A 72,089-nucleotide genomic window follows, 5' to 3' on the forward strand; every position below is an offset into this window, starting at 1 on the left:
GAGGTCAGCCTTCCCATTGATCAAATATTCCACTATTCGTGAATAGTAACACCTTGGGTTTGCATTGAAATTTTTACTTGGAGAGGTCATATATCCATATATTAAATGTTCACAGTGTTACTAGACACTTATGTCAGGCTGGCTGGCTGCAGGCTTGGGGGTGGGAGTGACCTTAACACTATTTTACTGGTGGGACTTCAGATGCCCACTAAGGACTAAGTGACTTATCCAACATCACTCATTAAGTCAGGAGAGGGCTGAAACAGCATGAAATATATCACGTCTAAGCACACGGTTCACATGTGACTCAATACACAACTGCTACTTTCTTGTGTTAGGCCAACATGTGGTGTACACACAATTTCATTTAACAGTGAATAGAGCTTCTCTTATCAGAGCCACTGGTTTTTAGCTTGCAAGAGAGAGAACATGAGACTCTACAATGTGAAAGTGAATAGAGACAGAACAAGATGTATGTTACAAAAATGGCTAAGATCAGAAACTTGGCCTCTATTCCAGACAGATTTTTCTTTTTAAGAAAATCATAGTGGCACAGAGGTGGAAAATGACAGTTTTTAGAATTTCATAGCAACTTGGTCAGCAACAGGGAAAAGATACCTGAGACCGGACTACAAATATTAAAAATGTGATTTTTAATAATATAAGTACAAAATTTTATTTCTTTATACAACTGTAATGGGATTTGGATCAAACCGCTAGAATTTATTTAAAAAACAAAATAAAACAATGATATAAAAACTGCAAGAAGGTCTGAATCCAAAGTTTTTCCTCTAGTAGTACCAAATTCCACAAGGTACAGACTATTATACAAATGTGTACAAATTTAAATACAAATACAATAGGGTTGGGGTTTAAAGGAAAACAAACAAACAAAAAGCAGGTCCTCATCAGGATTTCATTAATGTGCACAAAGGACAAGGGTAGGATTGACTTCTTCCGTACTAATCCGTGTCTTCAAGGCCCCTCGTTGATATACCCTGTGTCAAACAGGAAACTTCCATGGGTACAGATGAGGTGTGGCACAGGGTCTAACACACAAAATCAAACCCAGATTTCTGCTCTTCTTGATTTTGGTTCCCAAACATACCCGTTTCCTTCTGTTTCCCCAATTAAACTTCACAACCGCTCTGAGCTGAGGGCCGATCAGCAGCCAGAGTACAGTCAGGAAACAAAGCCCCGGGACCACACCGGTGGGAGGAGGGAAGGAATTAAGTCAGATGCAGGCTGGCTGCATGGTCCTCAAAGATCTACTTTGATGCTGTCGTGCTCCGTCTAGGCCCGGGGAGGAAAGCACAGTTACCCCGGAGCTTGGTTTTGGCAAGGAATCTCACACCAGATTGAAAAACAGCTCTGAAGTGCTCAACTGTCTTCTTTGGAACTGGGAAGCAAAAGTCTAGTTCTTTGGAAAAATGGGCAGCTGCGAATGGTAACATTCCTTTTAATTATGCTTTCTTGACATTATTGAATAATAAAGAATTAGAATCCCGACATAATGATTCCTTTTTGAGGCACGATACCTTAAAATGTGGATGATTTGGAGTTTTCAGAGGAGACCAGAGGAAAGACGGAGGGAAGAAATGACAAATCTGCATCTTCCACATGCTGTTGCTGGTGGAGACTTTTGTTATTAAATTATATATACAGAAATTTACAGGATAAATTAAAATCTAAGAGATTCTAAAGAGTTAAATACACATAATTAAAACACATTCATACGCGCACATAAATAAACCTACATGAGAATCGAGTACTGTTTTTTGCAATTCACTTATGTGTGGAATGCAGAACACTGGGTATCTATCTGTCCACCAGGGGAGCCAACGGGATGAACCCAAGAATCATGCTGGGCAAAGTTCATCTTCCCCAACCATCCAGCAACTAAGCAGCAAAACCTGTGAGGACTCAGTGACTAAGCTAATGCCGCCGATGGAAGATACCAGCAATTAGTTCTGCAGATGGAATATTCTGGGTCATCTCACAATATATGCAATTCAACTTGTGCAATAACAACTTTACCCTCTCCAAGGTGTTTTATGCTGCTGGGGCTCACATAACTCCTTGGCCCCTACTGAGGCTGCTAATGGTACCAATGATTACAAGAAATTTTGAGACACGGACACCTGTGTAGCAGGAATTGGAATGAACCCACTAGGAAGTTCACCTAAGCCACTGCAGTAACTGTAAGATGGGAATGATTTCATCACCTCCTACCTAGGTCACTTCAAATTGAAAGGCTTTGTATGTTTAGTCAACTGGCATCTTCCCATAATCTTTCCTATTACATTTCCGACTGTAAGACAGGTAAGGCAAATGGTCAGTGATGGGTCTGGAGGTACAACTGAGTTTGGAAAAAAATCACATTTTAGCTGTCCATAAAGAGATGCCCTTGGCACCCAGAACAAGCCCCCAGCCCCCAAGTTACACTGATTTTTAAGGCAGATTTATCCACCACAGGAGAAAAAAGAATCCCAAGCCCATATTCATGCCAAGGTTTCTTCTTGGCTAAACCTTTGCCATTTCATAAAATTATTAAAAGCAAAGTAGTTACAGTCCTATGTATATATTGTACATTTTATATATATATACACATATACATACATACATATATATATGTGTGTGTGCATATATGTATATATATAAAAATTTAAAACCTACACCCGGAGGCCAGTGAAGGGATCTGGAACAGTCCTATATACACAAACCAGCAATGGGGGAGGATAAGGTCTCTGTCCCGGGACTCCTCGCTGTCACAGTCCAGGCATGATGTAAGCAATGTTGTCTAGTGTGTTTGACTGCAAAACAAGGGAAAAAGTTCAGCTGAAGAGTGCTCTACCTTAGTTCCCCGAGACCTATTTCTTTGTCAGGGGAGAGAGATGAGAAGGGAACCCAAGAGTAAGAGAAAGCAGTAGGAGCATGAAGCTGGCAGCCTGTTCTCTGTTCCGCTAGAAGCTTCTCTACTGGCTCCTCCCATCAGTTGTTGCGGAGAAGAGGCAGGAGACTCCTGTACTTTCTTTGTGTGCAGAAGACCAAACAGGCCACAGAGGAGTCGCAGCCCCTCAAGGCTAGAAGGCTTCCCTCCAGGGGACTGTTTAGGGAAATGGCATGCTTTTTAGCTGTGCTGAAGGCGTGGCCTGCGCTCAGCAATACGGTACCGTGTTTGCGGGCCAAGGGACAGAGGGAGCGCCATCTGCCAGGAAGCCACGTGAGCCTGTGTCTGACAGAGCTCATTAAGGCAGGGCCTCTGTGGCTCCCAAGGGGTCTGGCTGAAAAAAATCCAAGGACAACTCACCAAGACCTGTTTGGGACAGCCGTTCAGTTCAGGTAGTTGTGTGGTCAGACACGCCAAGGGGCCAAGCGCGCAGATGATGGAATCCAGAAGCACTGACAAACTGCCAGACACGGCCACCATGCCCTGAAAGGAGAGCACGAAGGGAGAGCAGGTTGTAACTCGAGGCCCACTCCTGACGCTCCCTCCACATTCTGGTTGCTTTCCTCACATTGTTCTTTAAGTCCTGCCAGTTCTCTGCAATTTGCAGCAGAAATGACAAGGTATCTGCTTTGATAACTCTGTAAGTTGTTTAAAAAGAAAACTTTCACAATACGTTTCCAGGTTCCTTTCTGTATTCCTAACTTACCCTCTGTGCGACCTAAGGTCAGTCACTCAGACTAACCTACTCCAGAGAGCTCCCGGGAAGATCTGTGGAGAAGCACCTTTCTCTCTTTTTTTTTTTTTTAAGATTTTATTTATTTATTTGACAGAGAGAGACACAGCGAGAGAGGGAACACAAACAGGAGGAGTGGGGGAGGGAGAAGCAGACTTCCTGCTAAGCAGGGAGCCTGATGCGGGGCTGGATCCCAGAATCCTGGGTCATGACCTGAGCCAAAGGCAGATGCGTAACGACTGAGCCACCCAGGTGCCTGCAAAAGTAATTTTCTTACGAACTTCATGAATATAGCTCAAATGTGGTAACGATGAGAGTTCTACAGCCCTACACACTAACATGTGACACACACATACGTGTACTTCTCCACCTTTGTGGCTTTTTGATAGCTGACGATACCACTTTTCTGGGTTGAACTGTTCACTCTCAGAAAGAAGTAAATTGAGTTCATGTCAAATTTTAATATCTTGCACAATTCATAATGTCCCCCGCCTCTGTGATTCAAATAGATAAGAAATAAGACTGCTTGCTGCCAGGGCGCCTGCCCAGCTCTGGTAGAACCTGCTTTATCTAGAAGCACTGTGGGACTATGCCAACTAGCCAGGTAGCACAGCAGAGTCCTTCAGAGAATGAGCTCTGGACTCAGGACCGCTGGGTCCCCAACTCATGGCTTCTGTCCTGGGGCAAGATGCTTCTTATGCTGTGCTGTAAATGAGCCTATGCAGAGGGGATTAAGGGAAATAAAAGGTGTAAGGTGCTTGGGATGGTCCCAGTTACATGGTAAGTGCTCAAAAGGTACCAGTGGTTATTATGACTATTATCAGCATCTTCATCTTCCAAACTGCATTTCTGACTGCCTGCTAGGTCTTACACTGTGTTTCCAGATCTCAACATGCCGTAAAGTGAGATCACCTCCTCTCCTCCGAGAATCCTTTCTCTGCTAAAGTCACCACCACTTACATGACTGTCCAGTCTCAAGGCCTTGCCATCACTGACTCTTTCTTCCCCCTGTCCTAAGAGGCTCCCCTCACCTCTTCCCAAGGGAGGCTATGCAGCAAGGGGTTAAGATTAGCATGGACCTTGAGGTCTCGCCACCAAATTCAAGCCTCTGTTATAGCACTTGGGGCTGAACTCCAGAGCAAGTTACTTAGCCTCTCTGTTCTTCCGTTTTACAGAAACACAAATTCTGCCCCATAAAGATTTGGTGTTAATTACATGAAAGAATCCACCTGAGGCATCTGAACAAAAGCTGGCTGAGGAAGCAGTCACCCAGTTAGTAATTAATAATATTATTCCAGGGGAGCCTGTGTGGCTCAGTGGGTTAAAGCCTCTGACTTTGGCTCAGGTCATGATGTCAGGGTCCTGGGATCGTGCCCCGCATTGTGCTCTCTGCTCAGCAGGGAGCCTGCTTCCTCCTCTCTCTGCCTGTCTCTCTGCCTACTTGTGATCTCTGTCAAATAAATAAATAAAATCTTAAAAAAAATTATTCCATTAGTTTGCCCTATAGTTAATTAGTTATTTTTTTATGTCTGACTCTCCTAATGAGTTATAAGCAACTTGACAGCAGGAATCATGGCCTATTCCTTTTTATATCCTTTCAAGAACGACTGGTATTCTGGACACAGTAAGCCCTCAACAAATATTTGTTGAATTATTCAAATCTTTGTCATTTCTGGACTGCATTACTGCTATATAACTTCTCCCCAATACCGGTCTCTTTTCATTCCCAATCTGAAATAGAAGATATTTCCAGAGAAAACCAAATGCAAGCTCTGATCACATCTCTCCCTACTGGGGAAAAAAAAAAAAAAAACCCCGCAGTTCCTCCATAGCAGAGTATTCTGCGACCTTCTGTAATTTGGGCTACAGCCTTAATTTTCAGCCTTCCTCCACCTTACATGTTGGATGTTCAAGATTTTCATCATTTTAGCAGTAAAACCCTTTTTTTCAGATAAAACCTGATGTGAAAGAAACAAAACAAATGAGCAATGGGAAAACAAAGAGAGAGATGGGGCGCCTGGGTGGCTTAGCTGGTCGAATGTTCAGCTCTTGGTTTCAGCTCAGGTTGAGATCTCAGGGTCCTGAGGTTAGGCCCCATGTCAGGGCACCACACTCAGTGTGGAGTTTGCTTGAGATTCTCTCTCCCTCTCCCTCTGCCCCTCCCACTTGTGCTCTCTCAAATAAATAAATGAAATCTTAAAAAGAGACAGAGAGGGGCAAACCAAGAAACAGACTCTTTTTAAAATATATATATTTTTAAAAGATGTTATTTATTTATTAGAGAGATGGAGAGAGAGCACAAGTAGGCAGAGCAGCAGGCAGAGGGAGAGGGAGAAGCAGGCTCTCCGCTGAGCAGGGAGCCCGATGTGGGGCTCAATCCCAGGATCCTGGGATTGTGACCTGAGCTGAAGGCAGCTGCTTAACCGACTGAGCCACCCAGGCGCCTCAAGAAACAGACTCTTAACTATAGAGAACTGACGGTTACCAAAAGGGAGGCAGGCAGGGGGATGGGTGAAATAAGTGATGGGGGTTCGGGAATGCATTTGTTGTGATGAGCACCAACTGATGTATGGAGTGTTGAATTGCTATACTGCACACCTGAAACTACTATTACACTGCATGATAACTAACTGGAATTTATTTATTTTATTTTTTTAAAAGATTTTATTTATTTATTTGACAGAGAGAGAGAGAGAGATCACAAGTAGGCAGAGAGGGGTGGGGAGGAAGCAGGCTCCCTGCTGAGCAGAGAGCCCGATGTGGGGCTCAATCCCAGGACCCCGAGATCATGACCTGAGCTGAAGGCAGAGGCTCAACCCACTGAGCCACCCAGGTGCCCCTATTTTTTTTTTTTTAATTTTTTAAAAAAAGGTTTTATTTGTCAGAGAGAGAGCACAAGCAGGGGGAGCAATAGGCAGAGGAAGAAGCAGGCTCCCTGCTGAGCAAGGAGCTTGATGCAGGACTTGATCCCAGGACCCTGGGATCATGACCTGAGCCAAAGGCAGACACTTAACTGTCTGAGCCACCCAGCGTCCCAACTAACTGGGATTGAAATAAAAACTTACAAGAAACCCTGATATGGAATCCCAATAGCAAAACAGCTAGAAGATCTGGTTAAAGTGGGAGTGGGGGTCTATGGCCCCTCTGGGGCTCCTCTCATCCATCTCTGCAGAAGACTCTAAGGTCAAGAAACAGATGTGCACCATTTTCTGGTTTTGGAAAGTCTCCATGAGACAAAACCCTCCAGATCCTTTCAGGCCCTGTTAGAAGAGCACCTTCCTTTGACAAAATCTCTCCTGACTCCCCCTAACTCTCTTTGTTCTCTAGCTACTCTCGCTGCATCAGTTTAGCACAGAGCAAAAGAGGGAGACAGGGTTAGGAGTAACGCATGCTGGGCTCTGCCACAGTGTGCCAACTTGTAATAGTCACTTAATTTTACTAGATTCCTGGTATCCAATCTCTAAATGAGTGACTTATAGACATCAATGTTCCTTAAAGCACAGTATGTAATTTTAGGTAGCATATAAGTGAACATAAATTATTCCGACATACCCATTATGATATACTATATTAGAAAAAAATTAGAATATCAGACTTGTGATATCAAGGATATCATTGCGAAAGCACGGATAGATTTAGTCAAATAAAAATATAAGGTAATTAACTGTGAGTGGTGCAAGGAAACTGCAAAATTGTGAGGATGTATTTAAGTGACTGATGTCTGGGAAAAAGCAGACTGGAGAGGGACTGGGAATTATTGCTAATGGGTGTGGAGTTTCTTTTGGGAGTAACAAAAATGTTCTGGAACTAGGTAGCAATGAGGCCACAATTCTGTGAATATACTGAAAACCACTAAATCCTACAGTTGGAAAAGGTAAACTTTATCGTTTGTGAATTAGATCTCGATAAGACCCTTTGTTACATAAAATAAAGTGGGCTGCAAAACCTATGCAAGTCTTTCCCTTTTCTAGGCACATGTATGTGTAACTCTCTCCAAGCAGCTGCTCATAGAAGCTGACTTGTTTTAACGGCTGATTATGTATATGCTCTACCTTTCCAGTGAGACTGTAAGTTTCCTTATGATATCACCTGGAAACCATCAGGAAGAGAGTCAGATTTTCTACTCTCCCAAGTTTTGGAATAACGCCTAGGTACTCAACAAATATTTGCTAAACTAAATGGAAATATCAGGGGAAGTGTGGAATATGGAAGGGGCATAAAACAAATCATTTTTACTTCTAACTTTAGGAAACTAAGAATCACTAAATTATGTAAAATAAATATGTAAAATAAATGCAAGGATCCCAGGATATTTTACTCTGGAAATATCTGTATCTATTTAAATATCTGAATCTATATGAAAATCCCCTAGTTGTTTTGAAACCTGCTAAGTTATTGAAATTAGCCAAAAAACTTGGATAACCTTCATCTTTTGTGGTCTTTGGCATTTTATTTGTTGAATAATATTAACAATACAACTTTGGGGCGCCTGGGTGGCTCAGTCAGTTAAGCAGCTGCCTTCGGCTCGGGTCATGATCCCAGGGTCCTGGGATCGAGTCCCACATCGGGCTCCCTGCTCAGCGGGGAGCCTGCTTCTCCCACTCCCTCTGCCTGCTGCTCTGCCTACTTGTGCTCGCTATCTCTCTGTCAAATAAATAAATAAATAAATCTTAAAACAAACAAACAAACAAACAAACAAACAAAAACAACTTCCACAGAGAAGCAAGTGAATAGCTTCATATTCCAACATTGATTTCTCAGCTTAGAAATGGCTTTAGTAGCAGAGACTGACTTCCTTGCTGGAATGTCCTATTAGGACCCAGCGGAAAACTGAAATCCTACACTACTGAGTTAGCCAAGGGGGCAATATGATTAGAAACTGAATATGGTAATAGAAATGGAACAAGACAGCTTTGCAGGTTAAGTGATTTTGAAATTGAAGCTTAAAGGGACAAAGATCTCCCTAGGGTACACAGTGCTGTATAATTTAACACGGAGTAATGAAGAGCTTGAGAATCTCAATTTCCCTATTTGCTACCTATTTTTTTTTTTTTTAAGATTTATTTATTTATTTTAGAGAGCAGGAGAGAGAGCATGTGGGCGAGAGGGCAGGAAAAGGGGCAGAGGGAGAAGGAGAAAGTTTTAAGCATTCACAGTCTGCATTCAGCGCAGAGCCCAATATGGGGCTGAATGTCATCACCCTGAGGTCACAATCTGAGCCGAAACCAAGAGTCAGATGCTTAACCAACTGTGCCACTCAGATGCCCCTTGCTACCCATTTTCAAAGAAGTAGAAGCACTCTTAATCCCCTATACAGTTTACTCTGTCTACCCAAGACCTTACTGGAAATGTGCAGAAAAATTCAGACTGTCTTCGAAGTACAAGTGATTAAAACTTCCATGGGATTTGTATTCATTTTTCCCATTGCATTAAAAAAAAAATCAAAATGAGTTATAGGATCATATGTCGATTGTATCTCAATAAAAACTGGGGGAAAAAAGTTATAGGAGATTGCAAGTCCTTTCTGTGCCATTGTTCAATAGAATGGTGTAAGCATAAACTCTGAGAGCCAGTAGGAAGAGTCCAAATCTCTAGACGGTTCTACTGGTGTATATTTTCTTCATCACTGTATCCTGAGCACCTGGAATAATCTAGCACACAACAGTAGTAGTTGCTCAATGGATGCACGTGGAAGGAGTAAATGGACTCATATCCTGTAAGAAACAAGCTACGCTGACAGTCACGTTCACCTCAGTTTCCTGCAGGCGGTGTCCAATGAGGCTTAGGGACTCCCCCAGCAGCTGCAGATGAGCAGCGACATCAATGGGCTCTGTCTCAGGGGCTTTGGCTGGAGAGGCTGGCAACAGCATGGTGGTGGGCGGGGATTTCTTTTGGGGTGACAGTACTCCTGCAGAGGAAGCTGAGAACAGAGACGAAATAGAGAGAAAACGCTTGCCTGTGGCTTGGAACATCACAAAGATATTCTTCCTGCTTTCCCCCCTTTTATGAGCTATACCAGGCATTTAGCAAAAGTAGGGACTGTGGGCCAAATCTGGCCCAAGACTTGTTTTTGTACAGCCCGTGAACTAAGAATAGCTTTCCATTTTTAAATGGTTGTAGAAAAAATAAAGAATATGTGACAAAGAGTGCCTATGGACCACAAGACCTAAAGTGTTTACTCGCCCTTTACAGAAAAAGTTTGGTGACTTCTGATCTACATTTTCTAAATTTTTTTTTTGCAACCTGTAATATTCAGTAATAACATCTCGGTATCAAGATCTGCTTCTGACACAGGCTGCTCTCCTGATTCCTAGTAAAGAAGCAAGATTCACAGCGCTCTAGGGAACAGAGGGTCGCAGTCACTACCTTTCACTTTCACGGGAACTTCTGAGCAGGACGCTTTTCTTTTCACAGTTGTAGCTTCTGCTTTGTTCTGTTTGTGTTGCAGATACTGAGCTTTTTGCTTCCAAATCTGCAGTCAGATCAGGGCCAAAGAAATTATGATAAATGAAACAGGACAAGACACAAAACGGAAAGCAGTTATGGGAGAGGAGAGTGAAGGAAAGAAAGGAAAGCCTGGAGGGGGGCGGGTGGGGGCTGAACAGCAACTTTGAAGCTGAAGGTTACTGAACAGGCCTCGGATGCTGACCACTGTGGTCCCTTAGTAGAGGACTCTTAACATTCCTCCATGCTAATGGGCAGGTCTTCGCATGGATTTTGAGATTACTTGCAGGTCGAAATGTAAAATCATGGGGTAAACGTGGCTCCGTATGCTGTCCATGGGGTTCAATATGCCAACGCCAACCACAGGATGACAATGACACGGAAAATGGGAACGAAAGATAACCTAACCTGGGTGACAAATATTTTCATTTCACCCAGATGAATTCCAAGATCACCTTCACATCACCTGGTTGGAGAGTGACTGGGAATGATTCTGATAGGACCAGTTTCCATTGTCTTCCTGGCTTTTTTATAGTGGGATGGATTATTTGGTAATGGCTGATGAGGAGGAGGACCCGGAACCAGCTCACCTAGTGAGCACAGCCCATATTTTTCTGATCGGCAGTAACCAGGAGGCAGGTGACCTTCCTCCATTCTCAGATCTGGTCTTCCCAGTGGCTGTTTGCAGGAAAGGGCTGATTTTAGATTCTCTTTTGACCCGTAAACACTGCCCAAGTGAGGCCATCTTTTGGCTCAAATATAAGGGTGTTGGAAAACAACTAGGTGAGGCTAGAAAAGACAGCCTTCCTGCAGCTGACTCCTCACTAGAGTAAACTAGCACCAGCCAGTGTTAACGCCCTCTGCCAAACCATTTTCTATTGATTTGTGATTTTTTTTTTTCACTGTTTTCACTGTTGGCTGGATGGGCTACAGGAGAATGACACATTTTGGAAGGCATAAAGCAAGGAAAACCGTGTTTAGAAGGAAGTATACTTACCAGTTTGTCCTTTTCTGGCAATTGCTTCCACACCTCAGCCAGTTTTTTACTAAGTTCCCCAAAATCTGGCATAAAAGAGTAAAAAAAATGTTAACACAGTAAAGGTTTGACTATAAACCAACCAGAAGATTGATAAGAGCAAAAACCAGAGAAAGGATTTTCTAGCTCAGATTTAAATAGCACAAGGTTCTTCCAGAAAAACAAACTAAAACCCCATCGCTTTTCTTGACTCTTTTCTTGACTCTTTTCTCTAGGGAGGGAAGGGGCTATTTTAGTGGTCATGAGACAGGCTCAAATTCTCACACATCTATTCTCCAGGGATTTCTCCCTTAAGCATCTTTCTGGTGTTTTTAAATTCGATCTCATTTTACAGAGCTTATCCACTTGGGCTAAAGAAAACTTACGTTCTATAGAATTTGATAAAAGCTGTTAGATTTTTAGCAAGTATCAAAAGCACAGAACCAAAGAATTTCCCTCGAGTGGCCCAGAAGCAGTCCTTCAGATGCGCAACGCTGCCCTTCCATTTGTATGGCAAGGTCACGCTTTAATAAAGCTCTCCCATCTTTTACGGCACGTCATGCGTGCCTTACAACAACCTTGACAAGCAGGTTGGGAAGCTATCGTACACATTAGGCAAATGAGATTTGTAGAGGTGAAGTGACTTGTCAAGGTCTGTGGCAGAGCATTCTTCTCACCTCACTGACTTCTGACTCAGAGACAAAGATGAGCAATGTTAAGTGCTTTTGCTGTAACTCACACCCAAGGGCCAGATTAAGGGAAGGGTTAGCTAAAGGATCTTGGAGACAAACATCTGCGGGTTCACATACTGCACTTCAGAATATTTCATTTTACTCAGTTTCCCATTTTATCATTTTAAGAGCTATAAACAGAAAGGTTATCTCTTTTATGGATGGGGTGGACCAAGACAAAGTCTAAAGTGACTTCAGAACTGTGGGGAAAAATGAGGTTTGTGTTATTTTAATATAACTGGGAGAAGTTGCCTGCTGACTGGCTGAATTAACCACACAGCAGCAGAAATACAAGTGGAGAGTAAAGACCGGAAATGTTCTTACCTATACCTGGATGGTCAGCCACGATGGTTACGCGATACTCTTTACAGAACACTTGGTAGGCTGACATGTTCTTCTTTTTTGGCTAGTGTCACAAAAATAGAACAGGGTAAGACCTCATTAGAACACAGGTCAAGTAACCCTGAATCCACGGTTACAAAACAGAGAAGAGACCTATACTTTTTCATGAAGGGATGAGTTCCAAACCCCTAACCAGCTTCTTAAACAGGATAATCTTTAATTATATTTAATTTGTAATTATATTTAATGTTTACTTAATAAAAACCACTTGCTACATGACTTTAGATTTTTCAGATTGTGGCTGCTATTTGATGATTACTTGTAAAGCCATTCATTCTTCCTACATACAATCCCATGTTACGTGTTTCTTTGAGAACTACGTGCTGAGAAAACCTTGACCCAGTCCTGGGCTATTTTTGTCTTTGAAAAGAAGAACCGTATAACTTCCCTTTACTTTGGGACCAGAAGGCCAAGAGCCAAATCTATGTTCCTTCTGTTCCTCTGCTTTTGATTTCTAGTCTTCTACTGAGTTTCCTGATCTTCCTTTTCCTGTTACTTGTAGTTTATCATTATTTTATTACTCACATTCTTGTGGTGCAATGTGAGAAGTAAATAATAACTGAAGACAATTCTTTGGTAGTCAGTGGAAGATGAATCTCTCTCGCTTCAACAAACTGCTTTGTGCATGAAGCATGCTTATTCTTCCCTGTATCATGACACCTCCATGAACAGGGAGGGAAGAGTGACAGGATTTAGCAAGGTAATATAGCAAAATGGAAAGAGCCCGGGCTTGGGATGCCACCATGACCATACTACTTATTAGCAACATAAACTGCTTCATCCCTGAGTAGGTAATACCATTTGAGGAAGAGATGGGAATTAATCAAACAGTATCTGGCACTTCGGTAGGTACTTGGTAACATTATTACAGTATTATTTCTCTCACAGGCAGAATTCCAAGATGGCTCCCAGGATTTCCACCTGCTGGCATATACGCCCTGTATAATGAATGCCTTCCTGGTGAGTGTGGGCAGGACTGGTGAATTCGGTGGGATATCACTCCCATAATTGTTGTTATATGGCAAAAGGGACTTTGCAGACAGGGTTAAGGTCCCTAGTGAGTTGACCTTTTTTTTCTTAAATTAATTTATTTATTTGAGAGTGAGCACGCATGCGAGAGGGCAGGGGAAGGGACAGGGAGAGAGAGAGAGACCCTAAGCAGACTCCGCACTGAGTGCAGAGCCTGAATGCGGGGCTCCATCTCATGACCCTGAGATCATGACCCGAGCCAAAAATCAAGAGTTGGACGCTTAAGGGACTGAGCCACCCAGGCGCCCCGCGTCCCTAGTGAGTCGAATGTGAGTTAATCAAAAGGGAGAGCATCCTGAGTAAGCCTGACTTATCCTGGTCAGATGAGCCCTTGAAAGAGAACAGACACAACAGCAGACACCCTCCTGCTGGACTTGAACTTGAGGAAAACAGTTGTCATGAGTTTTGCAACTGCAAGGAACTGAATGCTGCCGAGAGCCTGAAGAGGATGTCTCACCTCAGAAGAGAACCCCTGCTCTGGCCAGAACCAGGCAGAAAACCCAGATGAACGCTGTCTGGACTTCTGATCCATAGAGCTGTGAGTTAACAGTGGATGCTGTTTTGCCTTGCCAAATTTGTGGTAATCGGCTAGGCTACAATGGGAAACTACTATCAGTTCTTTTCTATTCCCTCTGCATTTTTCAAAACAGAAGTTGTAGCAACCAAAAAGCCAATACAAGCCTTTTTAGGAAAAAAAAAAAAAACTTAAATAAGGAATGTTGGTGAAGGATAATAGGTAAAATCATTTGACCTCAACCTGATAAAGAGAACAGCAACAAGGCCTTTACTTTAACCATTTCATCTAAATAGTGAAGGTCTTATTTTTGGTGTTCTGGTGAAGCCAGTCCTGTTTTAAGATGCTACAGAAGTAAGTTCTGGGTGCTGCATCTTTGTTATTAACTTGGGAGCAGCTGCATAACCACAAATGTTCTAAGGCTCAATTCCTTCAAATCCCCCTTTATCGGGCCCCAGATACAATGGAATGGCGCTGCACAGAGGGGAGTTCATGTAAATTCTATATTTGGCCATTTGCATGCGTGAGAGATGGACTGATTAGTCTGGGTGATTCCACGAACCTACTTCTTGAAGCTAGTGTGACAAAGAGCATGAATCTGCTTTCCCTAGATAGTTCCTATCCATCTCTCTTAGCATGTGCAACTCACTACTCAAGTGTGATTCTTGTATTTGTAGTTAACAACTAAAAAAGTAGTAATTATGGCTCCTGAAACTACGCCAATGATTCCACCTGGTGCTGGGAAGAAAACAGCTGCACTGGGCTGGCATTCTGTTGGACTCAGAGTCTGTCAGCCTTAGCTGTGAAGCCGGCCTTCCTAGGGGATTTTCAGGGAAACCTGGACTACTTAAAATTCTCACCTTATGTGCTGACCTTAAAACCTAAACACCATGCAAAATCCAACTCCCCTCTGTGGACCGAAAGTTTGGAATTCAAACTGAAGGGTCCAACTTTCTTGAGGGCACAGAGATTGTTCTAAATGTAGTTTAGTAGTTAGAAATATACAAGCCATGGATGATTTCTATGCATACAAAACATTTCTCCATGACTACAAAGACAAGGCCAGGAATTCCACTCTAGACTTTCCAATGCAAGAAAACACAAAGTACTACAAGTGAATCACACTGGTTACATCTGGAATAACAGGACTCCCCTTAATACAGTGGTAATATTCCAAAAACTTGGGTACTTTATCATATACTTTATTATTAGTAGCAGACGACTGCCAACAAATCCACTTACTAAGTGTGACTCACAATGTTGTAATTGTGCAGCCAGAAGCTTCTTTTAAGTGTTTGATGACATATACCACAATATCAAGACCTTTCAAAGAGTAACTTTTTAAATTGTTAAAAGCATATTGTAAAGCAGTCATGATTAAGTCTTGGGAAATAGAACTCTTGGACAATCCGATGAAAATCCCTCTTCAAGCCCACCCAAAACTCTAGTCTAAGAGTTTTTGAAGGATAAAACATCTGGGGCCTAAGGCAAAACATAACTTAATCTTAAATCTTAAAAATAAAATCTTAAAAATAAACCTTGGCTTGGGGCACCTGGATGGCTGGCTCAGTTGGTTAAGACTCTTGGTTTCAGCTCAGGTTATGATCTCAGGGTCATGCTATTGGGCCCTGTGTCGGGCATCATGCTCAGTGCACAGTCTACTCAAGATTCTCTCTCTCTCCCTCCCCCTCTCTGCCCATCCCCCACCTTGCACCCATGTGCAGGAGCTGTCTCCTGCTCTAAAATGAATGAATGAATGAATGAATGAATGAAACCTTAAAACAAAAACAAAAACAAGGGGTTCCTGGGTGGCTCAGTTCGTTAAACAGCCAATTCTCGATTTCAGCTCAGGTCATGATCTCAGGGTCATGAGACTGAGCCACGCACAGGGCTCCACACTGGGCGTGGAGCCTGCTTAAGATTCTCTCTTCCTCCCCCTCTGCCCCCACTCCCCGGCAATACATAAAACAAAAACAAAACAAAAACCACTAAAAATTGCTTTCTTCTGCTGATGCCAAGAAACCAATTGCCTCATTGATAGTAATACTATGTGAGAGGCCGTATAAAAGCATTGCCTGTAGAAATTGACTTAAACCCTACAACAACCCTGTGAGGTAAATTCCATTAGTCCTGCCATTTTATTTTTTTACTTTTTAAATTTTTTCAAGTAATCTTTCCACCCAACATGGGGCTCAAACTCATAACCCTGAGATCAAGTGTTGTATGCTCTACCAACTGAGCCAGTTAGGCGCCCCATTACTGTCACTTTAAAGACAAGGAAACTGAGCTCCAGGGTCCAACACGTAGGAGAGGCGCGGCTAGCATCTGAGCGCAGGCAGCCTGGCTTCAGAGTCTGTACTTGTAACCATGATGTTCTTCTCAACCAATTTGACTGAGATCCCTAAATCTGTTCTGGATAAAAGAACAGGGAAGAAAAGTAAGGTTTTCACACCAAAGCTTTTATTTGAACCATTCTGAATGGAAATCTTTCTAAAACATACTCTATACGTCTGTTATGTCTCATAATACACCACTGCGTATAATTTAAACAACCTTTCCGTATAGTGGAAAGAGCATGGATTGTGCAATCACGAAGACCTGGGTTCAAATTCCTGTTCTGCCCCTGGAACAGGAGGGTGCCCTGGGCATGTTATTTCACTTCTTCGAGCTTATTTCTGTGAAATGGAGATGATACTGTCTTCACCTCACTGGGTTCCTATGAAAATTCACGGATATACCACAGATAAAACACTTAGTGCAATGCTTAGAACATATTACAAACCATACATATAGCTGTTCTTGTCATAATGTACTAATTATGACTCAGCTCCGCCACCCTTTCCTAGAAGGCAGACCTGCAGCAATTCTTCCTGCCTCTCCATGCTTACTCGAACCTTCTGCCGGCTTTACCTCAGTCACGCGGACTTCCTGTGGTTCTCTGAACATCCTCTGCCTTCTGGTATCTCAGTAACTTCACACACACCTTTCATTCCTCAAATGAAATATCTACTCCTCGTTTCTACCCGATAGTTCCTATTTGGCACTAAGATTTGGTTCAGATGATATGGCCCGCCTGAGGAGACCTTCCCTGCCAGCCCAGGCTTCCCTTGTACTCCCTCGGCACTCCGCACATGCCTACATGGAGGCTCGACTCACTGACATACTTGCCGACCTCTCTTCCTAACAGCCAGAGCATCCTTTGAGTTGAAAGGATGCTGGCTGGCAAGGCAACTTATTCATCGTTAATCCACAGCACCTGGCCAGAGACCGACACAACTTAAGTGCATTAGAAATAAGCACTTGACGGATAACAAAGTCTCAGAATTGTGTGTGTGAATCCACAGGCTGGGTGCTAGTTCGCCCTTCTACGCTGAACACAACAGGGGCAGGGAGGTCATGTGACTCATCTCTGGCCAGAGTTCTTTCCCCAGCACCCAGGAAGCGCTCTTCAGAGCTGCAGGACACTTGTTTTTGCTCCTTGCATACCTGTTTTCTTTCTAGATCCTCACAGTTGTCCAAAGAGGTGAGAAAACTGCACAGTCGGTTTCCTACGAGGTCGATGTTATATTATAAAACAAAAACAAAACCATAAGAGCACAGTCTCCTTGCTTGGTCTAATATGCAAAATGACCAGATGAGAAAAAAGCTTTAAGAAGATGTTTTCAAGCACACTTTATGCTTTGGAAGACCTTGGGATAAAAAACAGATATTGTAATCACGGCTATTTACGGAGCCAGGCCCTGTGCGAAACATGTTCCGTGTAACTGCTGTTCATCTATACAGCTGTGTTGTACAAGGGAGCCGTGAGCAAGCATCACCGAAGGACAAAGCCGGTAAGCAACAGACCAGAACAAGGACCGAGTCGGCGGTACTCGAGCCTAAGATGTCTACACTTCCTCATACTCGGTCTCTTCGACTGAGAAACAATGTCCGTATGTCCCAGTGGGACAGATCTCAGATACTAGCACACGGCGTCCGTTTCCTTTGACCTAGAACCTACTTTTAGCTTTGACGAAGACACCCGGCACCGGACGAGCATCTCTCGAAGTTTTAGAAGGCCATGGAGTAAGCCGAAAGACTGGGCACGGGGTTAAAGACACCTCAATTAAAATTCCAGCTCCGTATCTTTTCTTCTCAGCTTCTTCCTCTGTCAAATGGGGCTACTGATACCTATCAGTGAAGACTGGAGAGATGCCAAATGCCGAGGCTGTCGTACGCCTAGACACACACACTAAATGGGAGCTCCTGACTCTTACCATTCATTGCTGTTGTCACTCACCTAGGGTTTTACCGGAGGGAGAACGTGTGTAATAGCACGACAAGTCTAGCTACAGCCGAGACTTCAGGGTATCACTTGATCCACAACAATGTCTGAGTGTGTCAGACACCAGGCTGCTTGGCTGGCCTCAGCTTGCTTAGAGGAAACATGAACATTCTGGAAACACACAGATAACCGGAGGCATGCCTCTGAAGTGGCAACATCACAGATACTATTTTGAGTGGCTGTGAATGGGCTTTTACTGATTTAGTAAAACCCAAAGAAAGGTATCTTTGCAATGTTACCAGATCCTGTTCCTCCAGTACAAAGACTTCCACTCCATGGGGATGACCTCAAAGGGGACATCATCAAGGTATTACCAGATGATTGCTCCCCTCCTTCCCAGAAAGCAGGATTCGACACAAACCAACACATGGGCAAACAAATAAAACCACAAAAAGCACCCCCTCACCGCCCCGACAATACTCAGCACAGAGAGTGTTATGTTGCCCCGGAGACAGAGCCCAGTCCCCTCATCTGTATCAAGATTCTCCAGTGAGAGTTCCACCCCTGCTGCCTTCGCTTCTTGCCCTTGCGTGGACTCTCAGCCAGGCTGGCTCCCGTTCTCCCTGCTGCACTGGAGCTCTTCAGCCTCTCTACCGGAGTCCAGTCTGTTCTCGAACAGTCTGTTCCCTCACTTCTGTGACACGGGCTGTTCTCTGCTTTCTCCTCCCACACCACTGCTCCCCCTTCCTTCTCAGGTGCCCCATGGTGCGCGCTCTACAGGATTCTGCTCTGGGCTCTCCTCCCTCTTCCCCACTCACGGGAAGTGCACAGGAACACTCCAGCTCTCACCCCAGTTTCAACTGCTCCACTGAGTTCCAGGTCTCGCATTTCCATGGCTCTCTGGAATGTCTCCCGCGATGACTGTAACAATTAACTTTTACCGAATGTTCATGAATGTGCAAAGCCAGAGTCCCCAAACTCAGCTGGGTGCCCATGTGGGTTTTCATACCGTACTGTGGCTTTTTACCATAGCCATCCCAGAAGACCAGCTTTGAGAAGACATGGCATTATCAAAAGGAATGGAACATGGTAAGATGTTGCAACCATGAACTATCTCGAGCTAGTAGTTCCTAAGGTTATCTGACCGATGATGCCACACACTGCTGTTTCTCTTGAAAATTTAATATATTTAAAACATCCAGTGGTGCCCCTGTGAGTTGGCTGTGGCCGCAGAGGGCCTTGGCACACATTAGGGCCCTGGCTCTAACAAGCCTAGCAGGTAGGTCTGTTGTCATCCATGCCTTCTAGATGGAGAAATTACACAACTTGCCCAACAGCACTGAGTTTGTAAGTGCCACAGCCAGGATTTGCACCCAAGTGCTTTGGCTCCCCAGCCCGCACTCTTAACTTCAGATATGCTGAATCTCCTGAAACTTACATCTTAAAATCTAACCTGACTTATCTTCTCTGAAACCAGCCATCTTTCTCGCTTGTCTATTTTTTTTTTCTTTAAAGGTTTTATTTATTTATTTATTTGACAGCGGGAGAGCAAACACAAGCAGGGGAAGCGGGAGAGGGAGAAGCAGGCTTCCTGCTGAGCAGGGAGTCCAGTGCGGGGCTCGATCCCTGAGATCATGACCTGAGCTGAAGGCAGACACTTAATGACTGAGCCACCCAGGTGCCCCCCTTGCTTCTCTATTTTTGTTCCAGTCCCGGTCATAGGACCTAAAGTAGGAAGGGCACACAGAGGCTTTCAGTGTTCCTACCAGTTGGCTTTCCCATCTCTGCTCGCTGTAGTTGGAGGAATGCTATTCCTGACACCTTCCTTCCTATCTCTAGGTAGACTTTCAGATAGCTCTTTTTTACTGAAACAAAACCAAGAGAAGGATTTTTTTTTTTTTTTTTTTAAACTCCACAGGATGGGGCACCTAGGTGGCTCAGTCGGTTAAGTGTTCCATTTTTTATTTTGGCTCAGGTCATGACCTTGGGGTCATGAGACTATGCCCCGTGCTGGAGCCTGCTTGAGATTCTCTCTCTCGCTCTGCACCAGACCCCCACTTCTGCTTGTGCATATGCATGTGTGCTCTCTCTCTAAAACACCCCAAAAGCCAAAAAACAAACTCCACAGGAAATTTTTATGCACAGGTCAGGTTTTAAAAAACATGGTGTATGTTCCATAAATACTTGTCGGATGAATAAATAATTACATTCTCAGTATGGCTACCTCAGGTTCGAATAGTCATGATCAAATACTGATTCCTAATAAAATTTTTGCCATACGTGAAAATACTTTTTTTTTTTTTTTTTACTAGCAATTGCTAGCTACATGCGTGAATTATAAATAAGACCTACACTGGAGGAGATTATAATTTTATTTTCCAAGGCACCTAGGCTCAAAACCTTAAGGGCCATTTTCATACTCATTAATGCTTGTGTTCCCAGACTTAAACCCTATAGCCAGCTCTTGTCAGTTTTGCCTTCAGAACCTCTCCTGAATCTGTCTCCTCAGCTGTTTCTATCAGGCTTTTACAGTACCTGAAGCCTCAGGCTATAATAACCTCCTGGGTGGTCTGTCACAATCTTTCCTCAGTCTCCTCCATCCACTGCAGTGCTATCATTTTATTCCTAAATGATCACTGAGAGCTTATCTAAGTCCTGCTCGTAAGTCCCAAGTGCCTGCTGCCAAATCCTTAATTCAAGACTCTTTACAGTTTGCTCCTGACCTACCTCTTCAATATTTACGTTTGCATCCATACTTTCATTCATTTGACATCTACCACAAAATGTCTACCAAGGACAGTGAGGTGTTGAAGGTAAGAGTAAGGTGACTGAAACAGTCCCTAAGGAGATTAGTCTTTAAGAGGAGAAATGTAATATGCATAAAAAAAGCTCCAATGTAAGGGACAGTAAGTGCAGTGACTTCCCAGAGGAAAGTGTATGGGGAGTCAGAAGGTAATTCTGACTGGAGGGTCAGGATATCTTGGAAGAGGTGGCATGTGATTAGGTCTCGAAGGCAAGGCAGAGCTTCAACTGATCAAAGAGAACAAAGATCACTACAAAAACACAAGCACAGAAGAGCAGTAAGAGTGTAAGGGCCAAGTTTGGTTTCTACACAGCGCGTGTAATGCAGACTAAGAGGTAGAGCCAAGAGGGGAGGTTTAGGGCTAAATCCCAGACAATTATGAATGCTTGACCAAAGGTTTAGACTTTGGTATTTATTCATTCAGCAAGTATTTACGGAGTAAGAACAACAGGCCAGACTGCGGGTTCAGGGCTGGGGATGAAGTGGAGAGCAAGACAGACACGATTCTGGTCCTCCCAGAGCTCACGCTCTAACGTGAAGGAGATAAAGATCCATTAAAGATGCCGAACCAGAGGACTATCCACATTAAAGCTGTACTTAAGAATATTCTGGCATCCATGTGTACTAATTACGTTGGGGAAGAGACAGAAAGGAGGCCATTTATTACATTAAGTACAGGGAGGGATGAGGCCCAAGATGGGGCAGTGGTAACGGAGGACATAAAGGCGTGGAAGTTATGAAGGAGAACGAGTATCAGGCTCAATGCTTGAGTGGACGTAGTCAGAGGAGAGGGAAAGCAGGGAAGAGGGAGATGGAAAAATGAGCTCTAAGACTGGAAAAAAATCAGAACAGTGAGAACTGACTGGGAAGGGGTACGAGAATGCTATTTCTGATGATGGTGATGTCTATGTCCTGAAAGAGGTTTGGTCACACAGGTATGTGCAATTGTCAGAACTCACCCAACGGTATACTCAACATGTGTACATGTGAGCACAAGTAAATTCCACCAAAAAAAAAAAAAAAGCCCTGAAAACAAACACTGCACTTAAGTTAATGACATGCAACCTGAAGTTTTTTTGGGGGGGCAGGGGGGAAGTGTATGATAGCTATAATTTCCTTCAAAATACATTATAAAAGATGGACTGATGGACAGACAGATGTGTGATAAAGCAAAGAGCAAAACGGTTAACTACAGAATCTCATTGAGTGGCATATGGTGTCCATTGTACGCTTTCAAAGCTTTTTGTTTGAAAAATTTTATAATGAAGTATTGAGAAAAATTATTCTAAGCATACAATTTTGAGTCTGGGTTGACTGGAAGGACATGGGGGACACAGAAGCAGATGGTGCAGGAGATGCAGGTTTGGGAGGTTGGATGATGAGCTAATCAGGGGCACAGAGGTCTGGGGAACCTACGGTGTCCAGGGGGAAGTATTTTTCAGGCAGTTAGAAATGCAGGACTAGAGTTCACTTGTCTTGCTGTGCAACCACCTACACATCTTTCTGCCTTCTCGTATTCCCTTCCACTGAAATCCGTTTTCTTCGGTAAGCTTTCCCTGACCACCCTGCCCTCCTGCATTCAGCACTGTAAGATTAGTTTATGGCATTATTCATGTATTACTAGAATGGGAGTTCTCAGGATAAACAGAATATTACACAGACTATACATGATTTCATGAAGCAATTTTCATATAAACAAATGCCTAACACCTGACCTAGTATCCGACTATCTAGTTCTTTACACTCACACTCATTCTTGGCTCAGAAGGTACAGTTTCGTTTTTAATTTCTGAGAAATACATACTTAAAAGGCATTCTTCGGGGCACCCGGGTGGCTCAGTCAGTTAAGTGTCTGCCTCTTGGTTTTGATTCAGGTCAGGATCTCAGGGTCGTTGAGATCGAGCCCCTCGTCAGTCAGACGGAGCACTGAGCCTGCTCAGACTTTCTTTCTCCTCCTACCTCTACCCCATGTATGCACAGGCACACGTATGTGTGCCCTCTCTCAAATAAATAAATCTTTTTTTTTAAATAAATAAATCTTAAAAAAAAAAAAAAGGTACTCTTTGCAGTGGAAAACACAACCCGCACCTCAATTACAGACCGAAGTGAAACTGCCATTCCCAAATTCTTAATACACTTGACTTTCTCCTTAGTGGCTCCTCTTTCAGACTTTATCTGACATTTTATTTTGCAGAACTCTAAAAAAGGGAAGAAAATGGTTGTCCTTAGGTGGTGAAACTAACCTTTCTGACCTTTTTCCTTCCACGACTCTGAATTTCTAAATTTCTGTAAAATTAATATACTACTTTGATAATGGGGGGGAGATTATTTTTTACAGAAAACCTTTAATGACATGGTTGCCAGTCCCTAAAGTACAGCTGCTAGAAGATTTCTCGAGTTGCAGGAAAGAAGTTAAACCAAGGTGGCTGGTTTCTCCTTCCTATCGCCTCAGCAATCAGCGTGCTCCCTGAGGTCAGGAGCTACGTCCTGCTCAGCTCTGCACCTCTCTCCACCCACTGCAGCACTGGGCCCAGCAAACAGTAAGCACCCACCTAGTGAAAGAACACGCATTTGACACTTGAAAGAATACCAGTAAGTGGCCCACGGAGGTTAATGCAAAGCCACTAGCTTATCCCATGAACTTGGTCATTATCTTCCTCATTTTGAAGATGTGTTTCTCAGAATGAACTCAGAGAATACTTCAGCGTCTCTCTCAATTGCCCCAGGCAGACAGCGCTGCTCAATGAAAGAAACCAAGTTTGGCTCCTTCTGTGAATTCCAAGTTCAACGGTATCCCTAAGCTTACGCTTAGCACGATGGGAGAACAACTCTATTAAGAAAACCCAGGAAAAATTAAGGTTGCTCCTGTCTTTGCACCAGAGAGACTTGGCCACTGGCCATATTTTACATCTCATGTCATCCCATCAGATTGGCCTCGCCACGCTCCCCGCTGTCCACCTCAGCCGCCTAATTCCAAGTCTGTTTACTACGATCATCTCTTAACCACCACACTTAAAAAAAAAAAACGGTTTACCTTTTCTCCTCTGTCTCTTTCTCTGTCTTTTTCCTCTTTCTTCTTTTTTTTCTCACCATGCCCGTCTGCGTGGAGGCTGGGCAGTGGCTGGGGAGGGGCAGCGGCGCCAGGGTTGGGGACGCCGGGAGGAGGGCCGGGTGCCACTGCGACCTCTCCCACGGTGGCAGCTGCAAGGCCTGAACTCCTCTTGGACTTGGAGTGCCGCCGCTCTTTATGCTTCTCCTTGTCCTTCTTCTTTTTGCTCTTCTTGGACTTCTTTTTCTTCTTGATTTCCCGGTAAGAGTCGTCGATGACTAACTCCCCAGCCTCTAGCTCCCCTCCAGAGGACGAGTCCGATTCTACTAGAATAGGTTCCAGTCCTGAAAGATCAAGGTTAGCACTGTGGGATTCTGGGAACTGGGAGCCATCCGCCCCACAGCCTTCGGGGCCGGGAGAGGAACGCGGGTCTGAGGAGGACTTGTGCTTCTTCCGGGCTGTTTTCAGAAAGCTCTGTAACTCGTGTCCTAGGAGTAAAGCACCTTGCTCATCCCGAGCTGATTTCTTAGAGGATTTTTTCACAGTCGCTTGTTGAGAGGGGTACTGAAAAGGCTCCTCATCAACTGAGCTGCTTCCCTTCTCCTTCGGTGAGAGAATCAGTTTCATCTTCAAGCCATCGGGCTCGCGAAGGGTCAGGGTCTCTGTGTTCACATAGAGCGGTTTCATTTTTTTTGATTTGTGGGAACCACCATCCTCCAGGGACAGCTCCCCACTGCTTCCACTTACTTTCTTCCTGTGGTGTTCCTTTTTACTCTCTGAATGACTTGAAGAACTAGAGGATTTCTCCCCCGTCTTTTTGGAGGGCTTGGAGCCTGTTGCCAGCGGGGAAGTGATGGCTTTCAACAGGTCCATGGCTGTATCGGCAGACTGCGGGCTGGGCTTTTTCTTTTTCTTCTGTGACGACTCCAAAGACGAAAGGTCTGGAAATAATCAAAGAGAGTAATGTCCACACGACAAACCAACTTCCACCGAGTTTCCTCTCTCACCAAAACAACTCAACTAACAAGAGGAAGAGGCTAAGAGAAATGATTTGAGGGGAGGCCCTTCAACTGATTCCTGATGACGCCCATGTGCTTCTTGGCTCAGTAGATGTTGCCTGACCCTGGACACAGTTCTTGCCACTGAGTTCGCTTCACTGAGTCTTCACAGCAGCCAGAGAGGGGAGACCCAGAAGAACGGACTAAGCTGTGGGATTACGAGCAGTTACAATTTAGGTTACACTGCAGACAGAGTGTCATTTGCTTCCACGTTCAGGACAAGCCCGTTCTAGTAAAGGGTTAGTCTCATCAGCTGTGCGCATAAGAGAAGTAAGAAAAACTGGTCTTCTGAGCTGAGAAGTAACCCACAGGTGCAGGCCAGAGGGCCCAGGACTACATATGGCAAAAGGGATGCTAGGTAACAATGGGCAGAAGATAAGTGGATGATTGGGGGGAGAAGGAACCTGGTACCTGGTGTATCACAAATGAAGACTGTTCTTCTATGCTGAATCCTCCAAAATACCAGCCCTCCACCTCTCTCCTCCTTCACACTGGTTTATCGGCACTCAGAACAAGAACCACTGTCCTGTTAAATAGGCCACTGAGTCAGCAACATCTGGATCCCTTTCCCCTACCCCGACTCCAAGAACCAGTGATGTGCTCATCCCACCTGCTGCCCCTTCCCCTCCTTACCTCCATAGTAGTAATCATCAGAGGAGTGCTTCCTCTTCTTCTTGTGCGTGTCCGTCCCCAAGAAATAAAGCTCACTATCCTGGAATTGAAGAGGAAGAAGAATTGACCACTGAGTAAGATGGCCAGGCAACAGCAGTTTGGAACCAATTTTGTTCTTTGATTTCTGACTTTGGAAAACAAAGTAAAACACAGGAAAACTTAAAAGTAGACAGCGAACGATGTTTCTCTTTTAAAGTTTTAAAAACAAGCTTCTTTCTTCAAGTACTAGGAAACAGGATGTGAGATGGTTAAAAACTCTCCTAACTCCTATGTTTAGAATTTACCTTTAACTTCTTCTTGGAAGAATTTCTGACCTGAGCAGCGATTTCTTCCTCTTCCCTTAAAAAATCTTTGTAAGAACGTTTCTTTTCTCGTTGGCTTCGGCCAGCAGCTAGTCCCGTGTCCTCAGAGCTGTGATCACCATCAAAGCAATCTGAAAGCCAGATTCGTTTGGGAAAGGAAAGGAGAAAGGCAAGTAAGTGACAACCAGATCACCACGGATGTAATGCAACAGTCCCTCCATTTCCAAGTTAAAATCATGTGTCAACAAATCCACTGGAATACAGGGCTAGGATCCAGGGGCACAAGAGTATTTCTTGATGACCTGGCTGCAAATACAAGAACCAAACCTGAAGAAACAATGCTTCCACGCTATGCAAAGGCCCAGTGTGCATCCTCAGACATGGTTTCTTAGTTGTGATTTGGCAGGTGGACACAGACTTGCAGAGATAAGGCTGAAAAGAATAAGGATTCACGTGCTGTGCTGCTCTGTGGGAGTCCAAAATGTGATTCCTATCCCCAGACTCCTGCACACTGGAGCTGGCAAGGACCACGAGTGCTGCAGGGGATCGCCCCAATAGACTACAGAGACTTATATTTCAGACTCTCAGGTTGGAACCCTGTCCTGGTTTTCGCTTCCATGGGCCCAGTCTGGGGGATGATGTGGAGGCTGAGTGTCAGAATACTGCTCTGGACCATCACTTGGGAGTCCAGGCTGTGGTGGCCAGTCCTGGTCTCTATGTCCATGGGCTGCAAGGATTGAAGAGGAAACCCCCTTTGGAATGCTGCTCAGATTAAGGGGTCATACCTTCTTTCTTCACGGAGTCATCATAAGCCATGGCGGTCCTGCAGGGCCTTTGTGAATGTGTCACTGTGTCCAGGCTCCTTCCGGTCTACAGGACCAGGTCTGAGAAACAAAGAAGGAAAACCCTCCTGTAATGCGAAATCACTGTGGAGAAGCAACCTTCCAGATGGAAATGCGTAGTGATCCAAGGGCAGCAAGATATAAGGGAGTGTCTTGTCACCTCCTCATTCTGTTTGTAAATATATTGGGGTTGAAACTGCAGGAAGTGGTACTGGGTTTAATTTGATTTGATTTATGAGTTAGAGTTATGATTTGGTGAAGTATATAGAATACCTCCCATGTAATAAAAAATACCTCAAAATTAATGAGAATTCCTGAAATGCCAACAGGACTGACAACAGTGAGATGGCAAATACTGACATTAAGTCAGAGGGACAGGTTCAATCATGGTGACAAAATGCACAGATAAAGCAGGATGCAGAGGAAGACAGATTACAGCAAACATTCCAGACCATAAAGTCCTACCATGTGGATCGGTGACAGGCTAAAATTTATCGTATTATAGTTTAAACAGAAGTGATGATAACATCATTCGGATAGTAAAGACATTTAGAGTGTAATTTTTTGGTATGCATTTTGTTGGCCTATATGAATTTGCTTAAAACTGTAGACATGTAAAAGCAAGGACACTTCTTACGTTAGTTGGTCACATGACAGCTTTCAAGGCTGTCAGGCTTTTTAAAGGCCAGGTGAAAATAAGAATTATCATTTGTCCATTGGTGGTGAAATTTTTATGATTATTAAGATTTTCATTGAGTTGAAGAATTCTTGTAATTTAAATGTTCTAAATATTACTTTGAATTTGTTAAAAAAAATTTTTTTTGGACATTCAAGTTTGTATGTCAGTTTGACTTTGGCAATGACAAGCCACAGACTTGTCACAGCCATAGAGTACACAGACTGTACTCTAAGGTCAAGTTCTTCAGGTACTTTAAGGACAGACAATGTCACAAATCCTATAGGAACTCTTTACAGGAAATTTACGAATGACATTCTAAATATATTGAAAATGTTTTCATCCGGTTAGTGAAATGCTTACAAGGTGATTGGATTGCTTATTTATTTACATTTTATTTTACCCTTATCACTATATGGGGAATCTAGAAATGCTGAAGAGCTCTTCAGTGAGACATTGCCAGTCCCTTCATGTGCGTATGGTTAATACTGAAGTATGTAACTCTTGTGAAAGAAAATCTGATTAACAAGGGAAACTCTCCTAAGAGTTACATTTAAAATAAATGAAAGGAAAAAAGATTTAATTGCACAAGTCAGATAAAATACAGTGCGCAGACATGCCTAAGTTGAACAAAGAGAAAAAGCAATTACCAAGAACGATTTACAAGGAACATTAAGAAAAGTAACATAAAAAAGCATTTCTCCACTTCCCTGAGAAGGAGAAGGAAGAATGGACTTGGTCAAAGCGAAGAGAATCTAGAGTGAAGCAAAGAAACCAAAGGGATTGAATTATTTTAGTGATAAACCAGAAAACTGCTTGCTCTGAGGGTTTTTCATAGGAAATGAAGGGGATTTAAGGTCAGAGCTCATGTAGAAATACGAGGCAACGTACATCATGTAGCCGGTTTTTCATGCCCTAGCATTCTCAACTTTCTCAAATAGAAATTACTGCCCTCCCTTTTCCACACAAGTGGTGCTGACTGCAAAAGTGGTGAAGGAAGGGGAAATGTCATAGGGAATCATGTGCATTCATTTGAAAACTTTATGCCCTCTCCCTGGCACAATATACTGACTTTATTAGAAAAACATATATAGGTCCCATTAGTTCTCATAGGCTGGAAATGCCAAGAAATGCCACAACTTGAGAACTGAATTTAAATGTTTTCATGCCAAGTAAATTTTGGCTACGAATGTTTGATAAGGAAATACTCTTAAACATTCAATGTCATAAATATGGCCATCAATCTGTCATCAACAACAAGAAAATGCACTTCTAAATGAAGCAAAGGCAGGCCCTGAGACTTACAGGCCAGCCTTCTTTTTAGTAACATCAAAACTAATGTAAAACAGTCGAACAATCTAACAGTCAGAGCAGGAATAAGCATCTCCGAAGACAGTATGAGAAAGAAAACCATGCTGTGACCTCTGAACCACAAAAAAAATGTTCATGGTCTCTTAACTGACTGCTCAGAAAAACCACCGGTGGATTTAAAAAGTTGTGAAAAGGAACAGGAAATCAGGAGTTGATCTTCAGAGGCACAGGCAACACAGAAAACACGTGCTGGTGTAAGCACTATGTATTGGAATTACGCCTGCTGCTGTTGAAATTGTCATTAAAACACTGAAGAGCGTTTTAGAAATTACAGGATTAAATTACCTGTAGAGAAAAAAACGAGCAGGGCCTGAAGGCAAGGCCGGTTCCCTAAAGAACTGGAACAGTCAAGAATTTAAAGAACTGAAATTGAATGCAATGGACTAGGCCACTCACAGCTTGGGCAGGCTGATGGACCTTGAGTTTTTAGGTTCTTTAAAATCAAGATATTATTGCGGCTCAGGGGTTAGTTTTGGTTGCTGACTCACAAAGGAAAGATGAAACCAGATAAAGAAGTCTCAAGCAATAGTTTGGAAGAAAGGCAGAGTTAGGACAACATTTATATTGGATCAAATGACCCCCTGATAATTCTTTCCAGGTCTTGAATATTATCCATGGTAAGTTCAGAGTTTAGGGTTAGGCAGCGCATTGTGGGATTAACGGAAGTGAAAAACATTAGGTTTGATTTTCACATTAGAAAGCAGAGGCCATAATTACATTAAATGTTGGCAAAAGTAAAACAGGTATTAAAACCCATTCTCCTGAATTCCATCATTTCGGAGTGTATAGAATTCAATGTTGTCAGCTTCAAGAGGCAGGGACAGTTTTACAATTATGTTCCTCTTAGTGTGCTAAGAAATGACAACATATGTGAAAATTCATTATTTAATGTTGGGTATGGAGGCCAGAAACATGCCATCACAAAAAACGTGTACTCATGCAATGTGCAAATTGTTGAATGGCTCTTCTGGGACTCTTCTTCAGGATATGAAAAAGGGAGGCGGAGCTGCTGTTCCACGTGTAGAGAAGCATTTTGTTCAGGCACAGCTTTCGGGATTACCAACGTGATGAATGAAAACGCGAAAATCATCAGGCATAGTACTTTCTTATCTTGCAGATCCAAATGATACTTATTGGGAAAAAAAAGTTTCAGAAGGTGGTTTGTTTGAGGTAATCTGAGCCCCAGCAATCGCTAACAAGCTTCTTCATTCCGGAATGTAAATGAGTGTTGAAAAAGAGGGAACATATTAAGCCCCTGATCTGAGCAGTAAGCAAAATCCTGAATTCCGGGTCTAGTCCAGGAATGAGAGCCTTGTTCAAGAGTCGGGGTTCTCTTCCAGCACTCCCTCCACGAACTCCCATTGCCTGGCCGTGTAGGAAAAGGAAGGAAGGTACACATCCAGCTGTTGCCAGTTTCCAAACTGTTGCCGTTACTGTTTACTTCTGGGATAGCGCAGGTGCTGTCTTGTCATTTTTGTAGAGATCTCCTCCAATCTCAGAACACCGCGACTCCGAATTCCTGCCACTCCCTTCTCCAGGAACCTACCTATGCAGCACTCACAGCCCCTGCCAGCTCTGGAAACTGCGGAGATCCCGACAGCCTGGGACGGGGATTGAATCCTATCACTGCAAGGCAGCTAAGCGGAACCACGACCACCGCACAGATCGGCTGACAACACACATTTCCAAAAACCCACCAATACAAATTTTGACAAGCTTTGTCCAATCAACAGGCTTTCCTTTGAGTTTTTTTTTTTATTTGCTCTGCTATAAGGGAATATAATCAGCCACCTGCTTAACCGGCAAAGAGAGGGGGAGATGGTCCTCCTCTAATGCATAATATAAAGTAAATCTATAAGTAATAGCTTATAGAAACGGGGGGAAACGGGCCTGTACGGAGATCGCACTACGAAGGCACGTTCCAACTGGGTTGCCCGCAAAAAGGACACACAACACCGGGTTATTTATACAGAGAGCCCCCCGGACCACCACTTGTGCGGTCCTCACGCAAACCAATGGGATTCTCCCGGCCGTTTTGCAGCAACAGCTAGTTCAACAAAGCTCTGTGAAGAGGAAAAGAAGAAAGCTCCTCGCATCCTCTCCAGTCAGCCGAGGGCCCTGCCCTCCCGCCGCACCGACCCCGTGGCCCTTTTGCCTTGACAGCCCGGGGACCCCGCGCCTCGGGTCCCGAGCCGCACCGCGGCCCCGACCCGGTCCCCGCGTCCCCGGCGGCCTCCCGGCGCCCCCGAGGGCGGAGACGGCCCCGGCAGGGGGAGGGGCGGCCCGTGCCCGCAGGCCCCCGGGGCGGCCGCACGCCCCCTCCCGGCCCCGCAGCTTTCCCGCCTTCCCCATTTGAACAGCTCCCGCCCGCCTTCCTTCGGCGGCCCGCTCCAGCCCCTTCCCGGGGGCGGACTGCGGCCGCTACTCCAGTCCCCGGCTCGGCCTCTGGGCTAGGCCGCACCGGGCCTGAGGCGCCCCAGCGGCGGTGTCGCGGGCCCAAGCGGCGGGTGGAGGCGGGGCGGGGCCGCTGCCGCCTCGGGGAGGGGGCCCAGGCCGGCCTCGTGGGGGCTCCGCTCGCCGCTACCTTCACTCGGCTCGCCCGGATCCCGCCTCAGCGCCGCCGACCGCCGCCATCTTGGAGAAGGAGAGAAAAGCGCGAGCGGCCAGGGAGCCTCAGTCGAGCCCAGAGCGCAGGCTCCGGCTGGGGAAGGGGAATCCCGCTCCTGACAGAGTGCCGAGCGCATCGAAAGAAGCGCGCCGCTGGCTGAGCCAGGGAACCCTAGTTGACTGAGAATTTTTAGTGGGGCTAGGCTTGGCCTGGAAGCTTTCTGAACATTATATCGTTTAATCCTCACGGCATCCCTGTGAGGTAGGTTTGGTCACATTTTGCAGATGAGAAACAGGCTCAGAGAGGTTAAGTGACTTGCCCAACCGCACACACGTAGTCTTTTGATTCTTAATGAACGCTCTTTCCCCAAGACTGTGCCGTTTCCTTCGGGATATTTTTGTACGTAAATGCTCTCTCTGCGAAACCTAGATCATGCAGATTAATAGCAGCGGTGCTTGTTTGGAATTTGGCATTTATGTTTGGGTGGTTGGTATATTTCGGGTGAGGTGGAAGGACATATTTTTCTAACAATGCATCATAAAATAACTTGCATGACGAATCCTCTGCATTTCCCCTCACAAATTGTTTGCATTTAAAAGTTGGAAACAGTCTTCAGGCAAATGAAGAGATGCCACACGCAGGAGAAAGAGGGGTTTTTGTGACTGGCTCTGGAAATTACTGTGTGAAGATCCTGGTTCTCTATGAAGACAAACTCATTCTTCCAGAGCAGTTCAGTCTTCTTTGGCTACTTTGTAAGGTAGCGAGATCCCCATTGCCAAAGGAATTCAAGAAGAGGCTAGTGCCTTTATTGGAGAATGGAGAGGTTGGAGATCTAGATTGGTTCCTAGCATTATGAACCCCATGAAACTGTGCAAAGTTAGGGGTTTGTGCACATGGGTGTTTTTCTGTGGTTTAGAGCCTATCAAAGAATAGGAATCCCTTTCTTAGAAGGCTTTCCAGTCCAGAATTGGATGGGTACTTGAAGGGGATGTAGTGATGCTGCTCAATTTGCAGATTTAGAAATGGAGACGGAGAGAAGCAGGTGATTTGACTGAGAACACACTGCTAGTTAGTGATCAGATAAGGATTAGAAGCCAGATTATTGGACTCTTGGTTCAGTGCTCTTTTCACCATGTGAAGCTTTCTCTCTCTCTGGGCTGAGTAGAATATTGGATTCTGTTTAATCATGGCTTTTCAGTTGTGAGATGCTGAGATGTTCAAAGAAACATTCAGAGTTGCTGAATTTATTCCCAAAAGGTAACTGCGAATAGTAAATAAAGGTCCCATCCCGCTCACCGGAAAGATAGTCAATAAGTTTCACCAAAACGTATGGGATTGCTCTTCTGGGACACCTTGCCTGACATTAAGCTTCCCTCTGAGGTACTGAAGAACCATGAGAACGTATTTCGCCCCCTGTTCTTCAGTATCAAGATGTTTTCAGTTGGGAGTGATGCAATCCCAATTCAAAATAACACACCAGCAAAGGAGAATCTATTGGCTGACATCACTGAAATGTCTAGTACCTGGGGGCATGGCTGGGTCCAGGGAGGACTCAAGTCTCTTAACAGAGGTGCTTTGCTTTGAGTTGGTTTTATTCTCAGGTTCCAGGTGATGATTCCACCTCTGGGTTTGGCCATCCTTCCAACTACCCGTGTCCCTGGACAGGAAGTTTCTTTTACCCGTTTGTTTTGGGAGACTCTCATGGCCTGAATTGCATCCTCAATCAAAGGTGTGGGGCATGTTGATGAGCTATATCAGGTCGCAGGCTCACCCCCCAAAGCAGGATGAACTCAAGGAAAATAAGAGGTTATTGTCAGATGGGAAAAAGAGTGCTAGGTAGGGAGGTACAATAGGTGTCCACCCAGCTCTACCAGTAGCGGGGATCTGCCTGCCTCCGCATCCCGTTTGTCCAGTCCCTTCTTTTATCCCACCTGAGGTTGGGCATATCAAGTTATTTCCCATCTTAACCTCCTGAAGACCTGAAGTCCATCGCTCCTCAGTCCGTTGCCTTCCTTGAGTCTTGTATCACTGTGTGCGCATTCATTCATTTAACAAATACCTATTGGAAGGATGACCTGTGTCAGGCACTGTCCTGGGTGTTCAGAAGAGGACAATGAACAAAACGGAGAGTCTTTGACCCTCCTCCCCCGGAGCTTACATTCTAATTAGGGTGGGGGGCAGAAAATAAATAAATAGGGACCATGTTAGGTGGTGATCAAAGGTACAGGTAAAAATGCCAGGTAGGGTAAGGGATAGCAGGAGGGAGTGGAGGTGGGGATTGTTATTAAAACGTGATCCTCTGATGAGGTGCCCACTGGGGACTGGAGGCTGAGGCTGGTGACTCAGTCAGTACTCAGCTGGCCTGCTAGTGGTGGGGGCTGGGAAGCCGAAGCTTCTGGAATGGATGCTAGGCGTTCCTCTGAGCCTTGATGGACTCAGCCTCTTGACTGAGTATCCTGCCATGGTTCTTTTGTTTCTGCAACTTGCAAAGGGAGAAAGGAGGATGGCTTGGTAGCACGAGGTGGGGAGGGGCCTGGTCATGGGGGGCTTTGTGAGTAAGAGCACTTTGTCCTGTGAGATCATGAGGATGGCGTCTGAGATGCGTGAGGATCGGGTGCTCCGTGCGGGCTGGGGCTGTTCTATGACCGGCTGGACCCCAGTAAGCTGCCCAGCGTCTGGTGGAAGCAGGTGGCCTTCAAGTTGTGCTTGGTTGGGATGTTTTCTTCTTCGGATTGTTTTCCTGTGCTTTGCCCTCTCCAGCTGTGTTTGGAGAAGCTTTGTTGTGTCAGGCCCGATGGATATGCACAGGACAGGGCCCTTTTGGCTGAGTGATGGGACCTGATTAAAACTACCATAAGCAATAAGAAGTTGATGGCTCATGTGAAAAAGCCTTAAGAGCCAGAGAGAAGCTGGCTGTCCTGGCCTCTAGGTCCAGGGATTCAGATCCCTCCCTCCCAGCTCTGTTCTCTCAAGTTGGCTTGTCTGTGACTCCAGGTCGCAGGTAGCCCAGGCTTCTGTGCTTCGTCTCCTGACCAGAGAGGGAAGAGGGCTTCCCCACACCTGCTTCGTGGGAAGGAATCATAGGGAAGAACGATTGGTTGGCTTGGGGTCTCGTGGTCATTCCGTGTTGCGCTGGACTGTTCTTGGCCGAACCCATTAAGTTGGAACAGGGTGACAGTCGCTCCACGAAAGGCTAGAGGAATCTCTTCCGGGACGACAAATAGTAAAACCTCTGCGATGGGGCAGTGATGCTCAGTTCCTGCTTTTGAGCAGTTCCGGTCTTGTGTGCAGCCTTGATTTGGCCCCTCCCTAGATCCCTGCCCCAGCCACGCTGACCTTTTCCTGGTTTCCCAAGCAGGCAGTGCCCTATTGTGCATCCACACCATAGTGCACACTGTGTCCCTCCACTCCACTGCTTTTGCCAGCTCAGCGTCCAGAAAGCTCCTATGTATTCTTCAAGACGTAGCTTGAATGCCCCCTCTCCAATCAGGCTCTGTGTTCCCACACACCTGATTACATGTAGCTCCCACCCTGCACTGCAGTCATCCTTTGACGCACGTCCTTTCCCTGTGTCTCAAGGATACGATCTTTGTCCCTCCATCCACACGGGTGGTACTCACTGAGTCCTTTTGATTAGCTGTTGTTGAGTGAAGAGTGGGGCAGACCATTGTTCCCGGGACTCAGGGCGATGGAGATGAAAGCTGCTTGGGAGAGTGACAGAAGCTGTGGCAGCGATGGGTTTGGTTTGCCCACTCCCTCGCTTGTCTTCTGCAGCAGATGTCAGTGTCCAGACCTCAGAAATGGCCATGGAACTCCAGCCTGGTAATCATAACCAGCAGCTTGAGCTTTCCCCCGACTGGATCAGGCTGTCTGCTGCCCCTTCATGCTTTACCGCGCGAGCCAGGGATTTCCCCCTGGAACCCTTGGTGTGAGCTGGCTGGGGGTTTCCCTGTCACCTGGAGCCCAGAGGAGCTCCCTAGTTCCTAGGCTCCAAGAAAGAGGAAGCCCTTGAGCTGGTCAGTGTCTGTAGAGTATGGTTGGTGGGATAGGGTGGGAAGGCATTCTTGGTGGAAGAAACTGGGTAAAAGGAGGCAGGGAGGCTCAGGGCCGCATCACATCCTCAGGATGACAAGCAGTGGGGTCAACAGTGGGCGTGCTGGGGGAGGGTAGGGCCACACAGAGTGTTCATACTTAGTCCGGAAGGGCTGGGGCCAGCATCCGCCCTTTCCTCCCCACCTGGCTGTCTTTCCCCCACTGCACATTTCTAGCTGATGGTGGTGACCCTCTGTTTCTTCTTTCCTTCCCCCCCTACCCCTGCAGGAAAATAATTTTAAACTTATAAGTTCAAAGTGCAAATATTCATGTACCCACCTCCCAGATTAAACAAATATTAATATTATATATATGTGTATATATATAATTTTTAAAATATTATATTTATTTGAGAGAGAGAGCACAAGAGAGCAGGGGGAGGGAGAAGCAGACTCCCTGCTGAGCAGGGATTCCCACCGTGGGGCTTGATCCCAGGACCCTGAGATCATGACCTGAGCAGAAGGCAGAGATGCTTAATGAACTGAGCCACCCAGGCTCCCCTATTCTACTTATATTGGCTTTTTTAAAAATTTTATTTAATTTAAAAATTTTTTAGGAAAGAAAACATGAATACAGTTTGAGTCGCATCTCTGTCTCCAGTACCAATAGCTCATTCCCTTTCCTCTCTTCTCAGAGGAATTCAGATGGGTGCGTGTCCTTCCTGTCCATGCTCTGATCACGTATATGAGAGGTGAGAGTAGCCTAATTCATGGTTCAGGGCATTAATTCAGGAGCCAGGCTTACTGGGTTAAAGTCTAACCCCATTGCTTTCTAGCGGCGTGAACTTGAGCAAGTTCTAGATATCTCTGGGCCCTTATGTCTATATTCTTGAAATTGAAATAAGGAAAGCGAAGCCTTTACACATTAGTGCCTGATACCTGGAAGGGGCTGTATGTATTAGTTACTATTATGCACAAATAACATATGGTGTTATGTTGGATTGCACTGTACCATCATTGTTTCACAAAGCTAGGTAAGTGGTGTAGAACCATTTGGTAGCAATTTGTGTTTTTCATTCAATGTACTGCGTTTGGGAGACTTTGCTTCTAGCCAAATTGGAATAACAAGGACCAGATTTCTCTTGCTGCCTGAATCAATCGCCAAAAAGATCCAGACGAAATATAGGAGGTAAGGGTTTTCAGACCTTGAATATCAGGCAGCACAGGACAGCGATCCCTGGGATGTGGGAGACAAACAAAGTGAGCCCTGTGATTGCGTTGGTTTACTGCCTAAATTGTCCAGACCTCAGCGTAGGGAAGGGAAGGATAACACCAGGTAAGCCTGATGGTCTCCCCAAGTTGCGGAGATGGAGCTGCGAGTTTGGAGAAGTCAGGGTGCCTGGGATTCTCAGGCAGAGTATGAGTGAGGGGAGCCCTGCCCAGAGAGCTTTTGAACACTATAGGGAGCCCCCCTCGAATCTTCTGCTGAGGACCGATCAGTGCATGTGTGTGAGGAAATTACCTAAAGCCAGGGAAAGAACTCAAAAGGATTAGAGAGAGTGATTCCTTTAGATCATGCAGGGCTGGGAATAGTTCAGGTTCTCATCAGCCAGAACAGAAAAACCTTGTAATTTGTGGGATGTCTTGCAGAACACTCAGTTTTGGGGGAAATGTACCCCAGAATAAAAGGCTGCTTTGATCCCACCTAGCAAAACTTAGAAACAAACCTTGGGAGGATCAAACTGTTTCCGAGTAACTTAATTGTATCACAGAACAAACCCTGGGACTATCTATAGGAATACAAAATACCCATTGCATGTCATGCTAAAATTCACAATCTCTGGCAGTCAATAAACATCACCAGGCATGCAAACAAGCAATAAACTATGACCCATAATGAGGAGAAAAATCAATCAATATAAACAGACCCATAAAAGACACAAATGATAGAATTAGTAGACAAGGACATTAAAACAGTAATTATAACTATATCCCATATGTTCAAGAGGAAAGAACAAAGATTAAGCATGCTAAGCAGAGACACGGAAGATATAAAAGGGATTTGGGAAGTCCCCCGGGTCTGGGCAGATCCTCCCACTAAGTACAACTAAAATCCCTAAAAACAGGGGCGCCTGGGTGGCTCAATCTCTTGGGTGTCTGCCTTTGGCTCAGGTCATGATCTTGGGGTCCTGAGAGCAAGCCCTGGATTCAGGCTCTTTGCTCAGTGGGGAGTCTGCTTCTCCCTCTGCCTTTCCCCCTGCTCACGCTCTCTCTGTCTCTCTCTCAAATGAGTGAATAAAATCTTAGAAAACAACAACAAACAAGTGTAGGAAGACACTGAAAGGTGGGGAGAAGAATGTAGATTTCAGGGCCCAAACAATGTGTCCTTCCTTTATCTTATACAAAAATCAACTCAAAATATATTAAAGACTTAACTGGAAACTTGAAACTATAAAACTGCTAAAGGAAAGAAAATACAGGGGAGAGCTCCTTGACATTGGTCTTGGCAAGGATTTTGGGGGATAGGACACTAAAAGCAAAGGCAACAAACACAAAAATAAACAAGTAGGACTCCAAACTAAAAAGTTTCTGCACAGTAGAACAAAGTTAACAAAATGGAAAGGTATCCTATGGAATGGGAGAAAATGATTGGAAATCATACACACACACAAACACACATACACACACATATTTGGGGGGGAAGGGGCAGAGGATGAGAGAAAAAGAGAATCTTAACTAGGTTCCACATCCAGCATGGAGCCTGCTGCGGGGTCCAGGCTCACAACTGTGAGATCATGACTTGGGCTGAAATCAAGAGTCCGACACTTAACCAACTGAACCACCCAGGTACCCCTGCAAATCATATACTGGGTAGGGGTTTAATGTTCGAAATATACAAAGAACACATTCAAGTCAGTAACATAAGAACAGATAACCCGAGGGGCGCCTGGGTGGCTCAGTGGGTTAAGGCCTCTGCCTTCGGCTCAGGTCATGATCCCGGGGTCCTGGGATCGAGTCCCGCATCGGGCTCTCTGCTCAGCAACGAGCCTGCTTCCCTTCCTCTCTCTCTGCCTGCGTCTCTGCCTACCTGTGATCTCTGTCTGTCAAATTAAATAAAATCTTTAAAAAAAAAAAAAAAAGAACAGATAACCCGATTAAAAAATGGGCAAAGGACCTCGATAGATGTTTTTTCAAAGAAGACCCATGGATGGCCAACAGAAGCATGAAATCGTGCTCGGTGTCACTAATCACCAGCGAAATTTGAGTCGAAACCACAGTGAGAGATCACCTCACACCCATCAGAGATGGCTATCATCAGAAGGTCAAAAGATAACCAGTGTTGGGAGAACATGGAGGAGAAGGAACCCCTGTGCTCTGTCGGTACAAATGTTAACTGGTGTTGCCAGTGGAAAACAGTGTTCCTCAGAGAATTAAAAATAGAACTACCACGGGACCCAGAAATCCCACTTCTGAGTATATTCCCAAAAGAAATCAAGTCACAGACACCATCTCAAAGAGATACCTGCATTTTATTTTTTTTTTCTTAAAGATTTTATTTATTTGACAGAGATCACAAGTAGGCAGAGAGGTAGGCAGAGAAGAGGAGGAAGCAGGCTCCCTCCTGAGCAGAGAGCCCAATGCAGGGCTCGATCCCAGGACCCTGGGATCATGACCTGAACTGAAGGCAGAGGCTTTAACCCACTGAGCCACCCAGGCGCCCCAATACCTACATTTTCATGTCCACTTCTGTATTATTCACTATAGCTGAGATATGGAAACAACCTTGGTGTCTGTTGACAGATGAACAGATAAATGAAATATGATACCTACCAGTCTGTCTGTCTATCTATCTATCTATCTCCAAGGACATTATCTGAAATGAAATAAGCCAGCAACATTTATATGTGGAAACAAACAAACAAACAAACAAACAACAAAAGAAAAAAGAAAAACCAATACCCCACTAAACCAAAAACCAATCCCCCTTCCCCCAAACCCAAACTCCTCAAACTTACAGTAATAGTGGAATGGTGGTTAGCAGAGGCTGGAAGTGGGTGAGGAAAAAGGAGGGCTATTGATCAAAGGGTACAAACTTCCAATTAAAAGATGACTGAGTTCTGGAGACCTAGTATAAGGCATGGTGACTGTAGTTGGTAACAGTGTATTATGTACCTGAAATTAAGAGAGGTCTTTTTTTTTTTTTTAAAGATTTTTAAAATTTATTTGACAGACAGAGATCACAAGTAGGCAGAGAGGCAGAGAGAGAGAGAGGAGGAAGCAGGCCCCCTGCGGAGCAGAGAGCCCGATGTGGGGCTCAATCCCAGGACCCCGGGATCATGACCTGAGCTGAAGGCAAAGGCTTTAACCCACTGAGCCACCCAGGCACCCCAATTAAGAGAGATCTTAAGTGTAAGGACACACACACACACAAACACACACACACACAATGACTATAGGAAGTGATGGATGTCTTAATTAGTTTGATTGTGTTCATTGTTTCACAATGTATACATATATTGAAACATCATGTTGTATACCTTAAATATATGTAATCTTTTTTACTCTGTCAAAAAAAGAGAGAAAGTCATAAACTTGCAAACGTATGTAGAGTTGTTCTTAAGATTTCCTTATTCTTTTGGTGTCTGTAGGGTCTGTGGTGATACCCCATTTCATTCCTGGTCATGGCAATTTGTTTTCTCTCTCCCTGTGTCAGTTTTATTTTTTTTAATTTTTATTTTTTATTTTTTAGATTTTATTTATTTGACAGACAGAGATCACAGTAGGCATAGAGGCAGGCAGAGAGAGAGAGGAGGAAGCAGGCTCCACACTGAGCAGAGAGCCTATGTGGGGCTCGATCCCGGGACCCTGAGACCATAACCTGAGCTGAAGGCAGAGGCTTTAACCTTACACTGAGCCACCCAGGCGCCCCTATGTGTCAGTTTTATTGATCTTTGTTTCACTGATCTTCCATTGTCTTTCTCTTTTCAATTTCATTGATTTCTGCTCTTTATTGTTTCCTTCTTTCTGCTGCCTTTGGGTTTGAATGTCGCTTCTTTTTCTAGGTTCTTGAGGCAGAAGCTTCGATGACCTATTTGAGACATACCCTTTTTTCCTGATGTGTGTGTTTAGTGCTGTCAGTGTTCTTCTTAGCCCTGCTTAGCTGCGGTTCCGTGAATTTTGATTCATCATATTTGCATTCCATTCAGTGCTTTCGTGCATTTCTTTGAAACTTCCTCTATAACTCAAGGATTATTTGGAAGTGTGTGGCTGAGTTTTCAAGCATGTGGAGATTTTTCTGTTATCTTTCTGTGCTGGATATCTAGTTTGATTCTGCTGTGGTCTACCAACACAACGGGTGGTATTTCATTACCTAGAGTGTGGTGACCGTTTCACTGGCGTTTACCTATGTCAAAACCCCATCAAGTATCACATTTTAAATATGTGCAGTTTAAAACATGTCAGTTACACTGACATAAAGGTGTCGAAAACATAAAAAAAAAACTGACTCAGAATTTCTGGAAGTGAAATCTACAACATCTGAGATGAAGAATGGGCGAGATGGGATTGATGATCAATTAGATACTCAGGAAGGGAAGGTGAATGAACTTTGAAGACAAAGTGAGATGAACAACCCAAAATGAAGCATGGGGAAAAAGAGCCCCCAAAATGAAGAGGATCAGTGAACTGTAGGAAAACTGGAAGCTTAATAGAAGTGCATTTGGAGTCCCTGAAAGAGGAGAGAGTGGATTAATATATATATATATACATATATATATGTATATATATGTGTGTATATATATATGAATGAAGAAATAATGAGAGGAAAAATTCTGAATTTCCAAACTTCCAAACTTCCAAACATAAAGAAAATGACACCAGTACACATCACAATCTATTTGCTTAAAACCAGGGAGAGAGAAAAAGTCCTTAAAAGCATCCATAGAGGGGCACCTGGGTGGCTCAGCCGGTTAAGTATCTGACTTTGGCTCAGGTCGTGATCCCAAGGTCCTGGGATTGGATCCTGTATTGGGCTCCCTGCTCAGTGGGGAACCTGCTTCTCCCTCTCTCTCTGCCACTCCCTGTCTCACTTTCTCAAATAAATAAATAAATAAATAAGCATCCATAGAAAAAGAAGACATTATGTGCACATAAGGCTCACCTCTGGGGGCCCAAGGCTACTATCCCTAGAAAAGTCTACAAGTGAGTTTGGCCCTTGGCTGGTGTCTGGTAACGTGGCTTTGGGGCTGAGTCGGGGGAGGAGGGTGAGGGGGGCTTCTCAAATACAATGAGCTGAGAAGGACACTTCCCCTTTGTGGTGTCCTTCACCCAAACTCGCAGTCTTGGCCTAATCATGAGAAAATACACAGATAGACCCTAAATTGAGGGACATGTTACAAAATATCTGACCGTACCTCTCATGACTTGTCAAGAGAAACAAGACTGTCAGAGGCAAAATGAGATGAACACAATTCAGTGCAAAGTGGCATCCTAGACTGGACCTTGGAACCGCCAAAGGTCAGGGATAGAAAACTGGTAAAACCCAAAGTCTACAGTTTAGTTCACAGTGATGTACCAACATGGGTTTCTTGGACTTGATGGATTTACAAGAATCATATGAAATAATAACGTTAGGGAAAACCAAAACACTGCAAGGGGTGTACAAGAACTTTCGCTTCTGTCTGTGCGAGTTTTCTGTAAGTCTAAAATTATTCCAGGGGCGCCTGGGTGGCTCAGTCGGTTAAGCGTCTGCCTCTGGCTCAGGTCATGAGCCTGCTTCTCTCTCTCCCTCTGCTGCTCTCCCTGCTTGTGATCTCTCACTCTCTCTGTCAAATAAATAAAATCTTAAAAAAAAAATTCCAAATAAAAGGCTTATTTTAAAAGGTCATTCTTTGAGAAGACTACTACAGCTGATGAATTTCTAGTTGAATGATCAGGAAAAAGAAGAGAAGACATAAAATACCGTGATCAGGGTCCCTGGCTGACTCAGTCCATTAAGCGTCTGCCTCAGGTCATGATCCTGGGGTCCTGGGATGGAGTCCTGTATCGGGCTCCCTACTCCTTGGGGAGCCTGCTTCTCCCTCTGCCTTTGCCTCTCTCTCTCTCTTATCTCATGAATAAATAAATAAAATCTTAAAAAAAAACCTTGATCGGAGATCAAGCTATAAAACACACACACACACACACACACACACACACACACACACACACACAAAATTATCTTTGCTCTCAGTCTACATTGGTGCAGGTATGTCCAGGTAATTAATTTTCTTATCTGTATAGTGCTCTGTTTTTGCAATGTGCCAGATTTGATTTATTCATTGTCATCATGAGGGGCCTTTACATTGTATCTGTTTAAATCATTATTATAAGCAGTAGCACAATAATCTTGTTCAAGTCCCTTGTGCAGTTGTGTGAGAATTTCCTTGGGGAGACTCCGAGGAATAGAAATGCTGTATCCTAGGGTATATATTTACCTTTGCCAGAGATCGTCAAGTTGCTTTCCAAAGTGGTTGAGTGGATTTTTGTATTTTTTGCTACCCTTGGCTTCCTGAGGTCTGTTCCGTCTGATTTGTGGGCTTCCATCCCTCTCTCCCTCTGCTCCATTCCTCTTATCCAGGAGAGGGCTGATGGAGGTTGATCCTGGGTGATGGAAACAATGTTTCCCCTCTCACCCAGACCTGAAATAAACTTACTTACCTCTTGAATTTCACTCTTCCCAAACATTCTCAAAGCTGCAATTTCCTGGTCAAGTCCAGCGTAAGAGAAACCAGTATGGTGTATGTATTTGTCCATTCTGTGCACCCCCCCCCCCCCGCCTTTGCCCCCCAGGAAACTGAAGATCATGTTCACAGATACCAGTTCATCTACTTGGTAGTTCAAGATACGTATCTTATTCCTGTAAGAACTCCTTTTGGAACCTGGCTGGTCTCATGATTTTGGCTTCGCAGATGAGGAGGGTGACATTCGGAAAGGTTAAGTGATATATCTACAGTCACAGGATAAATTGATGGCACGATAAATTTTTGATGTTCTTGCTAAAAGATGCTTAACCTGAATCTAATTATGAGCAAACCTCAGACAATTTCAAAATGAAGAATATTCCATAATACAACTAGCCTGTATTCTTAAAAAATGTCCGTGCCAGTGGATATGAGGGAAATCTGTACCTCCTTCTCAATTTTGTTGTTTACCTAAATTTGCTTTAGAAATAGTCTTAAAAAATGTCCTAAAGCATGCATGTATGGATATGTGTCTATACACACAGGCGCGCGCGCACACACACACACACACACACACAGCTGAGGAACTGTTGCAGGTTGACAGAGACTAAAAAGACATAACGATTGAACATAATCATGATCCTGGATTTTCTTTTGCACAGAAGACATTATTGGGACAGTGGCTGATATCTGAATGAGGTTCCTGCAGTAGATGTTAGCATTGCATTTATGTTAATTGCCTTATTTTGATAATTGGGCTGTGATTGTGTAAGAGAATGTCCTTGCTGAGGAACACGCACTGAAGACTTGGGGGCAAAGGAGGATGACACTTGCAACTTTCTCCAGATGGTTCCGGGACAAAACAGACACGGGTCTACCAAGAGGGAGGGACGGAGAAAGGGAGAATGCATGCGTGGTGTTAGGGCACGTGTGGGGAATTTGAGGGGAGGGCACGTGAGAACTCTTTGTGCTACATTCTTGCAACATTTTTCTCAATCTGAAATTATGTCAAAATATGTCAAAAAAGAAAATGCTCCCTTAGCCCCATCCATCTCACATTGTATAGGGGGTCTCCAGGCATCCGTACACGTGTTTTTTTTTTTTAATAAATATTTTATTTATTTGACACAGAGAGATACGGAACAAGCAGGGGGGAGCAGCAGGGAGAGGGAGAAGCAGGCTCTCCCCCTGAGCAGGGAGCCCGACATGGGACTCAATCCCAGGACCGCTGGATCATGACCTCAGCCAAAGGCAGATGCTTAACTGCTTAACCGACTGAGCCACCCAGGCGCCCCACTGAGTGGTTTTTTCTAAAACCTGTGATGGCCAGGGAGAAGAGTCAACGCCCCCTCACTCTCCTGGGGTCTGCAGAGCGATGAATGAGGTGGGCACACGCCCTCTCTAACCTGCTCGGTGTCACTCGGGCCTTGGGCGGGTTTTCTCGAGTGCGTGGTACAGGCGATTTCTTAAGTGTTGATGGAGACGCAGAAAATATGCCAATGTCAGTACGTTTTCCTTAAAAAGTAACTCATGTGTCCAAATGCCCTTTGTATCAGGCAGCGCTTACATGTGAGTCATCTTGTTGAATTCTTAGAACCACCCTTTGAAGTACACAATCTTATTTAGTTAATCTTAGTTATGGAGGAGTTAATTGCTTCAAATCAAGGCACAAGTAACTGTATGTCTCGATGATGATCTCTGAGCCTCTGATGATGATCATACAGCTCTGGGGCTGGGGGGTGGGGCTACAGGCTGGTGGGGAACGTGGAGGAAGCTGATGGCCAGATTGACCCTGACTTTGCTGAGTAGGTGTTGGTGTCAGGTTCTGGCCTCCGTGAGGCTTTCCTCCGTGTGCCCACGAGAGGGTGCTGCTGGCCCAGTTCAGAAATGCTTTCCTCTGGACCTTCGCTGTGGTCAGAGGAGGAATTGTTCTGTAAGCAGGTAAAGCTGATGCTTTCAGGTCCTTTACCTGCACAGACCCCTTCTACTTTTGCACCCAATTTTGCATTCATAATGGACTATGTTTCTATAAGAGGGCTCTCTGAACAAGCTTCAGGTTCCCTAAATCTGTATTCTCCTGCTTCATGCAAATGCTTCAGTAGCTCAAGCTTGGGAGGCTGGATGCTTGATGCTCTTCAGCTGCGCGGACAGTTGATTTCCATGGTCTCAGTTGTTCAGGATTACAGGTAGGGCGATGCTGGACAGAAGTCACCCGTAAAGCTCCTTCCAGCCAGATATTTACTCTAGATTCTCTCCATGTCCTTTCTTCTTTTTCTGCTCTGCCACCTTTCACAGAGTCTCCTTGGCTCTGCTAACGGCTTTGGGGGAGGTCTTGAGTCCTCATGGGGTGGGGTGTTCTGTTTCTGTGCCTGAGAAATCAGGGATAACGCGGGTGAACACAGTGGGCAGGGGGAGAGGGGGAGGCGAGTCAACATTTCCTCTACTATCCAGGAAGCACCAGGGAGGTCTCCCTCCCTCCCTCCCTTCCTCGTTGCCTCCACTTGCTTTTTCTTCCTTCCAGTCTGCAACGCTGGCTTCCAGGGCCACCGCAGCCAGGGAGAAGCCAAGAACCGACACAGTGGCCTTCTGTTCACTTCTTGGACACCGTTCCTGATTTCCCTTCCACTGTTCTGATGGCTCTTTTGCAATCTCCTTCCTGAGCTTGTCCCTACTTCTTGAGGCTCTGTGGGGTTGCACCCTCCCTCTTCGGCCCCCCTTGCTCTGTCCACTCTTCCTGGGTAACCTTTTCCACCATTGTGGACATCCCGATGACCTGTACATCTCTCTGTAGTCCGGGTGTTTCCTCTGGGCTCCAGACCCGTTCTTCACCATCATATCCCACTGCCTTCAACTCAAGGTGGTCCAAAATTTTCTCCGCTTTATCCAGGTATAATTTATATACAATGTGATTGCCTATTTCAAGCGGGCGATTTTAAGTTTGGACACAAGTATTCAGTAACGTTATAGAACATTTCTATCACTCCCCCACCCCAATTTCCTCATGCCTTCTTGCCTCCCTCATTTCTGGGGCCCTGACCATCACCGATCTGCTCTCTATCGCCGTGTTTTGCCTTTTATAGAGTGTCTATAAATGGAACCTGTCAGAATGTAGTCTTTTGTGTGTGGCTTACTTTCATTTGCCATGTTTTCGAGATTGACCCATGTTCTGATATATCAAGTAGTCCGTTCCATTTTTGTTACTGAATAGTATTCTCTTGTACATGTGAACCATAATTTGTCCGGATGGACCTACCAGTCAGTGACTGACGCATCCAAAATTAATCCGCAAGTTGGACAGGAGCCGCCTGGGTTTGAGTCTAGACCCTGCCATGTATCAGCTGTATGATCCCGAGCAAACTGTGTTACTTCTCCAGGCCTCATGGCTCTCAGCTCACTGTGGGGACAGTAATACCTTCCTTGGAAGGTTGCAAGGAGGAGTACATGAGCTCACTTGGGGGAAGCCCCTGGCTTCTGTGTCTGGTCATCGTATGGATATATTGACCTTGTCAACCATGTGGGGACACAGTGTGCAACCCCCCTCCCCCCGACACCACTGCAGGCAGGTCCTAGAGCTCTGTGGTTATTTGCCACTGAGAACCTCCGTTCCATGTTCCACATAATGCTCTCCTCTCTAGTTCGGCTGGATCTGCTGCTCCAGGGACCTGCCCTGGGAGGGGGATAGGGAAGGTTGAGAGCAAAGGGGCCCCTGTGCGGGTTCCTCAGAGGGCCCCACATGGACGTGCTCGCTGTCCTGCCCTCTGACCAGCCTCACCTACTATGCTGGCCGTGGGGCTCCCAGTGCCCTGCCCCTCCATGCGCTCCCCACTTCCGCTCTTCCCTCCTTGGTTAGACCTATAGGAGAAGTAGGAAAGTCTGTGGCTTTGACACAGACTCAGTTTCCTTCCTCTCAGGTGCTGGGAGCAGAGGCTGGGGTGCCCCGCTTTTCTTGACTAGAGTGCTCACTGGCTGCCTTCTCAAGCAGCCCCTGCCTCTCTTGGCTCCGGAGCTTTCTATGGGCCCCTGGGCAGGGGTGGCAGAGGAAATGTGGGGAATCAGCCCCCAGCAGGAGCCACCATCTCATAATCAATGAGTGTTGGAGGTTCCCTTGCCCCTTCAGGGGGTGGCTCTGGGGCTGCCGTTCCCACCGGCTCCCGGCACTCCGACGCAGGGTGGATCTCCAGCTGCTCATGGGGCCATTTGCCCAATGACCATACCCTTGTCACTGCCTTCCTCCTTTCACTTTCAACTCCCATGCTGGTGTTTTCTCGTCCTCGAATCCTTGCATCAGAGGCTCCTTCTGGGGGGATTCCAGGCTGAGACAGAGCCCTAATCTTCGTCAGAGGCTTTCCTGGGCTGGGCTGGGGTGAGGTGGGGGAAAGGGGCAGAGGGAGAGGGGGAGAGAGAGAATCTCAAACAGATTCTGCATTGAGCGCAGAGCCTGATGCAGGACTTGATCCCACCACCCTGGGCATCATGACCTGAGCTGAAATCAAGAGTCAGACGCTCAACCAACTGAGCCATCCAGGGCCCCCTGTTCCGACTCCACTATTCCTTGTTGTGGGAAAGACACTCTTCAACCCTGATTCCCTCCTTTCATATCCAATCAGACACCAGGTCTTATCAGTTCTACCTCCTAAGTGTCCCCACATCCTCCCCTGTCCCTCCACAGCCTCTCAGCCTCTCTAGGTCAGCCTTCCTCATGCATATTGGTGAGGAACAAGGACCAGACAGCTCTGCTGTGGTGGCTTAAAAAGGCAAAGTGTGTATTTATCACATGCAAGAAGCAATGTGGGGCAAGCTGGCCAGAGGCGGGACAGAAGCCCAACGACATCAGCAGGGACTTTGGCTCCACCTTTCTCGGACCTCATGGTCACAAAATAGCTGCTGCTTCTCTGAGCATTGTTTCCCCATTCTGGGCCATAACTCCCAGCTGAGAACCTTTGTCTTTTCAGTGGGGAAGAACGCCTCTCTAAGGTCTTCCCTCTGCATCTCCTTGACCAGAACAGTGTCACCTGACTTCACAAGGCTGAGCCAGTGAGTGTTTCCCTTTCAAACCTCAAAGTAGAGGGTGACAGGGGCAAGCAGGGTGCAGATGACTTTGGGTGGCCAGTCCCGGTGTATGCCCCGTCATCCCTGCCAGCAGCAGGCTTCTGTCTGAGCTTTTAGTTTCCATTCTCGCCGGGGCCTTCCTGCGGACGACACCGCCTGACTTAGCGGTGTAAGAAACCGCTAATTGGAGCGGATCAATTGCAATATAAATGGTAGTAATAATGCTAGTGGCAGATGTGTATTGGGTGTGTAACTTGTATGTTGAACATCCGGGACTTGTAGGGTATAATCCCCAAAGCCACTTAATTGTTGTCTCCCCTGCCCTCTCCATCACTCTAATCCTGGCTCCAGGAGAGCTGTCTCCTCCCTGGCCCTGGGTTGAAACTCAGGGGCCCCTGTGGCTCTAATGGTCAGCTGAGGGGAGAGAAAGTTCTATGGTCACTTTAAGGTACAAAACAGAACCGAGGTTTGGAAATCGGAATGTCCAGTCTTTGGTGTCTTGCTGGGTAGTCTGCCTCCGTCCCCTCTCCAGCAGGGACCACTGCAGACAGGGTGCTGGCTTCGGGAAGGGGGATAGTCTTCTCTTTTTCACTGAGGACTGCTATTTCTGACCCTTCTAGAAATGTGGAGCGCTGGGTAAGGAGGATGTGAGGGGAAAGGAGAGAAGGGGTCAGGAAAGTTCTTATTTGTCCAGTAAGTCATCATCTGGCTTCTTGAACTTGGGTCTGGCAGATCGGAGCTGATTTGCTGGAGACCCTCCTGCTGTCCTCAGCTCCCATCCTAGGTCTCTGGATACTTGCTGTCCCATCGGCTCCTGGACTTGCCACAGCCCACTCGCACATCCTGTCTCAGTTGGTGGAGGTCTCCTGACTGTAAACCCTGCGTCCTTTCCAGAGGCAGACCCTGAGATGAACATTCGTGTCCAAATCCTTTATTCAGTTGGTGCTCCCAGGAAACACCTGTAAGTGAATTGGGGGAGGAGGACAGGGAAAGGAAAGAAGTCAAGCAAATTCTTGGCTTTAGGTATGGCCCCAGCATCAGCCTGACTCCATGGGATGCTCTGGAGTGTACATTAGACCTCAGAGCCTGTCCCCACTCTGAGCAAGGTCGCTGGGCTTACACAGTCTCATGCCAGACCAGAGCTGCCCCCAGGGGTTTGCAAAGCTCCAAGCCACTCCAGTAGCACCGGGCCAAGCTTCCACAGAGTTTGTCAGTGTAGCCTTTAGAAGCAAAGCACTGAGAAGCTGAGAGGTGGGCACAGGACTGAGAAGAGCTCCCGAGGGAATATGAACAGGGCACTGACAATGTCCCTAGTACCATCCTTCCTGGCTGGTTTTATTTTATTTCCCAAGCTGGGTTTTCTTGTGATCAGCCCCCTTGTTTATCCTCATGGCTTCGATCTTCCTGGAGTTTCATTGCTAAAACTCTGCTTGGAGAGGCTGCCCCAGTTGCCTGGGGAGGGAGGGCAGGCAGCGGAATGTCTGGGCCTGAGGCCACCCCATCGCCCCGCCATCCTCCCACCATCCATCATAGCTCGCCACCATTCGGGTAAACTTGGACACACTCTTTGTGTATTTCCATAATGTTGTCAGCTGCCCATATAGCATCGAGAATATATTTCCCCATTTTAGAGTGCTGGTAACTCAATTTATAGCAATTTATTCCACAAAAGCAGACAGTAACTCAACTGGCAAGAGGAAAAAAAATCCTACCAACCCACCACTGTCTCTGTGCGCTGGAAATCAAAATGGTAATGCATGGAATAGATTTCTGCAAGTAATAGGCTTGGTCGGCAGACGTGTGAGCTGAGTTAAATGCCTTTTAAGTAAATCTCAGCATGAGTTATCTGTTCACTCAGACGTGCATGCATGGAAACGGGAGGCTGTGTGGACAGACGGCACACGCTGTCACTTTCATTATCCCACACTGAGATGGGTTTTTAATAACCACAGTCCAGGGGACTGCAGAATTTCCCATCACTGACATGTGGCCACCAGTGTGACTTTGAGGAATTCATTCATTCATTCATTCATTCATTCCCTAATCTTTTGTGAGACCCAAGGTGCTCCAGGCATTGGAGGGGCAGAGACTCAGAGACAGAGCAGACCAAGCCCCAGCCCCAAGGAGCTCCCAGTCAGCTGGGGGGAGACAGAGGGACAGACAGGTTAGGTGATAAAGTATTAGCTGCCGTGAGAATGGGCAAGGTCGAGGGCTCTGGAGTCAGACTCTCAAGATTTGAATCTGGGCCCTGCCACTTACTCGGGCAAGATGCCCAGCCTCAGTTTCTTCACCTGTAAGATGGGGCTAGAAATTGTGCCTCCATAAGAGTGGATGGGAGGAGTAAGTGATAGATGCATAGCTCAGTGCCTGATTATAGGATGTGCTTAGTGAACAGTTGTTGCTGTCATGGTTACTGACATCTATCTGTATAGGGCCTCACAGAAGGAGGGTCAGGAAGGTTTTTTTTTTTTTTTTAAAGATTTATTTATTTATTTGAGAGAGAGGAAGAGAGAGAGTGAGCACCAGAGGAGGGGGGAGGTGTGCAGAGGGGAAGAGGGAGAGGGAGAAGCAGACTCCCTGCTGAGTATGGAGTCTGACACAGGGCTCGATCCCAGGATCCTCAGATCATGACCTGAGCCAAAGGCAGACATTTAACCAACTGAGCCACCCAGGAGCCCCGGGCCAGGGAGGTTTGATGGAGGAAGTGATGCATCTCCTAAAATTTGATGTTGTTGGCACATGTAAGCCAGGGAAGGGGCTGAGTGAGGGGAAGGCGCTGGGGTTTGTATGGGTATGCTCAGGCTTCCAGAACAAAGTACCACAGACTGGTGGGTTCAACAACAGACATTTGTTTTCTCACAGTCCTGGAAGCTGGAAGTCCATGGTCACAGTTCCAGCGGATCCAGTAGCTGCTGAGAGCTCTCTTCCCGGCCTGCAGATGGCCCCTTCCTCTCTGTGTCCTCATGTGGCCTTTTCTTTGTCGGGGTGCAGAGAGAGAGACAGAGACGGAGAGATCTCTTGTGTCTCTTCCTCTTACAAGGACACCAGTCCTTCTGGATGAGGGCCCCCACCCTTATGGCCCCATTTAACCTTGATTACCTCCCCCAAGGCCCCATGTCCAAATATTGTCATGTTGGGGTTCAGGGCTTCAACATATGAATTTTGGAGAGACACAAACATTCAGGCCAAAACAGGGTGATTGGAATACGATCTAAGGCTCCTGTTTCCCTCCTTACTAGCTGCATGACTGTGGGATTGGTCATATTGGGTCAATAATATTTGGCTAACTCTGGGGGACTTTTATATGGATTAATTCAGGTAATGCTTGGTGTTGGAGAGATAGGAAGTGTTGAAAGCTATGGTATTTAGTGCAGTGGTGGAGCAGATGTGATTCATGGCAGCAGGAAAAGGCAATGAAAAGACAAGAGCGTTTTGGTGTCCACCGGCAGAGAGGTCGTCCAATCCAGTGGCTCACTGACACCTCCCCCACCCCCTGGAGAAGTCAGCGCTCAGGTGTGTGCAGTGGTTCTAACTCTGGTGGCACAACTGTCTGAGACTTCCAGTCCTGCTGCTTTGGACGACCCACATCGCAAGAGCAATTATGAGATGCTGCACCTATCACTGACCAATCAAAACTATGCAACAGACCTTCTCATTGATCCTTTCTCATCAGTGCATCTGGCCTCTGTCCTCAGCAGTGGCATGAACGAAACACACAAAGGAAAACTGGACAAGCTAACAGGACTAGACAATGTGCTGATTGTAGATCAGTGAACCTCAGGAATGCCCTTCAGCAGCTCAGGTTTGCAATATGGCAAGCTAATTCTATGGAATAATCATCTTGGCTAGACTGGTGTGTCTTGCAGATATCACTGCCAATGGACTAATGTTAGGGTCTCCTACGATGTTAAAAAAAAAAAATCACACTTGATAACTCATAGGCCACCTTGTGTCTTGTCTCAGCATGAATCTCATGCAAAGAATTATCAGTCCAGAATCCAAAAGTAACTGAAAAGGTGATGACTTTTTATTTGCAATTCCTTTGTGAAAATGTCAAAGGGGATGGACATTAAAAGGCACAGCAGGACTTTTTGGAATCCCTTTACCCTTATTTTTTGTACTCTTTCTGTCCCTCACATACACAGTGTCCTCCTGCTGTATGGCCACCCAGCTGCAACGTCCCTTTGTTTTTGTCCCCTGCCATCCACTTCAGTTACTCATTTATTCAAATTTGTATTGAGTCTCTTGTGTGCCAAGCTCTCTGACTGTAGCAGCAGACCGGACACCCATGGATCTTGCTTCCTCAAGTTTACGTTCCTTTCCCCATCAACTTCGTTGAGATATGACTAAGTTTAAATTCTTTGATAATGGACATCATCTGTACCTGCCCTAGAAGATTCCTAGAAACCACTTGTCCCACATGAGATTGATAATTAAAGGATCATTAGGGCAAGAAAAACAGATCTTATATTTGGAAGGGACTTAAGAGATCATCTGGCCCAATGTCTAGGGTCTAGATTGAGGGGACCCCCTCCGTAGTACTTTTGGAATCACCTGGCATTACCTTGGCTTATCCAGCATATTGTCTCAAGACGGTATGTCTTGTCTTAGACATAGTTAGAACTGCTGCACACACCTGAGTCTCAAGACAAGAAAGAGATAGTTCTCTTTCTATATTGTTCACTGTAGCAACCCAGCCACCTGGAACAGTAGGTGCTCAATAAGTTGACTTTTGGGTGAATGGGGGAACTCCTGGTTCTATGAGGCAGCCTTTCCCATGACTGGAGAACTTTAACTTTTAAAGAAAATTCTTGATATTGACCCCAAATCTGCCTTCCTATCATAGAGTCTCATTCTGAGTTCTGCCTGCAAAGAATGGCAGCTGTCAACAAAGCTATCCTCAGGCCAAGTCTAAGACAATTTCTGCAGCATCTCTTTAGGAACTGTTTCTTGGTGCCCCTTGCTGAGTCACACAAGGGAATTGTGCTTGGTGCTTTGTCTTAAAATCAGTGACCTAGAGACTTTTCTGTATTGGGATTTGCAGCACTTCCCATGATTAGACCAAAGGAGACTTGGCTGTCTGGTGGTGGAGGAGGGGGCTTGTCTGGGTTGTGGAAATCATTAAGCTGAAGCTTTCATGAGACTCATCAGTATCTGATCAATACACTGAAACTGGGTGTCTAGATATTGTTGCTATGTGCCAGATATTTTTATTTATTTGTCTCTTCATTCAATCATTCATTTATTTATTCAATAAACATTTATTGAGCACTTACCATGTGCCAAGTCCTGTGTTAATCACTATGGAATCTGGGAAGAATGAGAAACCTGTTTCTCAGGAAGCTCAGTCTGGTGGGGGAATCAGGCCTGAAGATAAATAATTGCAATATATTGTGACACATTCTATAATAATCATCTGTATAAGGCACAATGGGAGCTTCAGAGATGGAGGGTCCATTCTATGTAGCAGATGGGGGTCAGGAAACTCCTCCTTGAAGAACTGACACTTGAGCTGAGTTTTGGAGGTGGAACAGATTGATGGCATTGAGGGAGGTGTTGGAAGAAATCCCAAGGTGAAGGTGCAGACAATGCAAATGCTTGGAGGGGGTACAGAGTAGCACCATGTGTTTGGGGAGCTGGACATGGTTTTGGATGGCAGGGATAGGGCACGTGGGTAGGAGAGCAGCACACTGGAGAAGGAGGCAGGGACCTTCAAAGACGATCCCATCATCAGCTCAAAGCCACTTGTGTCTGAACATACTTTCTCTCAATCCTCTGTGTTTCATGTGGAGTTCTTTTTTTTAGAGAGATCATAAAAGGCTAGCCAGATTTTAAAAAATCATTAAAAATTTGAACATGCTTGAAAGTTGAGATATACTGCAATGAATTCTCATATATTCATCACTCAGATTCAATAATTACCATGTTTTTGCACATTTGCTCTATTCTTTTTTTTTTCTTTTTCCTGGATGAAATATTTGAAAGCAAACTTCAGACATCGTGGCATTTCATCTCAACATGCTGTATTATGTATTTCTAAAAACCAGTCTTTTTCTTATGTAATCACAATGCCATTAGCACACTTAACAAAATTAACATGATTTTCATCTGATATATAGTTTATATTAAAAATTTTCCAAGTGCCTCAGAAGTATTTTTTAGATGGTGGTTTGTTTGATCCAGGATCCAGGCAAAGTTAGGTGGGAGGATTTTAATTTCAAGAATTTGCTCAATAGATATTATCAGTAAGGGCACTGGTGGGCAGGTTATAGGACAGCTGTAATAATTCCCACCTCTTGGAACACATGTGAGTGGGTGGGACCTGTGAGTGCATCTAAGCAATGGAGTATGGTAAAGGAGAAGGCATGTCACCGCTGTGAATACATTCTGGAAGATTCTGCCTTTCATTGTGCAGAAGGAGTCTGTCTTGCTAGTTTAATGAAGCAGCTGCTGGGCTGTGAGCTGTCCTGTGGAGCAGCCCTATTGGCAGGGAACTGAGGGCGGCTTCCAGCCAACAGCCAGCAAGGACCCCAAATGTGTCAAAACCTGAGTCCTTTCAGACAAGACCCCAGGCTCAGTGGATACATTGACCACAGTCTCTTGAGAGATCCTGAAACAGAAGATCCAGCTCTGTTGTGCCTAGCTTCCTGGCCTCCAGAAACTGAGATAATAAATGTGTCTTTAAAAAAATTTTTTTAAAAATTTTTTATAAACATATAATGTATTTTTATCCCCAGAGGTACAGGTCTGTGAATCGCCAGGTTTACACACTTCACAGCACTCACCATAGCACATACCCTTCCCAATGTCCATAACCCCACCACCATCTCCCAACCTGCCCCCCCCGCCCTGCAACCCTCAGTTTGTTTTGTGAGATTAAGAGTCTCCTATGGTTTGTGTCCCTCCCGATCCCATCTTGTTTCATTTATTCTTTTCCTGCCCCCCAAATCCCCCACGTTGCATCTCCAGTTCCTCATATCAGGGAGATCATATGATAGTTGTCTTTCTCCGATTGACTTATTTCGCTAAGCATGATACCCTCTAGTTCCATCTACGTCATCACAAATGGCAAGATTTCATTTCTTTTGATGGCTGCATAGTATTCCATTGTATATATATACCACTTCTTCTTTATCCATTCATCTGTTGATGGGTATCTAGGTTCTTTCCATAGTTTGGCTATTGTGGGCATTGCTGCTATAAACATTCGGGTGCACGTGCCCCTTTGGATCACTACGTTTGTATCTTTAGGGTAAATACCCAGTAGTGCAATTGCTGGGTCATAGGGTAGCTCTATTTTCAACTTTTTGAGGAACCTCCATGCTGTTTTCCAGAGTGGTTGCACCAGCTTGCATTCCCACCAACAGTGTAGGAGGGTTCCCCTTTCTCCGCATCCTCGCCAGCATCTGTCATTTCCTGACTTGTTAATTTTAGCCATTCTGACTGGTGTGAGGTGGTATCTCATTGTGGTTTTGATTTGTATTTCCCTGATGCCGAGTGATGTGGAGCACTTTTTCATGTGTCTGTTGGCCATCTGGATGTCTTCTTTGCAGAAATGTCTGTTCATGTCCTCTGCCCATTTCTTGATTGGATTATTTGTTCTTTGGGTGTTGAGTTTGCTAAACTCTTTATAGATTTTGGATACTAGCCCTTTATCTGATTATGTTGTTTGCAAATATCTTCTCCCATTCTGTCAGTTGTCTTTTGGTTTTGTTAACTGTTTCCTTTGCTGTGCAAAAGCTTTTGATCTTGATGAAGTCCCAATAGTTCACTTTTGCCCTTGCTTCCCTTGCTTTTGGTGATGTTCCTAGGCAGAAGTTGCTGCAGCTGAGGTCGAAGAGGTTGCTGCCTGTGTTCTCATCAAGGATTTTGATGGATTCCTTTCTCACATTGAGGTCTTTCATCCATTTTGAGTCTACTTTCGTGTGTGGTGTAAGGAAATGGTCCAATTTCATTTTTTTGCATGTGGCTGTCCAATTTTCCCAACACCATTTGTTGAAGAGGCTGTCTTTTTTCCATTGGACATTCTTTCCTGCTTTGTCGAAGATGAGTTGACCATAGAGTTGAGGGTCTATTTCTGGGTTCTCTATTCTGTTCCATTGATCTATGTGTCTGTTTTTGTGCCAGTACCATACTGTCTTGATGATGACAGCTTTGTAATAGAGCTTGAAGTCTGGAATTGTGATGCCACCAAATTTGGCTTTCTTTTTCAATATTCCTTTGGCTATTCGAGGTCTTTTCTGGTTCCATATAAATTTTAGGATTATTTGTTCCATTTCTTTGAAAAAAATGGATGGGATTTTGATAGGGATTGCATTATATGTGTAGATTGCTTTAGGTAGCATAGACATTTTCACAATATTTGTTCTTCCAATCCAGGATCATGGAACCTTTTTCCATTTCTTTGTGTCTTCCTCAATTTCTTTCATGAGTACTTTATAGTTTTCTGAGTATAGATACTTTGCCTCTTTGGTTAGGTTTATTCTTAGGTATCTTATAGTTTTGGGTGCAACTGTAAATGGGATCAACTCCTTAATTTCTCTTTCTTCTGTCTTGTTATTGGTGTAAAGAAATGCAACTGATTTCTGTGCATTGATTTTATATCCTGACACTTTACTAAATTCCTGTACAAGTTCTAGCAGATTCGGAGTGGAGTCTTTTGGGTTTTCCACATATAGTATCATATCATCTGCAAAGAGTGATAGTTTACTTCTTCTTTGCTGATTTGGATGCCTTTAATTTCTTTTTGTTGTCTGATTGCTGAGGCTAGGACTTCTAGTACTATGTTGAATAGCAGTGGTGATAATGGACATCCCTGCCATGTTCCTGACTTTAGCGGAAAAGGTTTCAGTTTTTTTCCATTGAGAATGATATTTGTGGTGGGTTTTTCATAGATGGCTTTGATAATATTGAGTTATGTGCCCTCTATCCCTACACTTTGAAGAGTTTTGATCAGGAAGGGATCCTGTACTTTGTCAAATGCTTTTTCAGCATCTATTGAGAGTATCATATGGTTCTTGTTCTTTCTTTTATTAATGTATTATATCACATTGCTTGATTTGCGGATGTTGAACCAACCTTGCAGTCCTGGAATAAATCCCACTTGGTTGTATTGAATAATCCTTTTAATGTACTGTTGGATCCTATTGGCCAGTATTTTGGTGAGAATTTTCGCATCTGTGTTCATCAAGGATATTGGTCTGTAATTCTCTTTTTTGATGGGATCCTTGTCTGGTTTTGGGATCAAGGTGATGCTGGCCTCATCAAATGAGTTTGGAAGTTTTCCTTCCATTTCTATTTTTTGGAACAGTTTCAGGAGAATAGGAATTAATTCTTCTTTAAACTTTGGTAGAATTCCCCTGGGAAGCCGTCTGGCCCTGGGCTTTTGTTTGGAGATTTTTGATGACTGTTTCAATCTCCTTACTGGTTATGGGTGTGTTCAGGTTTTCTATTTCTTCCTGGTTCTAGTTTATATGTCTCTAGGAATGCATCCATTTCTTCCAGATTGTCAAATTTGTTGGCGTAGAGTTGCTTATAGTATGTTCTTATAAGTGTTTGTATTTCTTTGGTGTTGGTTGTGATCTCTCCTCTTTCATTCATGATTTTATTTATTTAGGTCCTTTCTCTTTTCTTTTTGATAAGTCTGGCCAAGGATTTATCAATCTTATTAATTCTTTCAAAGAACCAGCTCCTAGTTTCTTTGATTTGTTCTATTGTTTTTTTGGTTTCTATTTCATTGATTTCTGCTCTGATCTTTATGATTTCTCTTCTCCTGCTGGGTTTAGGCTTTCTTTGTTGTTCTTTCTCCAGCTCCTTTATGTGTAGGGTTAGGTTGTGTATTTGAGACCTTTCTTGTTTCTTGAGGAAGGCTTGTATTGCTATATATTTTCCTCTCAGGACTGCCTTTGCTGTGTCCCATAGATTTTGAACAGTTCTATTTTCATTATCATTTGTTTCCATGAATTTTTCCAATTCTTCTTTAATTTCCTGGTTGACCCATTCATTCTTTAGAAGGATGCTGGTTAGTCTCCATGTATTTGCATTCTTTCCAAATTTCCTCTTGTGATTGAGTTCTAGCTGCAGAGCATTGTGGTCTGAAAATATGCAGGGAATGATCCCAATCTTTCGATACCGGTTGAGACCTGATTTATGACCCAGGATGTGATCTATTTTGGAGAATGTTCCATGTGCACTAGAGAAGAATGTGTATTCTGTTGCTTTGGGATGGAATGTTCGGAATATATCTGTGATGTCCATCTGGTCCAGTGTGTCATTTAAGGCGTTTATTTCCTTGTTGATCTTTTGCTTGGATGATCTGTCCATTTCAGTGAGGGGAGTGTTAAAGTCCCCTACTATTATTGTATTATTGTCGGTGTGTTTCTTTGATTTTGTTAGTAATTAGTTTATACAGTTGGCTGCTCCCATGTTAGGGACATAGATATTTAAAATTGTTAGATCTTCTTGTTGGATAGACCCTTTGAGTATGATATAGTGTCCTTCCTCATCTCTTATTATAGTCTTTGGCTTAAAATCTAATTGATCTGCTATAAGGATTGCCACCCCAGCTTTCTTCTGATGTCTATTAGCATGGTAAATTGTTTTCCATCCCCTCACTTTAAATCTGGAGGTGTCTTCGGGTCTAAAATGAGTTTCTTGCAGGCATCATATTGTTTTGTTTTTTTATGCATTCTGATACCCTGTGTCTTTTGATTGGGGGCATTTAGTCCATTTACATTCAGGGTAACAATTGAGAGATATGAATTTAGTGCCATTGTATTGCCTGCAAGGTGACTGTTACTGTATATTGTCTCTTCTTTTCTGATCTACTACTTTTAGGGTCTCTCTTTTCTTAGAGGACCCCTTTCAATATTTCCTGTAGAGCTGGTTTGGTGTTTGCAAATTCTTTCAGTTTTTGTTTGTCCTGGAAGCTTTTTATCTCTCCTTCTATTTTCAATGATAGCCTAACTGGATATAGTGTTCTTGGCTGCATGTTTTTCTCGTTTAGTGCTCTGAATATATCATGCCAGTTCTTTCTGGCCTGCCAGGTCTCTGTGGATAAGTCCGCTGCCAATCTAATATTTTTAGCATTGTATGTTACAGACTTATTTTTCTGGGCTGCTTTCAGGATTTTCTCTTTGTCGCTAAGACTTGTAAATTTTACTATTTGGTGACGTGGTGTGGACCTATTCTTATTGATTTTGAGGGGGTTTCTCTGTACCTCCTGGATTTTGATGCTTGTTCCCTCTGCCATATTAGGGAAATCCTCTACAATAATTCTCTCCAATATACCTTATGCTCCCCTCTCTCTTTCTTCTTCTTCTGGAATCCAAATTATTCTAATGTTGTCTTGTCTTATGGTGTCACTTATCTCTCGATTTTTCCCCTCATGGTCCAGTATTTGTTTGTCTCTCTTCTGCTCAGCTTCTTTATTCTCTGTCATTTGGCCTTCTATATCACTAATTCTTTCTTCTTCTTCATTTATCCTAGCAGTAAGAGCCTCCATTTTTGATTGCACCTCATTAATAGCTTTTTTGATTTCAACTTGGTTAGATTTTAGTTCTTTTATTTCTCCAGAAAGGGCTTTTATCTCTCTGGAGAGGGTTTCTCTAATATCTTCCATGCCTTTTTCGAGCCCAGCTAGAACCTTGAGAGTCGTCATTCTGAACTCTAGATCTGACATATTACCAATGTCAGTATTGATTAGGTCCCTAGCCTTCGGTACTGCCTCTTGTTCTCTCTCTCTCTGGTGATAGAGAGAGAAAAAACTCTGGTGAGTTTTTCCGCCTTGTCATTTTGTCCAGATAAGAATATATGAAGGAGCAAATAAGATACTAAAAGGGTGGCAAAGACCCAAGGACAATGTGCTTTAACCAAATCAGAAGAGACCCCAAATCGTGGGAGGGAGAAAGGGGATAAAAAGAAGTTCAGGGGAAAAAAAAGTTAAAAAAAGAAAACAAATAAAGAAAAAATATAAAAAATAAAAAATATATATATATCAGACTGGTGACTAGAACAGGGTCACCCACTTAATTTTGGGAGTATTTTGGTCTCTTAGAAGAAACTACCTCCCAAAATTTTAAAGAATGAAAAACATATATAAGGGTAAACACAATGAAGGGAATGGAATATGCCTATAAAGATGAAAAAAAAATTTTTTAAAATTTCTAATAAAGGAGTTGATTAAGTTGGTTGGGAGAATAAAGAAAAAGAAAGCAGAGAGAATTTGCTTGGGCTGGAGACTAGAGCAAGCCCGGAGCTAGATTTAGGGTATATTTTGATCTATTAGAAGAAGTTGTACCCCAAATTTTTTAGAAGGAAAAAACCCTATGTGTATACAAAAAATAAAGTTAGATACAATGAAGGATAAAATATGACTATAATAATGAAGGTTCAAAAAAGATTATTTTTTTAATGAAAGGTATTTTTAAGATAAACTAGTTAAAAAACGTTAAAAGAGGAAAGGGTAAAAGTTAAAAAAATTAGCAGAAGAAAAAAATAAAATAAAAAAAATTAATTAACTGCAAGACTAAAGACTCATGGGGAGAAAGCCATGAATTCCATGCTTTGCTTTCTCCTCCTCTGGAATTCTGCTCTTCTCCTTGGTAAGTGAACTTGGTCTTGGCTGGATTTCTTATTGATCTTCTGGGGGTGGAGTCTGTTGTAGTGATTCTTAAGTGTCTTTGCCCGAGGCGGAATTGCATTGCCCTTACCAGGGGCCGGGCTAAGTAATCCTCTCGGGTTTGCTTTCGGGAGCTTTTGTCCCCTGAACGCTTTCCGTAGAGTTCCGGAGGATGGGAATAAAGATGGCGGCCTCCCAGTCTCCGGCCCAGAGGAGCCGAGAGCTCAGGGCCTCAATCCTCAGTGCGCCCTCAAAGAAAAGCGCTCAATCACTCCCGTCTCCCTGGCCTCCGGCTGCGCTCCGAGCTCACCCAGCCTGTGACCGGTTCAAGGTAACCCTGAGCTGAGAGCTCCCTCCTTGGCTTTGTCTCTGTAGCCGGCTTCCCCGCTCTAATACCTGTGAGTTCTGTGACACTCAGACACCCCCGATCCTTCTGTGACCCCGTGGGACCTGGGGCCACGCTGACCCCGCATGGGCTTCACCCCGGTTTAGCTTCTGGAGCGATGTCCCTCCGTGGAGCAGACTTTTAAAAGTCCCAATTTTGCGCTCCATTGTTCTGCTTGCCAGGAGCTGGCCCCTCCCCTTGCGGTCTGTCTTCCTGTTGTTTGGATTCACTTCTCCGCAGGTCCTACCTTTCAGAAAGAGGTCGATTTTCTGTTTCTGGAATTGTTGCTCTTCTTCTCTTCGATCTCCTGTTGGATTTGTAGGTGTTCGCAATGGTCTGATAAGCTATCTAGCTGATCTCCTGCTACCCGATGTCCTCTCAGCCTGCTACTTCTCCACCATCTTGACTCCTCCCTCCAAATGTGTCTTTTTTTTTTTTTTTAAAGATTTTATTTATTTATTTGACAGAGAGAGAGATCACAAGTAGGGACAGAGGCAGGCAGAGAGAGAGGGGGAAGCAGGCTCCCCGCTGAGCAGAGAGCCTGATGCGGGGCTTGATCCCAGGACCCTGAGACCATGACCTGAGCCGAAGGCAGAGGCTTAACCCACTGAGCCACCCAGGTGCCCCAATAAATGTGTCTTGTTTTAAATGGTTAAGTTTGTGTTAATTTTATGCAGCAATAGATAACTAAGACAGATGCATTGGGCTGCTAATAATAGAAAGCTGAACTACTGGTAGCTTAAAGTATAAGAAGATTAATTGTTTATGTAACAGGAAATTAGGTAGTTACAGGACAGTTTCAACAACTCAGTGCTGTGGTCATGGACCCAGATCTTTCTGTCTTCCCGCTCTGTCATTCTCAGTGTGTTGGGCGATGTCTCCTAGCATGATTGAAGTATGGTTGTGCCAGCCTTGAGCATCAAATCCTCCCTGCCGATGATCAGACAGTAAGAGAGAGTGTGTCCCTCGCTTATTAGGGAGACATAGCTTTCCTAGAAGCACCTGGTAGACCTTCCCCAACATGTTAATTTCCAGAACTGTGTTGATTGCCCATACATGGACCTAGTGCCTGGCAAAGGGAAATAAGACTGTGTGACTAGTTTGGACGAATCAAATATGGTTCATATCTTGAGCTGGGTACTTTGTGAGTAAAACTAATGTTTTACTCACAGGGGATAAGGGAGGAACAGCACCCGGACAGGCTAGAGCAACACTGCACCCCAACGGGGTGGGGGGGAACGTATGGCCTTTCCACACATTGAACCTGTACACTGGGCCTCATCCCTCAGCCTGGAAGGAGCTAGGTGGAACTTTCTCTACCTCTGGTTGACAGCCACAACCACTACTGGGCTCCTGTCTCCTGTCTCCTGGTGCATCTGATGATCATAGGAATCCAGCCATCAGGGCTGGGGCCCTTTGGAACATGTGTCTGTTTGTTTCCTGAACTCAAGTGAAAAAAATGCCCATGCATTTTTGAGGACCAAGCATCACAATCTACGGAGTCGGTACATGTCAGACTCTGTCAAATGCTGTCATTATCTGTACTGTCAAATTGGGAAAATAGGTTCCATGAGCTTCCATTGCCCAGTCTATAAAATGGGGATGATCGTGTCCACCACACTGAGTTGTGAGGAGTAATTCTAAGTGCCTAGCACAGTATCTGTGCTGTAGGAAGTACCTCCTACCTTGGTCACTCCATCTGCCCATCAGGTGTCTGCTGAGATGATCATGGGTAACAAGTAGCTCCAGGCTCGCTGACATGCAGCACCAAGTGTTTGGTCCTGTGAGTTAGATATGGTTCTGCTGGGCTTTCCTGGGCTTGGCTGGGCTTGGCTCCAGGTTTAGGGCTGCTCTGCATAACTCCATGCTGGGACCAGCATCTCCCAAGGGTGTGCTCTTCCTAGGGCAGTGATGGCGCACAGGAAACCAAGCCACACTATGTAAGCACATTCAAAATCTCTGCCCACTTCAATCTTCTCCTGTCCCTGTGGCTAAGGCAAGTCATGTGATCAAGCCCAACATCAACGGAGTGGAGAAATCTAAAAAATCTACCGGGAGGCTCTGGAGAATCACATGGCAAAGGGCGTGCATTTCTATAACAGAGAGGAAGTGAAGAATTGAGAATAATCCAACCCACCTCAGTAGAATGCCTGGAATACAAAGAGTAAGTGCTTGTGTTAAGATGCCAAGTGTTGGAGGTAATTATGTGGCTTTATGGCTGCAGAGACATAGCCAATACATGTCCTTTCCTCCTCCCTGTGGTATCAAGAGAACTTTGCACCCCTTATTTTCTTTGCTTGAGCCCCACCGAGGGGGTGCTGCACTTTGGGTCCTGCTGAGGGATCCCGGTTCACAGCGGCCCCTCACCAAGATGCTTTGCCTGGTGGTGTTTCCCTACAATAACCAGTTGCATGTAATCAAAACAGAATTAAAACCACTTCAAGCAAAAAGGGCATGCTTTGGCTCAAATGATCATGGGGAGGGGCACAGCTGTACTTTAGGGACAATAGGAACGGGGTCTTAAATGTTGCAAAGACTCTTTCCCTATCCCACCTTTGCTTTATTTGGATGTTGGCTTCATTTTTCCAGGCTGACTTTGCCCCATATTGGGAAATGTGCCAACACTCCTCTCCTCATGTAGCTCATATTCCCCATGAGAGAAGGACTGAGGTTCATTTTCCCTGCCCTGATATCCCAGGGAACTGGCCCAGATGGAATCAGAGCTTCTTCCTGAGCCCATCACTGGTGGCCAGCAGCACAGAGGCTGAGGGAGGTGGCGGCTCCCATGGTTGGTGGAGTTGAAACGTCCTCCTGGAGATAGTTATGACTCCAGAGTAAGGGGAATGTGTTTCTTGAGATAAAATAATATATATCCACCCAATACGTCTTGAAGTCCCCAAGCTAAAGAGTATGTGCAGAAGGGGTGGGACTAATTTATTTATGAGAGTGGTTTTAGGGGAAGGTACAAACATTTCCCATACATCCCTTGCCTCCCACCTAGCCTCCCCCATTATCAGTATCCCCCCAACAAGGAGGTACATTTGTGACAACGGCACTGAAGCTGACACACCGTACCCACCCAAAGTTCATGGTTTACATCCGGGTTCACTGCTGGTGTTTTATGGATTTGGACAAATGCATAATGACGTGAAAGAATGGTTTTTAATTTTTGATTTGCCAGCACACCCATATGACTTTTTAAGCCCTGAGTGTTAAATGCACCTGATAAATTATTGAACACTACATCTGAAACTGATGATGTCCTTTATGTTGGTTAATGGAATTTAAATAAAATAAATAAACTCTTCTGAAGCCAAGTTTTGAGGTTTTCTAAAGGACTCTGCAAGTGTTTTACCCGAGGACTCCCATGGACTTTAATTGGGGTCTGTGGCCAAGGGCCTGTGCACTGCATTTAGAAACAGAGGCCTGACAACCCTCTTCCTGTTGCCAGTAATTCTTTTCCTTCCTTCCAAGAAGGACATCCCACGTTTTTTTTTCAGGAGCACATCTGGTATGTGGCTTTATGCCATGGTTCAGAGACAATGTCACCATTGTCTCTCTCAATGGGATGGGGGACCAGATGACTTTTTAGCAAATACAGTCTAGATGAGGCTTAGCTGAGAAGGGATGGGGATGTCCATTTATGTACTGTGAATGTGTGTGCCAAATCTTACATATCTAAATGAGTGGAAACTCCTCCAGAATGCTCCCCTGGGGAGGGGCATGGCTTGGGACCTCCTGGACTGTCTTGTTTAATTAGAGCAGCAGATAAACCAGAAGCCTGGAAGCAAAGCCCAGCTAAAGTAAAGGATGTACTGGATGGAAGGTCTGGCGCAGCTGCAGGGGCTGGGAGGATGTCCAGGAGAGCAGCAATTCTCAAATGCCCAGTGGAACCATTTGGCAAGTTTAGAAAAATCTGGATGCCCAGGCTGAACCCCATACCAGTTACATTAGAATCTCTAAGAGTAGAATCAATAGCATTTAAGTCTCCAGGTGATCCCAACGTAAAGCCAAATTTGAAAACCAGTGGTCATTCTAGATCAGGGTTCTGCAAACTTTTTTTGGTGAAGTACCAGACAGTAAATATTTTGGCTTTGCAGGCCATGTGGTCTCTATTGCAACCACTCAAATCTGGTGCTAAAAAAACAGCCATAGCCTATGTGTAAATAAATGAATGAGATGGTGTTCTAATAAAACTTTATTTACAAAAACAGGCAGTGGCCTGGAGTTGGCCCACAGGCCCTGGTTTGCTAAGCTCTGCTCTACACTCTGCGGTGTAGTTTGGGCTGCAAGCATCAGCTGGGATCTTGTTGGAAATGAAACTCCTGGGACCCTGCACCTGCATCTACATTTTAACAAGATTCTCCAAGTGAGTCATATGTACATTGAATTTAAAAAGCACTAATCTAGACCAGTGGTTCTCCAGCTGTGATCCCTGGGTCAGTACCGTCAGCATCCCCTGGGAACTAGCTAGAAATGCAAACCCTCAGGCCACACCCCAGATGTCCTGAATCAGAAACTCTAGGGGCAGTTCTGATGTACCTTAAAAGTTAAGAAATGCTGGTATAGATAAGTGGTTCCCAGACATCAGCTCATCTCAGGAGATTTAAATAATCCTCAGGTTCAGAATCTCTAGGATGGAGAACGGGCATCAGTATTTCAAAAAAATTCACCAAGCGATTCCAAGATGCACATGAATTTGAGAACCAGTGTTACAGGTATGGCCATTGGCTTGGGTGATGCTTTAGTTAGGCTGTGGTGGGAAGGCCCACCCTGGGAAGTAGATGTATGGCAGACACTGTTGATTGATCTGCCAAAAACTTCCCCTACCTTGTTTCCTTGCTCAGAAAAACTATGTGCTTCATTAGATGTTGGGCCCTTTCTCAGCCCCAGGGAGGAGATCATGATTGGCCTAACCAGTGAACAGTTCAGTCATGGGTGTATGGTCCAATCTTGGCCCAGGGGACTAAGAGCAAGTTGGTTATTTGTTTTTCTGGAAATCTTAAAAAGTAAAAAAACATGGTAGGAAACTCCTTTTTCTCAGAATGTGTTATGTGATGCCTGGAAGTGCTGATGCCTTCTTGGGCCTATAAGGCATGCTAATGATAGCAGAATAGAAAGCAAGCAAAGCACCTAGGGCCTTGAAGGTGGTGTTGAACCATTGAACTGACCACTCTTGGAGTTTTTTGGGATTTCTTGTTATGTGAGATAATAAATTCCTCATCATCTAAGCCACTTTAAGTTAGGGCTTTTATTACCCGTAGCTTTGAGTATCGTAACAAATTTCGGGAAGCGATTGCTGAGTCATGATATCAGGATCAGAGAGGCTTGTCTGCAGGTTTACACAGCCATTTATGGAGGAGCATGGGAGCAGAACTAACATTTATTGAACACCTATCTTGGGCCAATGGCTTTTTATTCTGTGGTCCGTGAAATACTTTTTTGCTTTCATGTCACAGATAGGACTTGGAGAGTTTGCAGTTTACTTCAAGTTAAGTAGTGGATTCGGGATTCAAACCCATGACTTTCTAATTCCAAAATCTATCTGGAATCTATAGACCTACAGGATCATACTTTCTCTTCTGACAAGACTGCAAAATTTTAGACTGGGGTTCCCAGTGGAGAACTTGGGGCCAATAGGCAGGGATTCCCTCCCAAAACAGTTACAGGGAAGAATGCTAGTAATAAGGGATACAGTTATCAAAGTGTAATGTAGGTAGGACTCTCTTGGAGACAAGGCAAACTCTAGAAGTGAAGCACGTGGGGGTGGGGGGGGGGTCAGGCTAGGAGCCTGGGCGACCACAAGCTGTATCCTAAAAGAAGGCTTGAGGCTTCTGTCATTCCAGTGAGACCCCTGGGCATCTCATCAAAATGCAGATTTGGACTCAGTTAATCTAGGGTGGGGCCTGGGATTCTGCATTTCTTTTTTTTTTTAAGTGTTTCATCTATTTTTAAAATTTTTAAAATCTTTTTCTTCCAAATTTTTATTTAAATTCTGGTTTCAGGAGTAGGATTTAATGATTTATCAATTACCTATAATCCCCAGTGCTCATCATGACACATGCGCTCCATAATACACATCATCTATTTAGCCCATCCCCCGCCCACCTCCCTCCATCAACCCTCAATTTGTTCTCTATCCTTAGGAGTTCCTTATGGTTTGCCTCCCCCTTTCTCCTTCTCTCTCTCTTTCTTTTTTCCCCTTCCCACACGTTCATCTATTTTGTTTCCTAAATTCCACATATGAGTGAAATCATATGATATTTGTCATTCTCTGACTGACTTATTTGCTTAGCAGAATAGGCTCTAATTGCATCTATGTGGCTACAAAAGACAAGATTTCTTTTTGATGGCTGAGTAATACTCCATTGTATATACATCACATTTTCTTTATCCATTCATCAGTTGGGGATTCTGCATTTCTAACAAGCTCCCAGGTGATGCTGATGTCATGTGTCTGGGGACCCCACTCTGAGTGTTAAGAGCTTAAATCCATCCTCCCGAGGTTCAGTCCTCGCTCTGTGTCTGACCAACAGCAGGGACAGGGTTGCTAAATGGCATTGGCTGTGGGGAGAGGAGGGTTCTAGGGATCGAGGTCTGGGAGGGACCTGTTGTAGGGCTTCTGGGTGAGTCTAGTGCCATTATCAAAATAGTTTCTGGAATTCGGTCAGAGACTCAATCACCTTCAATCCAGTTCTGCCATCTTAGCAGGGGAGCAATGGTGTGAGAAGGACATTCAGAAGAGAGGTCTTTGGGGACGTTCTTAGCAGTAGCATTTGCCCTGGGGACAGTGTGATGTGGCCAGACATGTAAGGGTTTGGAGTTACTCATTTACAGCACTTGAAACGGAGGCCTCCCCAGCGGTCATTTCCTTCCCGCCTCCCCTCTTCCTATGGAATCCAGGCTCGGTTCAACCCCCCGCCGCTCCCCAGCTTCGGGGGCGGTGCTGAATGCTGATTGGTGTAATGGAACACGTCATCCCGTTCTCCTGCTGGCCAGTGACAGGAGGTGGGACAATCACGTGATGCAAATTGCCCAATGAGGCTGCTGAGGGCTTCTGGGAAACTTTTCCTCATCCTTCAAAAGGAGTGGGCTTGGGGAGTGGGGGAGGACTCGCTCCTTCCTGTCTTTGGAAGTTGTCGTGTGAGATTGTGATGCTTTGGGCAGGGTAGCTGTGCTGCAAGCATGATGGGAAAGCCGGGAGAACCACCGAGAAACTAGCTGGGTCTGGCACGTCATGGAGTTGCCAATGTATCCAACCCAGGGGCAGTTTGGGTCTCTGCTTTTTGTGATGTAAAATCAGAGCCTCATATTCATGTTGGGTCAGGGGAGAGGGAGGTAGGGTCTTGCCAGGAGCCCGTGTGCTCCTGGACGCTCTTTATGTGTCCGTGTGTCCACTGAGGCAGGGGTGTTGACAAGACCATGCAGATCTCCTGAGCTTCCTCTTGACTCCTGAAGGCACCCCAAGTGACACTGCATCCGCACGGGAAGTGTCCCTGTCTCCTCCACCTCGGAGCTGAGTGTGGCCTGGCCGTGGGCCTGCTGTGGGGTGTAAGGGGAGGCTCGTGGGGCCACCATCTCTGGCAGGAGAATCTGCACCCCGCGCGGCTGGAAGTGGTAGCCCTGGAGAGTCAGGCTTCTAGAACTCGTCAGTCCAATGTGGTGGGGGTTTATCTTCTGGGAAGCCATGGCTGTCATCCGATTTGGGTTCTCTAGGAAATGAGAGTCCTAGAGGGGGGCTGCGAGGCTCAAGGTCTCCCTCTCTGCTCCGCATCGCTGCCCAAACTGAGCCTGAGAATAGCCACAGAAGAGGTTGATCTGTGCTGTTAGTCAACCTCCAGTCATGACCAGCTCTTCCGACACCCTTACCTTCCACGGGAAACCCCGGAGGAGCAAAATCCGCTCAGGATGCCCCTCCCAGGCTACTACTGACAAAGCACATTCCAGAGTTGGCCAAGCAGGGTCAGCATGGACTAGTTTTCTGGACTCTTCCATACCGGAAGTGCCTATTCAGAACAGCTCCGAAGGCAAGGAGCCTCCCAGAGGCTTTTGCCAGGGCATGCTCCTGCACAGAATGGCATCATGGCGAAAGTGTTACCCAGAGTGAGTGCTCTGTTCTGATTCGACCTCCAGCTGGTCACTTCAGATCACGTAATGTCTGGCAGACTCACTTATCTCATCTATAAAAGAGGAGGACTCCCTAGGGTTGCCAGGGGACTAAGGATAAGCGAGATAAAGGATGGGTAGAGGATGAATAAATACTAGGTTGTGCTGAGAATCTGGGCTCTTGGTAAGACTCTGGGGTTGTACACTAGCTCCTCCAATTCATAGCTTTATAAAGTTGGACAAGGGCATGTCTTGAAGTCTGTTTTTACATCTGTGTTTTAAATACTTTTTAAAATCATGCTATGTTAGTCAGCATCCAGTACATCATTAGTTTTTGATGTAGTGTTCCATGATTCATTGTTTGCATATAACACCCAGTGCTCCAGGCAATATGTGCCCTCCTTAATACCCACCACTGGGCATCTACTGAATGGGTTATTATTAACACCTACATTATGGCATTGTTAGGATTTGAAAAGACGTAGATGAAGCTTTTAGTACAGTGTCTGGTGCATAGTAAAGTTTTGTGGAGTGTTCAACATTATTGCTACTACTATTAGTTTAGATTATGTATCCTGGATATACCCCAAACTCTTGGGGAGTCAGGAGTATGAACGAAAGGGAGCCCAGGAGTCTTGACCCTTCAGTCCCTCTGATCTCCCCATGGCCATAATTCTTTTCCTCTTAGACCAAACTCTAGGACCTCCAGTGATTGCGGCTACAGTTTCTGAGTGGAACAAGGAGCTGGGGATTATAGCCTGTTGCTTCTTTATGTACCAGCCCCGGCTATTTCTGTAGAAGTCATAAACTGACTCATGTCAGAGCTATAGATCATCTGGCTCAGTTTTTCTCATTTTATAGATGGGGAAGCTGAGTTCATAGACCTAGGTATGAGAAGATCCTGACCATCTGACTTCCAGGTCAGTGCTCTTTCTACTACCCTGCACTGTTAGCTGGTTTATCCGGCATCTCCTCCCAGCATTTTCTACCATCAGGACTAGTCCAGAGTACAGCTAGGTGCGTGGGTGTGATCCTATTTTAGCCAGTGAGATGTAAGTGTAAGTCTGCTGGGGGTGGGGTTGAGGTTTTTGAGAAAGCGTTTGGTCTGTTGGTAAAAGGGCTGGGTAGAGCTGTCCTTACTCTCCTCTGTCTTTCATCCTGCATAGAATGGGGGCGTGATGCCTGGAGCGGTTGCAGCCATTTTATAACTGTGAGGGAGAGGACAAGAGAATGGCACGGACACTGCCCTCGCATCATTGAGCCACTGAATCAATTCTGGCAGCCCGTTGTTTGTTCTTTTCTCAGGTGTTCTGTTACCCGCAGCAGAAAGCATCATTACCTGATAGAGCTCCTTTGCCTTTCCCCCTGTTGAGCTGCTCTTCTAAGTGAGGGCACCGAGACCTTTAGACAGGAGGGAGGGCTCATGGACTCACCCTTTGGTTTATCCATTTTTAGAAGCAGCTTTTGGATTTCACTGGCCTCAGGGGCCTCACTCCAGCCTGTGACTTAGGGATGAAAGCTCAGTTACCAGTTAATAATACGGCTGCTGCAAGGTAATATTTGCAGGTGCTCCTTGCCGAACAGTGGTCTATGAATACACAGTGTTATTATTACTAACCCTTCCCTGGCCCCCTGAGCCTCCAGGAGCCAGCGGAGTGAACCGTTTCACTCCTCTGAGCGATAGCGAGAGAAATATAATTTTGATTTGATTCTTGGTCCCTCTGAAAGGTGCCCGTCCACTGCTCAGAAGTGGGAGGAGAGAGAGTGCACTGAGGACACTTCTTGTGGATGGGGGAGAAGAGAAATGGCAGCGTGAAGGAGCATCGCTCCCATTTAAAGGCCCATTTTCCATGTGACACTTTATAAATTAGTTCAAATATAATCTTGAATGTAACCAGCAGTCTGCCTTCTGCCTCCCTCCCTGCACTCCCCACCTTCCTCCCCACCAGTCCTTGAAGGCAAAGATCTTGGGGAAGGCTGCTTTTCCACCGGACTGTCTGGAGTTGCAAGAAGCTAAATTTACGGCTTACAGGACCTCTTAGCTTCAACGGGGGTAAAGCCATGCCAACCACGGAGAGGAGACCGTAAGTTTGGCTTCTGTGGCCCAGAGTGACTCCCATGCCCCCACATGCAATGAATAGGTAATTAATTAAATATTATGTGTGGGCACGCATTATATTTCATGTCTCTGGTCTATGCGCTGGGTCCAGGGACTCTGCCTTGCTTATTTCCACAAGGCACTGTGGAAATTTAACTGTTTAATTTAAACTGTTTAACTTATGGTGAAGTGATGGATGTTGGTGCCACATATCCTGGGGTCCATCCCCAGCTCTGCTACTTGGCTGTGTGACCTTGGTCGAGTTAATTTATCTCTCTGCACCTCCTTTTCTTTCTTTTTTTTTTTTTTTTAAGATTTTATTTATTTATTTGAGAGAGAGAGAGAGAGCAAGCTCATGATGGGGCGGAGGGAGAGGGAGAAGCAGACGCCCTGCTGAGCAGGGAGCCCGATGTAGGGCTCAATCCCAGGACCCTGGGACCATGACCTGAGCCGAAGGCAGATGCTTAACTGATGGAGCCCCCAGGGACCTCTCTGTGCCTCCTTTTCTTAACTGTAAAGTGGGGATAATACTAATATCTGCCTCTGGATGTCGTGAAGCACATGAAATAATATGAATGGGTTAGCTGTGTCACTGCGCCTGGCCCAGAGCTGGGCGG

General features: G+C 45.0%; 1 protein-coding gene across 2 annotated transcripts; it reads right to left on the reverse strand.

Moving 5' to 3' along the window:
- Positions 1 to 630: 630 nt before the first annotated feature.
- Positions 631 to 31,599, reverse strand: HMGXB4 (HMG-box containing 4; the record flags this gene model as incomplete). 2 transcript variants are annotated; one of them, XM_080812485.1, is made up of 11 exons in its annotated part: positions 631 to 2,813; positions 3,311 to 3,433; positions 9,434 to 9,603; positions 10,050 to 10,155; positions 11,125 to 11,189; positions 12,198 to 12,279; positions 23,920 to 24,875; positions 25,626 to 25,704; positions 25,949 to 26,097; positions 26,752 to 26,850; positions 31,440 to 31,516. In XM_080812485.1, the coding sequence occupies 10 exons, from the start codon at positions 26,780 to 26,782 to the stop codon at positions 2,769 to 2,771; spliced, it is 1,806 nt and encodes a 601-aa protein (XP_080668611.1). In that variant the 3' UTR covers positions 631 to 2,768. The 2 variants fall into 2 exon arrangements, with proteins under 2 accessions (XP_080668611.1, XP_080668610.1); XM_080812484.1 differs by lacking the exon at positions 26,752 to 26,850 and having other exon boundaries at positions 31,440 to 31,599.
- Between the last annotated feature and the right edge of the window lie 40,490 nt (positions 31,600 to 72,089).

This window comes from Martes martes (assembly GCF_963455335.1).
Source record: "Martes martes genome assembly, chromosome: 8".
NCBI classification, from domain to species: Eukaryota; Metazoa; Chordata; class Mammalia; order Carnivora; family Mustelidae; genus Martes; species Martes martes.